General features: G+C 37.0%; 1 protein-coding gene across 1 annotated transcript; it reads right to left on the bottom strand.

The window, feature by feature from the left end:
• Positions 1-33,098: 33,098 nt before the first annotated feature.
• LOC131042108 (linoleate 9S-lipoxygenase 6) lies at positions 33,099-38,482 on the bottom strand. Its single transcript, XM_057975421.2, has 9 exons — positions 38,192-38,482; positions 37,800-38,101; positions 37,420-37,660; positions 36,854-37,210; positions 36,639-36,724; positions 34,883-34,990; positions 34,473-34,777; positions 34,124-34,387; positions 33,099-34,041 (listed from the first exon to the last, which is right to left on the bottom strand). Exons 1-9 carry the CDS (start codon positions 38,379-38,381, stop codon positions 33,276-33,278), a joined length of 2,619 nt encoding a protein of 872 aa, XP_057831404.2. The 5' UTR covers positions 38,382-38,482; the 3' UTR covers positions 33,099-33,275.
• Between the last annotated feature and the right edge of the window lie 33,607 nt (positions 38,483-72,089).

The following is a 72,089-nucleotide window of genomic DNA, read 5'->3' as shown; positions in this document are numbered from 1 at the left end:
AAATGATCTGGTATTCTTTCCTCTCTGCATTATACTTGTTTTCTTTAAAAGAATTATGCTTATTCAAGAGCACTGCTTATTTTTATATCAGAGTCGCCACCCAAAGATCATGGGAAAATAAGAAAACAAGCTTGACAAATGACTTGCAGAAGACTAGAGAATCAAGAAGATCTTCCAGCAATAAAATGACCTACTACAAGGACCAAACAGACACCAATTTGAAAAAAATTTCGGGCAATATAAGAACTATATCTGCAATATAGATTCACACTATGACTCTCCCCAGTAGAGTCGCCACTTTTGTTGTCCTCAAATTTTGATTCCCCACCCCTATCCTTTTTGTAAGAAAATTTGAAAACTCTATTTGCATATGAAGAGGACACCAAGAAAATAGAATTCCAGAATAACATATAACAAGGTTTCAGCAAGACCTTCTACACTTTGAACTTATGCAAAGCTCAGGTGGGTATACCCTTTTGTGAATACTTTCACACTTTTAAATTGAGATCCATAGTAAACCAATGCTAAAACCTATGGACTTCATCACCTCAATAAAACTGAAACATTAAAGAAAACTTATGCTCATTTTTAGTCTTGATCCCAAGAAAGATAGAAAGAATTCCACAACTGATATCAGTGCCTTATCTGGGCTATAGAGTCACCTGAATCAAACAAGAGTTCCAAATCTGAACATCCTCAAACATTCATCACTTTGGCTTTCATCAACCCTATACATGCCTGACATGTATATGAGCTCTTTCCCTTTAAACTAAAACCATTTATCAAATTCAAAGCAAGCAAACAATTGATTTACTGACAGAAATATTTCACTCATATTTTAATTCTTCTCATGCAGAGAAAAGCCTGAAACATATCTATAAGATTGCCTTACAATCCATATTCAGTTGAACAACCCTAAGCTATTGAAATAAAATCAGCAAACTAATGAATGCACACCAGAAGACAACGTAGATTTAGGCCTGAAAAACTTTGATTTGTATATTCATATTCATTTTGAAAATCTTTACATAACTAAAGGTAATTTCTGAGAGAACCAGAAAACCCTAGATAAATTTTAGCAGAGTCTCTTTACAAAATTCTTGTGATCCTTTTTTCAATAATCCTTTTATCCATATATAATAATATGAATGTAAAAAAAGCTTCGGACTTTCCTAGGAAAAGTTTGTTACAACTGTGATTCCCATTGAAAAGAAAATATAATCATTTCATTCCTAACAGCTTTCAAGTTGTTATTCTGCAGCATCATTTTCTTGAACCTCCCCTTCTTGCACAGCATATTTGCTTTTCCATTCTTGGAACATGTCATCACCAGGCCAGGAGAAGCTAACAATTTTCTTCTTCAATTTATCCAACCTTTTCCATGTGTTTCTAATTTTCTTAAATTTTGACTCCAAAAAACCATAATGTGACATTATCTTTTCTATTTCTTCAATTGTCTAGATAAATAAAGATGTGTCTTTAGTATTGATGACTTCATTTATCCTCTGGGACAAGTTAGCTCCTATCTCATCAAGCCACACCTATTTATCCTTCAACTGATTTGGACTAACAAAACCCCCAGGAAACAGTTCAAACTTATGCTCAGTATATTCCTTCCTATATAAGTTGGCCTTTCTCTCTACACCAGCTCTTGATTCTACTAACTTAGTCATGCCTTTTACTAACTCACAAGTGGATTTGATATTGGCATCAACCCCTGCCTCATCATAAGATGCACACATGAGTTCCAAATCCACCTCCCTAGGCATCCACTTATTCAAAATTGGCTCTAGAGCAGCCTTGTCTTCATTCAACTCAATCAATATATCAAAAATTTTCTTCATATTAATGTGCACAATAGAGGCCCCTACTGTGTTAGAAAAACTCAAGATTGTGCCCCTGACCTTTTCCTCATATTTTCTTGTAAATAGGGCTTGAATCTGCTTCATCTTTTCCAATTCATCTTGGATGGTCTCAGCTGGTTGAAAACCAGAGGTCATAGGAGAAGGGGGAAATTCAATGATGGGACCAGTGGGTGGAGGTCTTGCTAGAGAGGAGGCAATCATTAGAGTAGAGGACTCACCTTTTTGGTATTGCCCTACCAATTGACTCTTTAATTTAGCAATGATGTTATCCCTGTTGGCTATCTCCCATTTGGCCTCATAATAAGCCTTTAAAATTGTCTCTAATTTTACCTGGAGATCGACCTTCTCCTTAGCTTCCTTCTCAGCTACTGCCACACTAAATTTTGCAGTTTCTAGAACTGCAATGGCAGCTTCTACAACCCCTGTGTCCTGCACTCTCTTTACAATCATGCCTCCGAGGCAGCTGGACTCCGAAGTGTCCTTCCTTCTTCTACTCTCATCCCTCCTTAAGGACCACATGACTAAAGCAGCATTGTCCTTGCTTAATGTCACTCCTTCCATGGGCTTGGTTTCTTTTCTTACTGCTTCAAGCACTAAGGCATCGACTATGTCCAACTTAGGAAGAATTAGTACACCAGCTTTTGACACCATTTCTCTCCCCTGCTCAGGAGCAATGGTTTTGAACTTTGTCATCACTTCTTGTTTCACTTCTCCCCCCACTACAGTTGCATCTTTGTGGGGTTGTTCATTCTTCTTCTTCTCACATCTTGCTTTGGATATTTCAATAATTTGCCTCCAAACAAATTGCATAAAGGATCTTGTTGTAACAAAGTTATTATTAGCCAGGAACTCCTTGCTGGCTTGATTGATAGCAGGGTTTAACTTCTTGCCTTTGAACTCATCTGCAATAAAGTTCATCTCAGCACTCGGTGGCTCTTCAAGCATTCGCTCTTGTGTTTCTTCATAAGTGTAGGCAATCTACCCGAGACTCCCTAGTTACAACATTTGCTAGGCCACTACATGTTCATCTCCCACATGGATTGGGGTTTGGGATGGAGAGTATAGAGGTTCACCTGTTTGCACCTGTTTTCCCAACCTTTGCCTCTTAGGGGAGTCTTGGATGTCAATGACATCTTCTATTGCTCTCTTCCCTTTTTAAGTAGAGGGCTCACTAGTTACCGGCACTAACACACTGTACCTTGGCTTCTTGTGCATCACATACTCACCCGGAGGAATGGCCTTGGCAAAGGTAGGCTTGGCTAAAACCAACTTAGCCTTTTCAGGATCATTTCTCATTATAGATTCCCTCTTCTCCTTCAAGGTTTGCATTAAATCTTCAAAATACAATATCAAGAATTTAGTTTTGTCCTCAAAGGGAGTAACACTAGACAAAGGGTCAAAACTACTATCAAATTGGTGAATAAAATCTAGAGCCCTTTGATATGCTATCCATTTTTCCTTCCTCAATTCTTGCTCATCTAGATTGAATTCATTTATGATCAGATCCTCAGGAAAATGGAACTAATGTGCTCTGCCTTTACATACTGCTCTCTTTCTGAACATGCCATTGAAAAAATCTTCAGGGTCAACAAACCTTGATACCGCAGTAGACAACCTATAGGGCTGAAAGAAATCATCAAAGTTTTTCCAACCACCCTTGGTGATTACAAATTGATGAACCATGGTGACAATTGGGAAAATGGTCCCTTTTCCCCTATTTGTTAATTCTGCCTTTTGCACACCCCCGATTTGCCTTAGGACCTCTGCAATTCCTATCTTCAATGGGACTTGATAGGGGAGAAAGTATGGGGTGCCTCAGAAATCATAAACTCTAAACACAGTAGAGACAGGGTATAAATATATGTCACCCTAATTGTGAACAATCTTGATACCTTCAACAAACTCTTTAGACCTAAGGAACTCTGAGACAGCCTTAGGGATACTAGGGTTTTGTGGGCACAAGAGGATCCTAAGCCTAGATGCAAAACATCTATAAAATTTCAAATAACTGGCATCCTCTCTGTCCCAACACAAAATTGTGCTCCACAATTGTACAGGCATCTCTTCACCATCCTTCTCCTTAACCAAGTCCATTTCCTTGGCAAAATAATCAGCACCTTTGAACAAAAACATGTGCATAAAAAGAGAGTACCACCCAAAAGGTACGTCTACCTTACCATTTTTTATCCCTATCAGCCCTCCATGAATTGCATCAATGAAATAAGGCACAAAATCAAAAGTTAATGCCAAATAGGGGTTCAGAATATGTGCTATCATTAGCATATAGTGAGTTGGCATGGTTGTTTCAGCATCTTTCCCAAAAATTTGACAAAGTGACCAATACATCCCTTTAGCCCTCAGATTAAATAGATTTAGAGAGAAGGGTTCCATGGTACTAAGGCCTACAACAGTTAGTCCTCCTATTTTGACAAAAAATTCTTTCAAAGGGCCACTCCTAAGGTGATCTCTCTGCACATTGTAGACCTGCGCAAGTGTATCAAGATTGATTGGCTCTAAATAATTTGATACCTCTCTGAGTTTAAACACCTTCCTAAACTCATCATCATTTATCTCAATCAATGACCCCCCATTCACATTTCTCACACATTTAGCAACAGGGTCATAGTTATTTGCAATCTGGGTTAACAAGTCCACATCCATGAAAACCCCAAGGACTATGAGCTTTCCCACATCTAACTCCCATATGCTATTCATTTGAGCAAGGGAATGTCTCTGACCAAATCCCACTTTGAAAAGTCCTAGACCTGATATCCCTGTCTGTGAATCCCTCAACTAAATCCCTTTGTCATACAAACCGTCTCCAATTCTTAGACGAGGGGCCTTGGGGACTAATTCTTTCATTTTAGTAGGGACATTAGTAGACATGGTTAATTATTCCAGAAAGTCATCACATATGGCTCTCTCTTGGTAATTCACTTTTCTTGTGAAATCTCTTCATGGTGTCATCCTGAAATTACAGCTACTTCAATTTAAAAAACTTAAGCAAATCTCTGAGAAGACAAACACCCTGTAATATCAATTCGAACAGTAACTATCAACCAATATGCGAAACTTACTTGTTGCCTGAAGAAATTCGCTTTGCGCAATGGTTTCTCTGCAAAACTCTTTGAAATGATGCTAAAATTTAGTTGATGTGAAGCTCAATACGACAACAGAGCATTGAATTGAAACATTAATCCACATGCTTCGGCAATCAATTCGCAATTGAATTTGAAAAAAGGCTCCAACGGACCACAAAGAAATTCACAGTGTCCTGGCTTTTCGCTATTTCATGAAGGTTAAAAACCTTGCATCTTTGCCATGTGAAACAACGCCATCCATCAGATCCTGAAGAACATGCATGTTTCTTACCTTACCTGGGTCATCTTGCTTAAAAACAGGCCCCACCTTCATTTCACTGCTTCGTGAAGCATAGATCTCATGCATCTCTTCCATGCAAAATGACACTAGCCATTGGATCTTCCACCACTCACTCAATCTTTACTCTCCACGGTGACTGCTAGTCCTTTCAACCTAACCGCATGAAGTCATTACCACTAATGGTTTTTGTTGTTTCACAAAGTTTTAAAACCTTGCACCTTTGGGCTGCGAAACAACGCTCATCGTTGGATCACTTTCGAGATGTGCGGCCTTTAACATCCTTTATCCTTCAAAGTGGGCCCTACAAATAACTCTTAGGTGGAAGCCATTCATTCATTCAAGAACTCCATCGAACCCCGCATCTAAACTGCCACGTGTTTTACTTAGCCATGAATTTCATCACCATCACCGCTCAATCGAAGTGGGCCCTTCGCGATCCTTGGGAACCACGTGTCTGTCTGACAGATATCCTTTTTCCCTAGCCAAGTGTCCAATTGTTCTACCACATCATCCACCACGTAGTTGCTAGCTCATTTTTGCCACTTCGCAAAGAGTAAACTTCATGTTGCTTCAGGCTGCGAATCAACGTTGGCCGTCCGATCAACTCCAAGTTGATCAGTCTTTAAAACCAGGAATTGTCTGCTTGTCGGGCCCACCATCCTTTCGCTATTTTGTGAAGGATAAATTGCATGCTACTTCACCAAATGAAATAACGTGATTCATTGGATCTATCTCAAGATGCACCACTTTTACCTTATAAGAAATCCTTTCACTGGGCCAACTACCTTTTCGCCACTTTGTGAAAGGTAAACTTTGCACATCTTTACCAGACGAAATAGCGCTGACCATCAGATCTTATTGGAGATGATCGATCTTTAACCGAAGGGCTTGCTTACCTTTTGGGGCCTGCCATCTTTTTGCCACTTTGCGAATGGTAAACCTTCGGCAGCTTTTCTTCGCAAGTCAATGCGAACCGTTAGATCTCGAGCAAGATGCTCGTCCCTTATCTTTCCTTGTGACCGCTTTACCCGGGCCCACCAGCTTTTTGCCACTTCACGAAGGGTAGGTTTCACACATCTTTCCTTTGCAAGATCGCGTGCACTCTTAGATCTGTTAGAACTTGCACCACCTTTAAGAAGCCCGACAAAGAAATAAAACTTAGGGGAAGGCGTAAAAATAAAACAAATTTAAGGACCTGCCTAGGGCAAATATAAAAAGTCTTGGCAAATGCACACTTTAATGAGAAATTGTAGGTGATTGAAGGTATTGTCATTGATGGCAACCTTGCAATCATATGATACCGGTAGGCAGACACAGGCACCAGCATCGACAGACTCTACACTGGCATATAGTTCACCGGCACCCTGGCCGACAGGAATTTTGTGTATTTATATTTTGTAATTAATTATAAAATCTTTTGTAAGCTGACTTGGCAGATTGTAATATGACTCATATAAGTATGAGATCATTTTAGATCATTTAGGATGTGAAGTATGAAAAGATAATAGCAGACCTAATGTGCGAATTATTGTGATAAAGGTTTATGTATATTGCAAAGCTTTAATTGGTACTGAATCTGGCATAGTAGACGCTGATATGAAGCAATACAAGACATTGGATTTGTATAATCCAATTTTGGAAGTCAATGTGACTTCTTTTGTAATTGAGCAGTGAGCTCCAGGCACTTGGCCTTCCTGCATGTGCAGGCCCCTATTGTAAACAATAATATTCCCTTATTGGCCAGTAAGCGAATATTGTGGGTCACAAATCTCACCGAGGTTTTTCCCACACCGGGTTTCCTCATTAAAAATACTATGTTTTGGTGTGTCTCTTATGTTGTGGTTGTTCTTTTTACTTGCTACATTGTTTTTGGTTTACCGGTACACAGTTTTGATATGCTCTTCATGTTATAATTCAAGTAAATTCTTTTACCGATCACATACTGATTCACCCCCCCCTCTCAATATCTTTGGGAATCCTACCAAAAAGGGGGGACCTCTTTTCACGATGGAGTGACCCTTCCACTTAAGTGGAAAAAGTAACACAGAAAAAGAATGCAAGGACTTTCAAAAAAAAGAAAAAGGGTAAATTTCAGAACTTTAAACCTTAGAGGTAGAAATAAATTACAAAGCACAATTTTGCAGATCATAACGGATTAGAGAACAAAATTACCCCATAGTCAAAATAGTGATAACATGTTGTCTATATCTTTCCTTACCTCCTCAACATTTCCAATCATTAATCTATTGATTTTGTTCTTGCTTCTGAATTCCTTTCTTTTTACTTCTTCAATTAATCTATTGACTTCACTATGAGTAATATGAGTACATCTATTTACTAGCTCTGTCTCCTTCATTTCTCTGTCAATTTTCTTTGCATTCATTCTTCTAGCATCTATTATACTATACAAGTCCTTTGGAATGGACTTTTCCAATTCAATTAATGTCTTAATAAAATTATGTAGGTGTAATACTACTACTTCCTCAACCTTCCTTTGGTCATCATCATCAAAATTTTCAAAATTTGCTTCAAGATTCTTCAAATTTCCATCCACTAATATTTCATCTATCAACTAATCTACTGATAGTGGAGGAATGTTGTGTACTTACCTTCTATATTGCTAGATTCAAGGTCTTTTTCAAGATGATTTTTGACTTGTCTGCCTCTTTGGGATCTTTCGGTAGGAGCAGAATCTGACTTGGTATTTTTGCTTTGTTGTGCTCCACTAGATTGAGGCTTTCTCACTAGTCTCTTCCTTTTTCTTAGCTCTTCTTGCCTCTTCCTCAAATTTAGTTTTTGAGGCCATCAGAGATACTACAACATAGGTTCTTTTGGTTTTCTTTTTTTGCTTCAGCACACCTTTTCCGGATGGGCTTGGTTTTGCAGGTTGTGCCACTAGAGCAGGAGCAAACTTAGTTGCCTTAGGTTTTTACTTGGAGGGAACCAGATCAACCTTGGGGTTCTTGGTTTCCTCTTTGGCCTCCTTTTGAGCATATTTTTATCTTTCTTTCTTCACCTCCTCCTTGGTGAAACCCATTTGAGAAGATACTTCTTCTGCCATCTTAATTAATTTTCTCTTCTGGGTAGGAGCAATGAACTACATATGTAAACTAAGGTCCTTTTCCTTAAATGTGCCAAATCTCCCTTCCTTGGGATCCACCAGTTGACTCAGAAGGTGTTGTGCATATGCCTCAAGTGTACCAGAGTCAACTTCATACCCCATGGGCATGATCTAGACTATCCGAGGCTCCACTACTTCCATCAGACACTGATCTTTATCAACCATGAAGCAAATGGTTTGCTCATATTTTTCAACTACCTCCTTTAGAATCCTTTCCCTATTTTTCATTGCTCCTTGGAATGTTTTAAAATATCCTAGAGGGCAAATATCCTCATTGTTGCATCATCAATTCTCCATAGACCTTCCTTGATCTACATGGCCACCAATCTATCATAGGCCCATTGGACCTTACCGTTGATACTGGGTATCTCATTCAGGAAGTATAGTACGAGGAAAATAAGGAATGTGCCATACTTAAAAGTATGCTTTTTATCTTGCTTAATTTTCTTCAGATTGCTCAATAATTCATTCAAAAGTGCAATGCACAAATCATACCTCTTATCTTCCTTGAGCATTTGGTATGCAGAGTAGATAGCAGTATCGGAGACAGAGTTGTATCGGCTAGACTGGTAAACATTGTATCTGACTACCATTGAAGAAAACCTTACATCATTCTCCAAAATGGCATTCACAGTCATGGCTCTGTTGTCAAATTTGGATCCAGAGGTAGCTATGATGGTGTCATTTGATACCTTTCTCAGATTGGGCACATCACCGGTTTCAGTTAAACTAGTTACAACATGGATTGCTTGCTTGGTGATTTTGTGAGGCCTATCAAGCCATATAAAATCATCATGCATGTGGAAAAGGATGTAGAGAATCCATTTTACCTTATCAAACAATGAAAAATGCACAAACTGTGAGAAACCCTTTCCTGCAACTCCTTATATTCGGGTTTGAGATTTCCCAAACCGTCGGCCAAATGCTTGTTATATAGGTCCAACATGTCTACATTCTCAAGCTCCTCAAGGTCATAGTGAATGTAGGCCCTGATATCTTCATTGTGCAGCACACCATAGGGCATGAATGAGAATGCACCTTCTGGATCATCCTTGATAGATTTAAATGGATGTTTCTTGAAGACTGGACGAGCCCTATCGTTAATTTCAACCACTAGAGGAGTCACAATACTAGAAAATGAAGTCATTTCGAATCTTAGGGTTTGCAAAAAACTAAAAATCTGAACAAATAGATACCTTGCATCACAACTGGGCGTCATAATTCACTTAGAAGTTGCTGAAATTGTTGTTGAGATTGCCAAGCTACTTTTCTCTCGCTTCTACTCTTACTCTCTTGATCGCATTGTGACAAACGAAGTCTTGAAATGCACTTTTATCCTTTGAAAACCTATTTTTTTATTGTAATAAATGCAACAATCAGTTATCATGATCTTCATGAAATTTCATACCGGAGCACAAGATCCTTCAAAAAATTCTAGATATCATATTATTCAATCCTTCTGCAAGCTTCCAGAATCGATTGCAGACCACCTAAGAGGGGGTTCTTAGAATCTGCATGAAAATCTCCCCCTAAGGCATAAATCCCTAGTTACCTGTTGAAGATCCTGCACTAGATTTAGGTGCAGACCTATTGTCATCTCTGTATTCATCCTTTCTCACCCACATCTTCTCATACTTCTCCTTGATCTCTTTTACTTTTTCTTTACCTTTCTCATCTAATTTGTCCTTGTCTACCAGAGCACTATTCTTGCTTCTAGAGTATTTTGCAATGTGACTAGTTTTGTTGCATGCTCGACAAACAACATTATTCTTCATGGGTCTGAAGTCCATCTGATTCTATCTTTCCCTACACGGTTTAGAAATATGTCCAAACATTCCACAAGAATAGAAAATTTTGTTCTAAAAATTATTTATTACTTCTCTACACACATTTGACTTGTGTCCTTTGTATGGGAAAAAGTGAGACTAAGTATGGAAACCCTAATCCCACTATCATACACACTCATGGAATACAAAAGATCCTAGGGAGGTAATGCACTTTGGCTACTTCTTGTGAGGAAGAGAGAGACAAGGATTACATCTTAGGGTTCATATTCCCTTGCTACAAATGAGAGAGAGGAATGATTCAAAATGCATTCTAACCTAAAGTGCAAGTAAGCAAGCAAACCCTAATCTGGAAATATAGAACAAAAAATAACTGATAAACTACTGAAGGGTAGAGATTAGGAGGAAAAATTAGAGGTGCACCTATGTTTGAAATCTAAGCTGAAATGTTTGGGACTGGGGTGCCATGCCACTGTCCTGATTCTATGCTGCAACTGACAGGATGAGATCTATACACTACAAACTGTTGCACTGCCAAATCCAACTGAAAATAGGTAGGACTAGGGTGCCACACTCCTGGCTTGGGTAGGACCAAGGTGCCACGCCCCTGTCCTAATGGTTTTCACTGAGATCTAAGCCCTAGGACCTCCTCTATGTGCTCTGTCGATCCTGAAACTTCCAGAGACATTTGGATCCCAACCTGTACCTGCAGTTGAAAAGGAGGGTTTCAGGTGGCTATATAGGGTTTTGCCTTAGTCAAACCCTTTTTTTGGTGATTTCCACCTCAACAAATAGCCGATAATATATTGAAAATGTGTGTACTAGAACCTTGTGTGTGTGAAAGATCCTAAAATGAAAGCAAATAATCTAGAGCAACCCTAAACAGTAAACCCTAATTGCTTATAATTGATGAAGTAAAAGCTCTAAATCTATGATACAAAGTAATCTAAAGCATGAATATGAATCTAAATGAAGCTCATACAAAGACATGGAAACAATATACCCAACCCCAAGGGAGAGGTACAAGACAATCTTTAGTCAGTGATCTCTTATTGTTCTCCTACATCTTCAAAAAGCCCCCAATTGATGAAATGATGCTTGATGAATGTTTGATGGATAAAGATTGAGTGTTGTTGAAGACTTCGAAGATTTACTCTTTCACTGCAAAGAAGGCTCTTTATGCTCCAAAAACCTACCCTTAGATTCTTAGAAGAAGACCCCTTCAAATTAAGAAAGAGAGCTCTTAAGTATGAAACCCTAGCTCTTAATTTCATGTTTAGGCCAAACTAGGATTTGAATTTCCCACCAATCTTTTGGGGTTATGTATTATTATATCATAGGATTATGCTCCCAAAATTTCAGGAAAAAAGTCGAGGACCATGTGCACTTTCAACATGGTCCGACCAACTTTTCACCAAATTTTCAAGGTCATTAGATATAATGATATTAAAGAATATCCCAAAGTTACAACTGATTTCAAGGTGTTTTGATATGCAAAATCGGGTCTCAAAGGTCAAAATAGGACATAATTAGGGTTTAAGATTAAATGATTTATTAAAGGAATAAAATGATAGGGGGCACACTAATGGTAAAGGGCCCATCTTTATAACATGTGTAGTGATGAATTATGATTTTAGATTTAATTAAATTGATTAATTAAATACTTAAAGAGATTAGAAATGCAAGATGCAAAACACACTAAGGCGGGTGCTAACCAAGTGTGAAATTGTACCACCCTAGCAAGGGTGTACAATTTATGACACTACATTTATCCTCCACTTTAGCGGTCATATGACACTACGTGCATATACAAGCTAAAGTATTGAAAAAGTAAACATCATTTGAAAAAGGATATATCCATTAGTCGTCGGATGAACCCCCAATGGTATCTGCAGTACATAGTTACGAACCACACCCTACAAAAATATATTTTAGATCACAAAATCACCTAATTCTTACTAAGGGAGGTGATAAAATTCATGGGTAGCTATGTGCCCCCCTATTTTGGCTTGCTTATCAGTGAGGTGAAATAGGATATCATGTTTACCATAGCGAATTGTGATAAAATATTGATGAACATGTTCACAACAAGGCTCGGTTGTGCATACAAGTGCTTTATGGAACCATTAGAGAGCGAGAGAGAGAGAATTCACAATTCCAATGCCACTGATGACACAAAAATCAGAGCTCTCTAGCTCAAGATATGATAGATTGAAGGAAAAGTGCAGAAATTAGGATTTTTAACTTAAAAGCATAAAACGAAAAAGTGCATAACTCATGAAAGTGACACCTTCATTTGTCACTTTTTGAATTTTTGGCACTATTCACTACAGAGGAGCCCACTTATTTACCAACATACCACGATGCCGACCAAAGAGACCTACATGGATGGAGATCCTATGCTAGTCTGTACTCGTCAACTAACCCTTAGTGAGGTGAGTTGAATTGTCATGGACTCGTTGATTTGTCATGTTTGTATTGAATTCAATGTTGATGATGTCATCACCAAGACCATGCCTGTGCCCCTTGTTCAGGCACCATGGTCCCCAAGGGTACCCTTGTCCTCCATGGGTGCCTTGGTCCCATGAGGGTTCCCTGGTCCCATCTGGGCACCCAAGTCCTAAGGGGGTGCCTTGGTCCCTATTCGGGGTGACCAACAGATGCATGGGATCAAGCTTTAGACAAATAAAATAGATTGATGATTTTTGTTGATTTGATTCATATGATCGACGATTGATTACTAATGATTTGATGTTTCAATTTTGTAGATTCTTCCATATATTCGGGAGCACACTGCTGGTCATAACTTCTGGAGTCTTCGAGGTCAGATTTTGAGGCTTGCACTAGAAGATAGAGAGTTGCTTCACACTATAGGTTTATGGTACGCGATGACTATGCCTTCCATCAAGTTTCATCCCGCGATGCTGATGGTGCTGATGGAGAGGTGGGATGCAAATACCTCTACATTTCTTCTTCCTGTGGGGGAGATAATGGTTACCCTCAAGGATGTATACTGTATTTTGCACCTTCCCATCAGGGAGACACTGTGAGATATTGAGTCGATCACTCTGCTGCTGACTATAGGAGGGAGTAGGTCTACTGAATAGGGAGAGTGATGCCCGGGGAGATGAGGGGCCATATCATGGTCAGTTGGCTCCTACACCCTACCGGCGAGGTTCCACTGGTTAGGCGGCTCATGAGCCTTACCATCACATTAGTCATGTTCCCTAATGGGCATGACACCCATATGCATGGAGGTCTCACATACGCGATTAAGGTCATGGAGAGACATCAGAGAGTATACTCTTGGGGTCGAACCATGCTTGCACATCTCTATCAAGACCTTGGAGAGTGTGTATTTGGACAAGGGTGCAATTTGATGACCTGCACACTGATACAGGTGTGGATGTTCGAGTATATCACATGCACTAGGCCTGTTGGAGTCCCGACAGACTTAGTTCCAGAGTAGCCTAGGGTATTTGCTTATCCACTTACCCGTGAGTGGTGGTTTGGAGATCTACTGCATTAGAGATTGACAGCATGTAGGATCATATGGAGACCCTACCTCAGGATGTATCTGTGGGCAGGGATACACAGTCAGCTATTTTGCATGCAGAGGAACCATCTACTGGAGGGATGGTATAGTCAGATAGTCATTCCCTTATACTTTGACCGAGTCTGGTAGTAGTTCGGATTCAAGAAACGTGTTCCTACTGATGTGCCTATCTACATCCTACACTCACACGTGACTCCTAGGCCAAAAGCTATTCCTAGGCCCATGAGTGATGAGATTGACATCAAAGATTAAGATGGATCGGATTGAGATATGGAAATAGATTATAAAGATGATGTGGGTGCACACTGAAGGTACATCACATGGTGGGGGAGCACATATCCCAGAGCCATCTTTCCAGCAGACTACCCTAGAGGGAATCCCAAACCATGGAGACAGACGAGCAAAGATGAAGCAGTCACCAGTGAGGAGGGACCTCAAGGAGATCAGTCCAGATTGGTCAACAAGAGTAAACACAATAGAAACACACAGATATAATGGAGGCAATGCAGAACGAATAGTTTTATTACATGAAATTTGATTACATCCAACTAGTAACAACCGGGTTACAACATACCGACACACAAGCCTGGTAGAATAGGTCACAACCGGGACCTGAAATCGAAAGATCTGTCTTTTAGGAACAATCTATCTATCTGATACTCTGATTGATTCTAATTGATTACATTTTGAAGCATGATTACAAATATATATATTGATCCAAAGGATCTAGTAGGCCCAAAAGGGATCAAAACCCAAAGAACAAGACCTAACGTGCAAAATGAACAAGGTTAGCCTATGCCAAGAGATTCATCTAGAAAATCCAAAGGACGAATAGTAGAAGGTTAGCCACACGCCAAGAAACAACAAGATCAATGCTCAAGGCTCTACAATCTTCAGAATGGGTTCTGGTAAATCACCAGAATAAGTCTCAAGCAACTGGTAACAAAGGAACAACCGGGACAAAAGAAACTGTCATGGAAACTGGTAGCGATATCTTGCCAAAAAGTGATCCAAATGAGATACGGTTTGAAAGAAAGAAATATGATCAAGTCTTCAAGTATAATACAACTCCATAAGATCTAGTGAGCCAAAACCAATACACACAAAAAGAAAAATGAAACTTCAAACAAAATAGAAAGGAAAATGTTTTTGGTTGGTGCAATATTGATGTGAACCAGGGATTCTCCTACATCAGACGAGGAGGGAACTGATACATCTGAGGAGGGCTCAGATGATCAGGCTAATGATGCAAGATATCAGGAGGCAGATGGTGATGGAGAGGATCTTGATTTAGGAGAGGGAGATCGGGATGGAGACGATGAGGAGGATGGAGAGGAAGAGGAGGGGGACGAGGAGGACGAGGAGACTGAGGAGGAGGTTGAGGAGGATGAGTCAGATGCAATTCCTCATCACTCTAGGGATGACACCATAGCATTAGATCCATTGAACCTCCCATCGCAAGTGGAGAAGGACCCTATAAGGGGTCCTGATTCTAGTCCCCATCTGCCCATGTCTACTATGCAGAGACAATACAAGCACAGAGAGCCTAGTGTGTCTCAATATTAGGCGATCTCTTTCCATGATCGTTATTGGTGAGAGGGATATCCAGGTAAGGTGTTTAACTTATGATTACTTAATTTATGTATCTTAAATTTTCTAGATTTGATGATATAGAATGTTACTAATGAAAAATTCTCTCTTTCTCTGCAGTTGGTGTCCAAGAGTGGCACTCTCTCATCTAGAATGCAGTGACAGATCTCATCATGAGTGCACACATTTCTAGTTCCTCACAAATAGTACATAGACCACAAGGGAGGATGAGGTGGCACGAGGACCTATTCACCCCCATTCGGATAGAGATAGAGGTCTGGTGAGAGACAAAGAGATCTTTGTGAGAGAGATTGCAATAGACAACATGATCTATCAACGTCTTGGACAGAGGAAGCCACATACTGCAGGATTATGATGGAGAGGGATTGCAGGAGCTTCCCATGGAGTCACTCACGTTCCGTATCACGATACACACCCATGGGCCCACCCCCACGACAAGATCAGGAGGGGACATCTACTCACCATCCTCTAGCTACTAGTCCTAGAGATAGGAGATGACCTTGCTATATTATGAGACATTACGTTGATGTATATGTTATGATACTCATGGATATGTATTTATTTATGCTCAGGTTATATCTTAAACATGTTATTTTAATACTTAAACAATGTATACATTTCTTAGATTAAAAGTAGCACATTTGGTGGTGAACATGTATGTCTAATTTAATTTTCATGTGATTGATTTCTTAATGCTTCATGATTAAATTGATACATGTGTGATTTAATCAAATAAATAGGTATTTAATTAAATACTACTTTGATGATGTAGAAGAAGAAACGTGTTAAGCCTAAGAATTATATGACTAATGTGATTTAATTAAATCTAATTAAACACAACATGATATAATCCTACTTAACACATAAGAAATTGTATAACATGCTAGCACATATAGAATGTAAATCTATTACAATTTGCATAAATGAATCTAAGACAAACAATAAAGTAAAGAAACATGCTTGTCATGAATGAAGTAATGTAGACTAAACAATATAATATCATTTAATACCACATACTTTAATAAATACATGCTAACACATTATCCAATTTTTAAGAAACAAAATGTACAAAGAGGGAGAAGATAAACTAGAAAGAGAGAGAGAAAGAGAGAAAGAGAGAAAGAGATAGAGGATAGGCATAATATCAATGCAGGTGCATAGCAGTTATGTGTTCCTTGAGAGGCTTACCTTCCCCATCTTCTATCTTTTAATCATTGAATCCATAGACTTTGACAACAATGTATGGTTCAAGCCAATTAGGGCTGAATTTTCCTTTCTCCTCGAGTAAAGCATTCATGTTACACTGATTTTCATAAAGCACTAGATCACCCACCAAAACGGAATGCTAAATGATTTGATCATTAAAACTTCATTGTAAAGTTTTATGATATGCGTGAATATGCTCAAGAGAGTTTATACGTTGTTCATAGAGCATCTCAAGTTGTTGAAGTATTTTTTCTCTACAGGAATCGTCATCCACTATACCCCTAAGAGAAACTCTAAAAGAAGGGATTTCTAACTCCAAAGGCATAATGGCGTCAACACCATCAACAATATTATAAGGAGTACAACTCATAGCAACATGTACGCTCATCTGATAGGCCTAGAGAGTGTAGGTTAATTGAGTGCCAATCCTTACCATTCTTATTTACATTCTTCCGGAGAATCTGTTCAATTATCGTATTCGAAGACTCGACTTGACCATTTGATTAAGGATAGTAAGGTGTAGAAAATTTATGTTGAATATGATATTTCTTGAGGAACTTCTTCACATATTTATTTCTAATTCATGTTTCATTATCTAAAAGTAAGGTGGAAGGTATTCCAAATCAGGAAATAATGTTTTCCAAGATGAATTGACAAATTACTTTAGTGGTAGAGGATTGAAGGGGAATCGCTTCCACCCACTTTGTAAAGTAATTAGTTGCAGTTATAATGAAAGTATGTCCTTGAAATGAGGGAGGAGATATTTTACCAATGAGATCCAAACCCCATGTAGAAAAAGGCCAAGACGCTTCTTGAGATCGAAGTTCTTGGGCTGGAGCATCGATCAAATTGCTATGTTGCTGACACTGATGACATTTTTTAACAAACATGAAGGAATATTTTTTTATGGTCTGCCAATAATATCCCATTTAGAGTAACCTCTGAACTAAGGATCTTCCCCCAAAATGCCCCCCACAAGAACCTGAATGTGCTTCCTCAAGAGCAATAGGGATTTCGGCTTTTTTAAGACATCGAAGGAGAAGACCATTATAACCCCTCCTATAAAGAACATTAGAAAGGATAATGTATCTAGTGGCCAATTTATGAATCCTAGCCCTATTATTCTTATTTGTAGAGTCGGGAAAGGTACCGCCACTCAAATATATCACAATATGTGAGTACCATTCATTAGAATCTACAATGCAACAATACACCACATCACCAAGATCATCAGCAATGGCCGGTGTAGTGAGGTTGTGAATAGTGAATTTGAGATCCAACAAGGGGTCCTCTAAAGACACAAGAGAGGCTACACATACCATCACATCAGCATATCGATTATCTTTTCAAGGAACAAGCTCCATGGTATAAGAATCGAACTTTTGTAACAAGGATATAGCTAGATCTCTATATTGTAATAATTTGTCTTGCTTAGCTTGCTAAACTCCTATCACTTGTCTTATGATTAGTTGCGAGTCTCCATAGATATGTAGATGTTCTATATTTAATGATAAGGCTTCTTCAATTCCAACTACAAGAGCCTCATATTCAGAAATGTTGTTGGTACATAAGAAATTAAGACAATATGATAAAGGGATAGGCTTATTTTTAGGAGAAATTAAGACCACCCCTGCCCCCGATCTTGTATGACATCTAGAGCCATCAAAATATAGTTCCCAAATCTCATCAATATCAATGGAGAAAATATATTCATTTGGAAAATACTTCAGATTAGGTAGGGAGAAGGGTGAAGGAGCCTCAACTAAGTGGTTGGTCAACACTTGACCCTTTATTGCCTTTTGTGAGACAAACTTAAGGTCAAAATCACTCAACATCATAACCCACTTAGCTGGACATCCCGAAAGGTCAATTTTAGAGAAAATATGTTTGAGGGGATCAAATTTAACAAAATTTAACAATAACATGGACTTCGGCATTCAAAAGATAATTCCTTAACTTTTGGGTTGCAAAGACTAAAGCAAGGCACTGCCTTTCTATCACAAAATATCAGACCTTGTAATCGAGCAGAGTACAACTTATATAACAACAAGACATTCTCTACCATCCTTATCACATTGTGCCAATAAGGTTGCAAGAGAATGAAGGGAAGAAACTATATAAAAGAAAAGGCTTAGAAGGGTCAGCACGTTGAATAATAGGAGTATTGGCCAAATAAGTTTGCAGGTCTTCATATGCTTGACGACAATCCTCATTCCATTGAAAGGTACTATTCTTTTTAAGTAATTGAGTAAAAGGAAAGGTATGCTATACAAGCTAAGATACTAACCTACGAATAGCTTGAATCTTTCCTTGCAAAATTTTGAGTTGGGAGACATTTTTAGGAGGTGGCATGTTAACAATGGCATCTATCTTTTTCGTATCCACCTCAATTCTACAATATGAAAATATAAACCCTAATAATTTTCCACTATCCACACCAAAAACATGTTTTCAAGGATTTAAGGGCATGTTATACTTACCAATTCTCTCAAAGATCTGACGAAGGATCTTAACATGATCTAACCGAAGAACAAATTTAGCTAAGATGTCATCAACATAATCTTCTAATATTTTATGCATGTAATCATGAAATATAAGAGTCATAGCACGATGATAGGTTGTGCCTGTGTTTTTCATTCCAAAAGGCATCATAACCCAACAAAATGTGCCCCAAGGGGTTGTGAAAGCAGTTTTATATTGATATTGAGGATTAATGAAAATTTGATTATATCCTAAGAAACCATCAATGAAGGATAATAAAGTATGACTTGATACAAAATCTACTATCATATCGATATTCGGGAGAGGAAAATCATCCTTTAAAGAAGCTTTGTTTAAATCACAAAAATTTGTACACATTCTAATCTTATTATAAGACTTAGCCACAACCACAATGTTCAAAATCCATGGGGAATAATCGATAGAATGAATGAATCCAACATCCAATAACTTTTCAATCTAAGATTTAACAAGTAATGCCACTTTAGGGTGAATCTTTCGAATCTTTTGCTTCATAAGTTGAGCATCGGGAATTAGGACAATGTTATGAGTGACAATCTTAGGATCTATGCCAGGCATATCCGAATACATCCAAGCGAAGATCTCAGGGAATTCATGTAATAACTCGGCATATTGTTTTTGCTCTTCTTCATCAATAAATTTCCCTATCATAGTAGCTTTATCCTCGATACAAGGATCCATCCAGATATCAATAGTGTCACTTATGAGGAGATTACTTTGTTGAGGAGCATCTTTCAACTAAGGAAATTATTTAACTATCTCATCGTAATTTATTTATTTCCCAAAGTAAGCTTTCGTATTCAAATAATAAAGAAGGTCATGATTATGATGATAACATGGAAGGTTATCATTGACTCCTAGGAATTCAGCTAAGGAATCGTCAGTGGGAAAAAAATACAAAGCAAAGACACCAGAAGAGTCACAGTTAATATACTTTGGATATTTTAGTGAAAGAGAAGTAGCAATGAAATTAACACTAATAGATGGTCTCTTAGAAGCTTTAATACACTCAAAATGATCATAGCCAAGTCCAAATGTTGTGTCAAAAAAATTGTTTTCCAGGGGAACCTTTATCCCTTGTTCTTGGGCACCACCACCATTACCACTATATCCACACCTAGCTAGGAGGTGAAAACGAGGACCATAAAGGTTAGACATTTCCAAGAGAGGAGGATTTTCATAAAGTCAAGGATAAAATTCCTCTAAGTAATAAATTAAGGGAGATGAAGTCTAGGAAGCTGCCACAAAGTTATTACTCAATGGCCCAGACATAGTGGATTGCTTTTTAGGTTCTTCTTCTTCTTTCTTCTTTTCAACCTTAGGTTCTCTAGGGGGAATTTTATATTCCCCTATGAAGCTAGGATTAAAATTAAGGAATCCCCAATCATCTTGTGCAAGAACCTTTTTAGGAGAAGAGGTGTCCGCATTAGTAGAGTCGGGCTGAGAAGACTCTTCCTCAAGAAGTTTAGGTCCATTTGAGGAAGTATTGGGAAGCGATTCAGAAGTAGGATATGGGTTTAGTGAAGTGGTCACACTAGTGGGAGTAGAAGCTTTAGAGAAAGTATCTAGGATAGTTGGGGAAGAACCAGTTGAAGAGGATTTAGAAGTTGATGTATGCAGACAAGCCTGAAGATTTGTGTCGCCTAGCAAGGTATATGTCTTATTGTTATAAATGAACTTAACTTGCCTAAGTAATGTAGAGGGGACAACTTGCATGCTATGAATCCAAGGTCTCCCTAGTAACAAGTTGTATGTCAATTCTCCACACATGACATGAATAGGTGTGGTTAAAGTAACAGGACCTACCTTAACAGAAAAGGTGATGCTACCTAATGAAGATTTAGCAACATTATCAAAGCCTCAGATAGTGAGAGAATCGGGCTTAATAAGAGATGTATCGACATTGATCTTATGCAACAAGTTAATGCTAAAAACATTAATGCCAAAACCATTGTCCACTAGTTTTCATCTTATTTCTTATGCAGAGAGTCTTGGAGCTTGATCCAATCTACCTTCTTGGGTGACTTGTCCTACTCAACCCTTCAACTACTCAAGTCCATCCAATGGCACTTAGTAGGGGTTATTCTATTGAGACCTCCTAGGTCTGAACCTTTTTGGCTTGCCTCCTAGGTATAGCCAATGGTTTTGGACAATCAACTCCACCTCTTGAGGTTGCCACCTCAATCACACACATACCACTCCAGGGCTCCAACCACTCCTGCAAGGATCTCAACACACAACCACTTCCAATAGACTCGCAATGCATCTAAAAAGTGTTTATGAATTATTTTGAGGCTTTTAGGAATACCAAACCCATCTCTTAGGCTTCCTAACCTTTCTAGGTCTCTACCTGGCTCAAATAGGCCCAATTGAATTAGCCCTCCCTTAGCGGTTTTAGGGACTTAGTTTGAAAAATTTATAAAAAAAAGGGCTAGGAATAAATTATGGATTAGAGTACCCTTTTAGAAGTTATAGATAATACTGAAAATATGCATCTGGGTTATCTGTACAAGTTGGGTTTCCAATGCTACACTATTTTTGAGGGTTTAGGCCTCACCGGTTGACTAGGAAAGATGGGTCTGAAACTCTTCACCATTAAAAACTCCTGATCCAAAAAATTTAGGATTCTTCAAGGAAATCCTCGAGGCTTTCCAACCATATGACACTTTTCCATGTGCCAATTCTCTATGTGCTCACAAAACACATTTTTTTGTTGTCCTAACTCACCCACTCCCAATGGTGAGCCTAGGGCTTCGTTGTTTCTCCTTCTCAAGGGCCTAAAAAACCAAAAATCCTATCCTAAACCTATATATAGAACCTAACCTATCATTCTTAATTATTTCAACAGGTTTCATCAAATAATGGTTAGGTTAGAGCCATTTTCTTGCTCTTAAACCCTACTTGCAAGGGTTTTACACCTAGTTGCAAAGAATGGAAGAAATCTCTACAACCTAGGACAATCAAACCTACAAATCAAACTTAACGAAAATAAATAAAATTAACACTCGTGCACTGCAATTATTCTACACCATCTAGTTCGTATTGGACTGTACCAAGCAATGAAAAACAAGTGAAAACAAGATTGCTTCACAATCCAAGAACTTGCTCTTGCATTTCTAATCCTCCAACCCATAAAATGAATAATTTTGGATTTTATGCTCTTGGTTTAGTTGGTTCAACCAACCTTTCAACGCCTTTAACCAAAAATACAACTTTTGCAAGAAATTGCAAAATGTTGCTCAACAACTTTTTACATCTTTTGATTCCAAGATGCAAATTTGCATTCTAATGCATTTTAGGACTCCAGAAGGTCCTCAAACACCCTAGAAGACCTAAAAACAACACAATTGACCTCTATTATAGGAATTCACTCATCTGGAGTACTTCTCTTGTGAACTACCTAAGCATCTCACTTCTCAGGCTGAGAACATCCTGAACACAAATGACTCAAACCAAGACTTGGACAACTCGACCATGGCTCTTCTGAGTCCCAAATGGTTGGTCCATTATTACATCACAAGATAATACACAAAACTTTAAAGAAAACAAAACTTCCATGCTTGGAGTGTTAGGTGCCCTGCACCAATTGCACTATCATTTATAATAACCACAATCATTAAGGGACCATACTAATGTTGAATTTCACTAGAGGGTAGCTCATCTTGTGTAAACACAATTTGAGCCTCAAGATCTGTGATAGAATCAATCAAAGAGGCCATATTATTGGATGTTGTTGTGGTTGGGACATTCAATGTTTTCAAGGCATCTTGTAGCAATCTATGATGAGTTGAGGAAGTTCGAATCAAATCCAAAAGGGATATCTTGGAAGTAGTAGCTTTAAGTTGTTCAACAATATCATACTCCTTACCAAGATTTTATGAAATGCATGGTGCTTGAGGAAGGATAGGTTGAGGATCAGGAAGAGAAGTTGGGATAACCGGTGTAGGATTAGGTTGCTTATTGTTTCTCGTGTTATAGGTATGGGAAACTTCATTATAACTCTCTTTAGTTAATTGTTTAGCATAGATATAAGGACTCTTAGTGGTATTTCTTCCTTGCACCATAATGATGGGTTTGTTGGGAGTGCTAAAGGAATCATTACTATATCCACCTTAAACTGTGAAAAGAGGTTGATTAGAAAGAGGTGAGGTTGGAGATGGATAAGCACCTTAGACTACAAAAAAGGGTTTACTATGCTCATTCATATTAATCATGTTGATTAACCTTTTAGATGTATTGTTTTTATTTGAAGGTTTAGGCAAAGACATAAATTCATCAAGGGCATCTTCCAATAAAGCATGATCATAGTGATTGAGAGGTTTATCTTTGGACTCAAAAGGAGACATAACCTCATAAACAGAATTTTGATGGTCAACCATACTATTAGATTTAGTGGAGGAGTTGATAGGAATGTACCCATAGGAGGAGACATTCAACTTATCTTTCTCATCACGACGAAATGGCATAACAACAAGGTTGATTAGTTTTTGAAAAAACAAGAGTTTAGAAGACCTAGGATTCAAAAAATCATTTATAGATTCATCTAATTCATCCTTACTAAACTCATAATCAACATAATTTCATATATCATCAAAATTCTGAACACCTTGTAAATAAAAATCTGACATTTTGAAATGAAATTGAATAAAATTTGAACACACAATGCAAGAAAAGTGAAAGGATTTTTTTTTATGCTTTGAGAGAAAATGAAATATACTAGATCTAGATCTAACAATTCAATCCAATGAAATTGGAATTGGATTCACGTCGGGTTCACCAAAGATGTGTAGGGGAAAAAGTGAGACTAAGTATGGAAACCCTAATCCTACTCTCATACACACTCATGGAATACAAAAGAGCCTAGAGAGGTAATGCACTTCGACTGATTCTTGTGAAGAAGTGAGAGTCAAGGATTAACTCTTAGGGTTCCTATTCCCTTGCTGCAAATGAGATAGAGGAGTGATTCAAAATGCAATCTAACCTAAAGTGCAAGTAAGCAAGCAAACCCTAATCTGGAAATGCAGAACATAAAATAATTGATAAACCGTTGAAGAGTACAGATTAGGAGGAAAAATAAGAGGTGCACCTGTATCTGAAATCTGAGATGAAATGTCCAGGACCAGGGTGCCACACCACTGTCCTGATTCTGCAAGTTTGAAGCTACAACTGACAAGATGAGATCTATACATTGCAAACTATTGCACTGCCAAATCCAACTGAAAACAAGCAGGATTAGGGTATCAAGCCCCTGTCCTTAGTAGGTCCAGGGTGCCACGCCCCTATCCTAGGGGTTTTTTCTAATATCTAAGCCCTAGGACAACCTCTATGTGCTCTATCAGTCCTGAAACTTCCAGCAACGCTCGGATCTGAACCTGTACTTGTAGCTAAAAAATAGGGTTTTAGGTGGCTATATAGGGTTTTGCCTAAGTCAAACCCCTATTTTGGTGATTTCCACCTCAACAAATAGTGGATAATGTACTGAAAATGTGTGTGCTAGAACCTTGTGTGTGTGCAAGATCCTAAAATGAAAGCAAACAATCTAGAACAACCCTAAAGAGTAAACCCTAATTGCTTTAAATTGACAAAGTAAATATTCTAAATCCCTGATACAAAGTGATCTAAAGCATGAACATGAATCAAAATGAATCTCATACAAAGACATGGAAACAACATGAAACTATACCCAACCCCAAGGGAGAGGTACAAACCAATCTTCAATCAATGATCTCCTATTGCTTTCCTACATCTTCAAAAAGGCCACAATTGATGAAATGATGCTTGATGAATGTTTAATGGATGAATGTTGAATATTTTTGAAGACTTCAAAGATCTACTCTTTCACTGCAAAGAAGAATAATTATGTTCCAAAAACCCACCCTTAGATTCTTAGAAGAAGACCCCTTCAAATGAAGAAAGAGATCTCTTAAGTATGAAACCCTAGATCTTAATTTCATGTTTAGGCCAACCTAGGATTTGAATTTCCTTCTAATCTTCTGGGGTTAAGAATTATTATATCTTAGGATTATGCTCTTGAAATTTTGGGTAAAAAGTCGAGGACCATGTGCACTTTCAACATGGTCCAACCAAATTTTCACAAAATTTTTGGGGTAGTTAGATATAATGATATTAGAGAAAATCCCAAAGTTGCAGTTGATTTCAAGGTGTTTTGACATGTGAAATCGGGCCTCAAAGGTAAAAATAGGACATGATTAGGGTTTAGGATTAAATGATTTATTGAAGGAATAAAATTACAGGGGGCACACTTAAGATAAAGGGCCCATCTTTATAACATGTGAAGTGGTGAATTATGATTTTAGATTTAATTAAATTAATTAATTAAATACTTAAAAGAGATTAGAAATGCAAGATGCAAAATACACTAAGGCGAGTGCTAACCAAGTGTGAAACTGTAACACCCTAGCAAGGGTGTACAATTTACGACACTACATGTCCAAATTTATTGCATATGAAACACTGACCAGTAAAGGTAGGAACATTATTCATGTTGTTCATCATATTGTTATTGTTCATCATTCCACTATTCATCCTACTTCTACACCGACTCGGCATATGATCAATCTTGTTGCAAGTAAAACATCTACCATTGATTTTATGGGCATTAGGTTGTCTTAACAGAGGATTCTTTCTCTTCTTCTGATCAGGTTTAGCATTGCCTTGTCCAAATCCAGAGGATTCACCTTTCTCAAATCCTAAACCTCACATATCCTTTCCATGTCTCTGAATTTCTAGCATCTCATCAAGCCTTGCTAAAGTAGCTTTGAATTTGTCTTTGTATTCATTGGCAGTAGCAAGTTCATCCCTTAAGGTAGAAACCTATCTTTCAAGCTCTTGACCATTGTTCATTGATTGTGTCAATTCAAGATTCAACTAATCTTTCTCATAGGTAAACCTGAAGCATTCGTCAACTCTTTCCTTCAATGATTGTGCCAGATTCTCTTCATTCTTCTTTCAGTCCTCAATCTCCTTCGTTAGTCTCATCACAATGGATTGCATCTCATTCTTCAAAGAAACATTCTCTCTCTCAAGCTTGTTAACCTCATCAACTTTGTCCTGATATTCCATGCTCTGATCTTCTTTCTCCTTCAACTTGTCCATTAATTCCTTCCTCTTTTCTCCACAAACACTTGCTTGATCCTTTAGCTCACTAATGAATTCATCAACAACATTTAGTTTCTTCTTCAAGGTACAAATCTCACTTCTAGCTGCATCAAGATACTCAAGTGCCACATTGAGTTGTCTCTGAAAACCAGAATCATAGAATCAATCTCCCAAATCTTCCTCAAGCGGTTAAGCTTCCTTAGAGGAACTAGGTTATGATACTAATTGTTAGAATCAAAGATCATTGAGAGAGGGGGGGTAAATCAGTGATTTACCGGAAGTCGAATCCTGAAACTTATTCTTTATCCATCGGTTAGCTGTGCATAACAAAAAAGAACATAAAAATGCAACAGAGAATACACAAATCCACAACACCAAAAATTTTACGTGGAAACCCAAAAAGGGAAAAACCACAATGGGGTTGGAACCCACAATATTAATATACTATGGCTAGTAGTACATAAATATTACATAGATGGGGAATGCACTTGCATTCAAGCTCACTTCCTAGAGCTCACTGCTCAATTACAATTGCCTAGAAGGCTACAACCTTCAGGGAAGTCTCATTGACTTACAATTTGATTATAATGAGGAAATACAATGAAATGAACTCTCAATTATCATCTAATTATGAAAGAATGAGTTCTAGCTAAGTATTGAATCTCTGACTATCTTCGCTCTACTGAATACTCTATTTCTGTCTCAGTGAACTACCCGTTGGTCTGAAAGCAAAGTGCGCACATGAAACTGCGCTCAATCGCACCAAAATGGATCATCATAACTCCAACACACCGAAAATCAATCGCCAAATCGATCTTATATATACGGTCTTACCACAAAAGCAATCTCCTTCAAGTCAACTTCAAGAAGTGTAACATGTAGCTCCAAGTCAGCTTCAATCTTGAACAAAACATAGAACTAGACCAAAATATTATAATCACACGCTTCCTAAGGGTCTTCCCAATCACTGAGATCACAAAAAAAATCACCAAAAATATCGTAATCATCGGAAATCATTCCGGATCAAAACATTATTGAAATACATTGTTTTGCCGGTTAATTGGCTACCGATTAACTCCAACTTCTAAATAAGATAAATCATGACTGCCGAATCGAATCATCAAGAATATTTTCCATCAATGACAATGCTAAACAAATATTCAACTACCGAAAATCTTCTGAAATCAACGAATGAGTGTCAATTGCCAACACTTCAAATATTTGGGGACAGACAAACTTGATGTTTTCAAGATCAAACTGATAGGTAGAATCCACTGTTAGAACATCATTAAAAAAAATTAGGGTTGAGGGGAGCCGATCACCTTGGTCCTTTGCTTTTTGTGCCTTCAAAAGCTAAGTTTGATTGTCATCATCTACTCTACCGGATAACTTGCTCGTAGATCTTGAGGCAATTCCCTACATGTAGAAATAAGGATATAGGTTTTTTGATGGGAGTTTGCCTTAGGTCAAACCCAAGTTTAGGAATTAACCTTGAAATTGAAATGATAATTAAAATGAAACTAAGGTAGAATTCTTTCCTTTTGAGGGAAAGACTAGATCGGATCTAAAAATGCTTGAAATTGAACTTGATACCTTGATGAGGCTTGTTTGAATCCTCATATAAGTGTTTAGGATTTCATGTATAATGTCTTCATAGAACATTGATCATGGATACTTGAACTTGACTTGACCTCTCCTTCAAAACTTGATGAATACTTGAATGCTTGCTCAATTAGACTTGAATTTGAAAAAGTGCAATCGAGATCTTGATAGAGGTTCCTACTAGTTACCAAATGAGGGGGTTAGTCTTCCTTTTATACCTAACTGTGCATTTTTATTTGAATTTTCAGAGCAGGTTGACACGGAGTCAAATTTCCTCCCACACAAAGTGACATTTTGGGTCCTAACTAGGAGGACAAAGGCACCTAGAGTGTCTTGGTCATGTCAATCAAGACTCAATATTGGACAAAGATTGGATATTGAGTTGAAAATGTATATTTCAAGAGGGTGTGAGTGGCATTAAATCAAGCATTGAGCACTGAAGGCTAAAATGCCAAGGTTAGGGCTAGGTGAGGATGAAATTGTGTAAGGATACAATTTATGATGCTACAATACTGTAATTATGTTTCATAAAACATTAACCTATCATACAAAATACTCTAAGGCACAAATTGTTTATAGAGCACAAACATGAAGAGTAGGCACCCATGATTTCCAAAACCATCTCCAATGCCTAGGTAGTGAAGTAGTGTCCAGAATATAAATATTTCATTAATAAGACATATTATAAACAATATTTTCTAACACTAACACCTGGCTCTTCATAAACAGTCAACTTTCCTCATTCAAGTCACCTACTGCATAGAAACTACTTAATCCAAGAATAGGCATTTCCCTTGCACAAATCCACTTGTCAAATATGAACTTAACAATAAATATCAACTGCTAAAATTAACTATTCTTAACTCTTACAATGGACAAATCGCTCTCATAGTCAAAATAGGAAGTTTTCATAGTCGCAACATAGTAACACACAACAACACATGACACTTTCCACCTAAAATATAGGCCCTCCAAGGTGAGCACCAACTTCCTAGAAAATAAGAAATTTTTTATAGTTATTACCCTCCATGTAGGATGCCACCTCACCAAAAGGTCCTACAAAGTGATATGACAAAAGGAAATTAGCAACCTAGGATATAAACAATATATGCATCAAATAATTAAATAAACCATCATCATTAGGTCTCTAAGGTTGAGACACCTTAACTCCAAAAAAATCGTCTTCTTATTATATTGACATGTTCTTCTCAATATTATATGACATGCATTCATTGGCATAATCATTGAATACCTCGTCATTATATGATCCTATATAAAATTTCATTAAATATTGCTCATTTACTAGTATCTTATGGTCATATTGAATCCATGCAATCATATATGGATTTGGATGTTTTATCCTCTTAAAATTCAACTTCCTCACCATTTCTTTAGGAACCAAATTATTTGTGCTACCATTGCCAAACAATAACTTTACAACACTTACCTCCTAATTTATGTGTTATTATGAATGCAATTTTCCTTTACATCAATTCCTCAATTGTCTCATTTTGCAATAGGTCTCTCCTCATGACCAATGATTCAAAGTTGCTATGTTTTCCAATAGATCCTTGTGATTCAACAAGTTTTTCTCTATTTATGCAGATCTACACTATTCTCGCCTCTTTTGCTGGCACTCCCTTGATGATATTGAAATTATTGATGTCCTTCTCCTCCATATTTGGATTAGGTTTCATTGAAAGGCTTCCTGTTAAATCATGTATCATTCATCTAATATTGATCATTGCATGAGGTAGTGCTAATTCCTATATTAGTGCAATTAGAATTTTGATCACTCTTCCCTTGGAAATTTTAAATACTCTCATCTTTGTGGTATGGATTTCCTTTCTTCACATGCTTTACATATGGTCACCTTTAACCATATTGTGGTCTATCTCTCTAGAATATGCCTCTTTTTAAATCTTTTATTTATCTTTTCTTCAAATTTTACTGCAAATTAATGTTTGTTCTATGTTCATTCTTCTTAGATGTTTGTTCTCTGTTCATTCTTCTTTGGTGTTTGTTCTAAGTCCATTTATGTACCCTACCACTTTTACCAAGTGTTTAGCTTCACTATAACCAGATTTGATGATCATCTTATGAAATTCCATAGTATACTCCTTTACCATCTTCTCCTTTTTTCTATAGGTTTCTACAATCTTTTCAACATCACCAACTAATAATCAACAACAATGAATTGATTCTTTAATTTTATCACCATCCTATCCCACTTTGTGATTGTTTTTTTCCCTACTATTTTTTTAATTGAATTTCTCTTCATCAAATAGTAGCATGATCCTTCAACTTAGTTTTATAAAATCTTACCCTACTAACCCATATCTCCTAATGTATCATCTTTTCTTTAGATTTGGTGATGCTTAATTGTTAATTGAAGAGTTGTAATTATCTCACAATAAATATTTTATTAGAAAAGACTTGTAGGGTTCCTCAAGTTGATGATATATTCACCCTAGAATCTTTTGTAATATTTTTTATCCCAAATGAATCAAAACTTTCTCTAATACTACTTAATATTGTCAAAGATGGAGGGTCTAGAGATAGGACTATCTAACCATTAGCTGCTAGTTAGCAAAATAGAAATATCATAGCACATATAAAAGAAAATATCATTGATTCAAACAATATAATCATTATAGAATGCATATTACTTATTAGATGCAGATTATAGATTGACTCATTGGCTACCATAGGTTTATTTCAAGCTGATATGCCAAATTCACAAGAACTAGTCTCCTACTATCTCTTAGCTCCTAATGTATCATCTATCAACTCTACTCATTAATCACTTATCAACCACTACTACATAACTACTCCCATAATAATTATAAAAGATGCCTATATATTCGTTCTAAGATCTAGAAAAGGGACACATTGGCTACAAGATGTCCCAATACTCGATTTTTTGTGAAATGTGTACTCCAAGCTATATTTAATGGTGAAGCTTCAAGAGTTAATGAAATACATTATGTTCTCATTTGAAGGTTCTTCCAGCCTTATTCGCCCTTATGATGTCTCGGGCTTGATGCCATAAGGTATGAAAAAGCTCTACATACTTTGATTGATGAACTTCGCACTGTCTTCTCTACACTATGATATTTTGTTAGTGACACCGCCTCAAAATATGATACAAATATCTTTAATATGTTGCACATATATTGTTGTAGATATCTTGTTCTTTGTCATAATCCCAATTAATGTAATGCATTGTAATAAGATTTGATGGATGCTCTTACATTAGTTTGAGAAGGTTGTATCATCAAATTGTTATCACAAAGGAGGTTAGTTATAGGTGTGAAATGACCTAAAAGACACTAGTAAAATGAACACCCAATTGAAGACAAAAAAATAATGCAAACGTTGAATGTTGTAGAATTCCCATAGTCATACATCCTTTGGTTAAAAGAATCTCCAACCTTGAATTCCTTCTTTAAGGAACTTATCGAAGAACTTCTTAAAAAGGGCTCACGAAGTTCTCAACCAATTGACATTTTTTAATACTATGAAGTCATTATGAGCATTAGAGACAAAGAAAACTAGCGGATTCTTCCCTAATTTGGTGTTTTTTAAGCATTCTAATATTATTGGTACTATTATATGACTTAATATTCTAGGTCAAGAATCGGACTATATAGACCTCTTTTGCCACACAATTTATAATTTAGAATAAAAAGTATTATTCTACTTGATATATCTAGCTATTATTCTTCATCTCTAGAAAATCTTAAAAAATAAAGCTTGGATGGATGTTATACAATTCCCGAAGTTTATCATCCTCCAAAGGCATGTTATTTCAAAATAAAACCGTTTGTCTTCCTTACCACTATGTTGTCTTATGGTTGCAATTGTGGAAGGGTAATATACATTACATTGTTTTTTTTGCAAAGCCCAATTATTTAGGATTAATTTTCTTCTATCTTGTCAAGCTTGTCTAACTCGTTTAAAATTGAAATTATTTCCTTGATGATTCTTAGTTATATGTCAATTTTCTCTAAGGTGAAGCCTATGAAAAGTTACTATTAACCACTTTTAGATCACTTTAGTGCTACTAAAAGGCTTATTGAAGTTATATATCAAAATGATTAGCTCAATGACAAGATCATAATGGTATATAAGAGTTAAAATGATGAAAATTGTATAATAGATTTTATAACCATGCCATATAGACTTTGCATTCTTGACATAGTCACATTCCTCAAAATGTGTTAGCTATTTTCTCCAAAATTTTCCATTCCTATTGCTTGTTACAATTATTTTTATTACATATATTCAATGTCTTTAAATCTCACATATATTCAAATTTATCAATATTATGGTTGAAGGAGGAGATTTTTCTATGTTAGGCGTGTCTAATTTGCAAGCTCACAAATATACTAATATTGTTTGCAACTAGTCCTGGGCCCAGTCTTTCAAAGCTCTAACTATGTTAGATTTCACCATCCTATAGCCACAATATTTTATTGTTTGAGTTACAAAGTAACTTTCTCAGAATAACTGGTGCAACACAAATTATAAATAATCAATGACCATCTAAAGAAACTTTTTTCCTAAACATATGGGGCCTTTTGTTGTATCCAGATGTACATGATCTCATGCATGCACACACGGGCACGCACACACACATTTGAGGTCATGTACCTGATTTCACACATGAATGTTGCATGCTTGGCCAGAAATGATATTTCTCTCAAAAAAAAATTGAAAAGAAATATTCTCACTTACAAATATTTTACTAACAAAAATGTTACCAAGAAAAATAATTGTTACACAATGAAAAAATTGATATTGTAACATTTAAAAATGCAACAAAGTTTGAGAATGCTTTCATACCGAATGTGGTTGTCCTCCATGCAATCATATTATTCAAAACAAGAAAAAATCCTTTGCACTATAAATAGAAACAAAATGAAGCGTAATTGTATTGTATCCCTAATTGCTTAAAAAAAAGAGCTCATTAAGATAAAACTATATATAAAATAATTGTTACACATTGAAAAAAATTGATATTGTAACACTTAAATATGCAACAAAGTTTGAGAATGTTTTCATACCGAATATGGTTTCCTTCATGCGATCATATTAATCAAAACAAAAAAAATCCTTTGCACTATAAATAGAAACAAAATGAAGCGTAATTGTATTGTATCCCTAATTGCTTAAAAAAAAGCGCTCATTAAGACAAAACTATATATAAAATATTATTCCTGCTTACTTCAACACCACAGTATAAATTGATCAACTGAAACCAACTACTACTCCATATGTAAGATTTGGGAAAAAACATTCGAATCATCTGGAGATAGAATTGCAGGATATGTTCAACTATGCTTTAGTTTATTAATACTTAAGTACATAGTTTTCTTTTTAGAAAAAGAGATGGAACATAAGGGTCCATAATACTTTCCATAGGAATCATCACACAAAACACTAAATTATGATCACTCATCACCCACTCAACAAAAAGCCAAAAAATTATAAGCTTTTCAGCACTGTCATATGCTAATGCTGTTAGGAATTCCCTTAAAGGTGAGACCACCAGTCTTGGTTTCATCTGAAGTGTTTGGAAACAGGAGTGTGTAGGGAAGCTTTACGGCACCACATCGGTTTTTCAGGTTTGAATCTTCATTTCTAGCAATAATATTTTTCTCGATGTCCAACAGGTTCCGCCGAAATTTTTGGTAGGCTTCGTAAACCCTATTGTCATCAACCCATTCTTTGGTTGAACCCTGGCCTAAGTAAACCTCGTCGGTGGAATGCCTGGACAAAATTTCCAGCACAGCCATGGTAGTTGTGGCTGTGGTAGGGTCTGTAAGAGTCTTGAGAAAAAATGTTTCTGGGTCCTTGAGGAGTTTGGAATACTGATCCGATCCTTTGAGTGGAACAAGCTTACGGGTAGTACTGGGGAGATTGGGCATGAATCCAGCGTAGTCATACTGGCTGAAGTTCACCGCAGCGTGGTGAGCAGAGGCAACCCAGACGAGGGTGGTAATTGCTTCCTGCAGATCTTTCAGGCTCTTCATTTTGTACCATCCTGCCTCCTCATGCTTCTTGTCTCCATGCCCAACCTCTCTGATCTCTTTCCACCATGCTCTCACTTCTTCATCACTCTCTACACTCTCATCATCGCTGTAATAAAGTGATAAGTATTCCGACACCCAGGATTTCAAGGCATCCCATATTTCAAGCCCATCAACAGCATATGGGTAATCTTTAATCACAAGTTCCAGCCCGCCTGCTCCATTTTCTACAGCCATACCCCTGCAGTTGCATACCAAAAGCAAGGCATCAACATCTCTAATTACAATGTCAATTGACTAAAACATTCACATTCATGAGTTACCTTTTTTTCAGATCAGCTGGTAAACCTTGCTCATCGAATTTCCAGTCGATGTATGCTTTGGAAGAGATTTCCATTCCAAACTTGCCTGGACTGAAACATTTCTCAACAATGCCTTCCGCATTTATCAAGCTTTCACGAGCTGCACGATTGATGTCCATGGTGTTGCGAAAGTGAGGGACAAGTAACTTGTGAAGGGGGTGCAGTTTGCTCAGATTTCTGTGAGTAGAAATAATAAACGGCTCTACCACGGCATGTGTTCTCAGCCTGAAATTTTACAGCGTCTGTGAATTCCACATTATTTTTGCCTGAAAGATATAATTACAATGCAAGTCTATTTATAATTACTTACCAATGATTGACTATCTGGTGATAACCAGAATCGTTGGATCTCACATGAGCTTTGGCCAACTCCCACAACCATCCCTTATCTTCTTCAGCATAGTTGGGAGTAAAGACGCGGTTGTCACCCTGTCCCACAGATGTGGGAGGCAAACACAGCTCGATGGCAATAGGCCTTAGGGTTCCATCAGCCCCAAAAAGGAAGATGGTGCGGCTGGCATGGACTCGACTTGTAGGAAGGCTGTTAATGCGTTCCACATAGGGCATATACGCATCATAGTAGTCCAATATAAACAGTTCTTTATCTTCAATGGCCTGCCATGGGCCGACATATCCTCGATGAGCAACATGGATGTGGTAACCTATGTGTTAGGCCTATGATTCAAAGCAATAGCTATGTAAAATTTACCAGAAATGTACCTTTTCCACTGACATTTCATCTAAGTAAGGAAGCAAATGTTCCTTAGTGATTGAACTCTTCTGTGGACCGTAGATTTGTGGGTTCAAATTGCCATGTGGAGGGAAGCGCTATCATGGCCAAAAAAACATTTCTCAAGTCAATAAAATTATGTGTCAATCATGAATATACAAGCTTTCAACATAACAACAATATAAGTTCTTTATAATTGGAAAGCCAAGAGCTACTACTTTTAAATCTACTTTATTTAGAATTCATATCCACATCAAAAGCCAACTATAGAAAACCAAAAGTCATAACTTAGAATTCCACTTTAGATGTCTTTATGAAGATTTGAACGTGGGCCTCCCCAATGAAAACACAATATTTTAACCAAAAAAACTCAGCGTCTTGAACTTTCACAAACCACATCCACATGAGAAGCTAACTATGGAAGACCAACAATTGAAATTTTTAATAAAGAATTCCAAATAACATATTGGGTGTCATTTTAGTTAAGGATTGATAGGAGTTGATAATTAATGTGAATGATATAATCAAACGTAAAGTTATATTCTCTTGTCAAACCTCATTTAATTTTTTGATGTACTACAACACTTGGACATCTCATAGATGCTTGTGTACAAGAAATCAAGCAAAGCACTATATTTGATGTTGTTTTCTATAAGTGAAATACTGCTTGAAAGTATACAAAATGCAACCATGCCAAAAGAAGCTTGGAACACAATCACTACAATCTTTGAGATATTTCATTTTGATCTTTGTGGAACAATTAAGATAGCTTCCATAAGGAAACATTTGTACTTCATAATATTCATTAATGATATAACCTAAAAGATATGAAATTACTTTCTAAAAAACATCTATAACTTCAAATAGTGGACACCTTTTTCAACATGGTGTATGGGGAAGGGTACCCGTAGTGGACACCTTCTTGTCAATCCAACCCCCCAATACTAGATTGCAAAGGAGACCAACAAATTGATAATGTAAAGTTCATTAATGAATATCACATGTACCAATAGTGGATAATTTTGCACAAATGTCCTAGTAGTGGTGCACAAACGGGCCAGTAGTGGTGCACAAATGGGCTGATTATAGTAAACAAATGTCAAAAAAGGTGATCTACTACAAATTTTGAGTTATCTACTTTTGGTGCAAAAGAGTTCATGTATGGGTAGTCACTTTGAAATGACCACTTTTTGACCTTTCGACACATAACGATTTCCACAACGTGCATCATCACTACCCAGAAGCCGGATCCTCAGTTATAATTAGTTAAGTCACATACAGAGACAACAAAAGAAATAAAATTGAAATCCGACATACAGTTTGAGAGTTCTATGTACGCAAAGTTAGCTATGTCCACTACTAGTACCCTTCCCATGTTTTTATTTTCAAAAAGGTCATACACCATTTTGAAAATGGATCATGATCAAGTTTGAATAGGACAACAGGACAAGTAAACGTCAAATAAATTGGTCAAACTTTGAAAGAAAAAAGAAATAAATAAATTTATTTTAATGTCGACAAGACTTAAAAAAAAAAAAGAAAAAGAAAGAAGAAGAAGAAGTCTATGACGCAACTCTCCATTCCATACACTCATCCGTAAAATAGACTATATAGAAGAATGAGTACGATACCTCACAAAAAAGATAAATCAATGCTTAAGGCTTGTAATATCAGAGATAAAGTAGAGGGAAAACCAAACGACTTATTAATTTACTTAGAACATTATTCTAGTTTATAGATACTTACTTCCAAACGTTTAATAACCATAGGATTAATCCCTGCAAGTGTTTGACGAGCAAACTCTTCGTCCGTCCTCCACGCATTATCATCCCCTGAATCACACATGATATTCATATCACCATAAGCAATAGTCTAACTTCAATTGTATTTGTGTGACCCAACTTGTAATCCTGTGTTACGGCTTAATATTAAGTATGCATTTAAAATTTATGCTTCCTTACTGTTTATTATATTGGGTTTTGGAAATTTTAGGACAGCTTGGTCATTTGTATCCAAAATCCCTTTTATCATCTGAAAGGGAACGACTGCTTTGGCCAAACTAATTGTAATATCAGCTGGCAAGTTAAGTCCCTTACTGTAGAGACTTTTAACCTCCTTCAAATTGCCGAAGTGTTTCTTCACTACATTTAGATTTGTGACAAGATCAGAAATGAACTTTTTAGAGAAAGCTTTGAAGAAATGGGCTCGAAAGTCAGAAAGACTGGCTTGAGGGAACTTCTCATCTGCCGGGATATAGAAGCCTGGCGATACAAGTGCTGCCAATTTCCACTCCTGCTTTCGACCCTCATAAGCGTGATCTGCAGGAAATAGAAATTTAAAAGTCTGCTTATGTGTAAAGCAGTTTAAACCTTTAAAGACAATTGAAGGAAGCCAAGAGAGATATAAGTACAATCTATGTAAATAGAGGTATAAGATTTTGAATCCCTTATAATAAGAAAGGAGAGCTGTGTGTAAACAGTATTTGAAAAGATTTGGTTATGGGTAATCATAAAATAGGGTGTCTCACTTATTCTTAGGCGATTACGGCCAGTTCTGCACCTCCGCGGATATGGGAAGTCGGCGGATCCTCCGATAATTGTTCTCTCAAGATTCTTCCCGTTCTGAAGGTCACCCAGATCATTGTAAACATCATAATCATAAATACGATCCCACGGCTCCCTCTTTCCAGTACCATTTCCCCTCATTTTTACCAGCTCTTCACCCCTCCAACCCACCAGCCCTACTGGTGTTTCCGTAGGAAGATAGCTCTGTAGACATTACACATTTCCACATTCTTCTTGTTATTATAATGATAATGCTTGCTTCTAAATCTGTCTTCAAATATTTCAGGATTTTCCACTCAAACATAGACTATAAAAGGAGTGAAGTAGATAGTATACAGCATACATTATTTGCAAAGAAGATTCGTCCACTACTTAAACTGGAACAAAATTTGGCCATCCATGTAGGATAAACCCAAGAGTTACAGAGAAAATTAACTTCTCCTTGATCAGGAAGATGGATGCAAACATGTTTGAGATAAAACTCTCGAGCATGCTTATTTTTTACTAGTATAGCTCCAGGAGTCCCATAGTCAGCGGGCCATTCAAAAGTGATTTTGTGGGTTGTATCCTTAACAACTGTTCCCAAGCCTGGCCAATTCCAGTCTAAGGCAGCCTTATGAGGGCTAACTTTACCCTTGCCAGTTTCTGCAATATAAACAAAACACAATTTGTTACTACATATATTTTTGCAGTGCATATGTGTCTGTGTGAAAGAAAAGTTAAGGTATACGTTACCATTATCTGTTTGATCACAACTGACCAGTTGAAAAAACACATTTCTCTGCAGGAACTCGGCTGCCCTATCTCCAAAACTAGCACTGTAATCTTTCATATCCATAAGCGATGCTTTTCTCAAAACTACAGTGCCTTCAATCTTTATATGCTCGTTCTTACTGGAACTGGAATTATTGAAAAACCTTCTCATTTTTGGTTTCAACGTGATTCTTCAACTTCTAAATGCCTGCCCAATAATTCTTTTGTGCACAGCGTGTGCTTCAGTTGCTGCAAATGGCCGATAGGGCTGTAGAAATAGGCACTGGTTATGCAGCCCCATAAACCGCACCTCCTCTTTCACCACTTCCGATGCCACCGTACGCTGTAGTTCGTGGGCAGAAACATGACAGAAAGAGTACCGTCCGTGGTACAGTTTAAAAAATAAAAAAGATTGTTGATTAAAAACATTTTACATTTCTTTTTGTTTTACATTTTTATTTTTTTAACTATTTTTTAAGATTACATAATTAATTTTTTATTTTTTATCTTTACATATTTAACTTATTTTTTAAACTACATATATAACTTATTTATTGAAATCTAAATAATATAACATATAATTTAGTTTAAGATATATATTAAATATAAATTTTATTAATAATATTATTTAACTTTTAAAAATATATATACAAATATATAATATATTTTTTTAGTAAGTATATATTTTTTTAAATTATGTATTTAAAAAATAATATATATGTTTATTAATTATTTTTGACATTACATATTTATATTTTTTAATAATACTAAGTTTTTTTGATAAATTATTAAAAAATAATCATTTTAATATTAGTAAATAATATTAAGTTTTTAATAACTATAATTATTTTTGACATTATACATTTATATTTTTTGTATGTTTATTTTTAATTATTTTTTATAATTATATTATTTTTCTATAGTTAAGTATTGTCTATTATATATTGATTTAAATAATTAATATTTTTCACTTTAATTATATATAATATCATATTATTTTAATTTTATAGATTTGACAATTTACAATAAATATATATTATATGAAAATTTTAATAATAATATTATTAAACTTTTAAAAATCAATATATAAGTAAATAATAATAAGTTTCTAATAAATATAATTATTTTTGATATTATATATTTATATTTTTTAATAATAAATTATATGTTTATTAATTTAAAATTTCATACATATATATAATCACATTACTAAACTATATAAGAATAAAAAAATTATATATGTACAAATAAAAAATATTTAATAAAATATAATAATTATAAATATACATATTTATTTTAATTTAATATATGTAATCTTATAATATCTACATATGTACATTTATAATATCTAATTAATTTTTACTATTTATAACTTTTCATGTGTACATATATATTATAACTATATTATATCCTTTAAAATATTATTATATGTAATCTTTAAAAATAAATTAAAAAAATAAAAATTTCAAACAAAAAGAAAACGTAAAATGTTATAATTAATTTTTTTTAATCAAGAATCTTCTTTATTTTTTAAACTGTACCACAGACGATATTGTTTCTACCATGTTTATGCCCACGAACTATAGCATACAGTGGCATCAGAAGTGGTGAAAGAGGAGGTGTGATTTATGGGGTTGCATAGCCAGTGTCGTAGAAATAGCAGTCTGCAGTCGTCGCAACGAAGAAGCTCACAAATTTCGTCAATCCCTTGTGGAAACTCGTTGTATGGAAAGGGGACAACTGAAACCCTTTCAAATTTAGAACTAGGGTAGAGGGATCAATAGGTGATAGGGGTACCAATACATGTTATAGTACATGGACATTTTTGGACCAATAATGGTGCTTTAAAAATGTCACGTCAATGCTTATTCCCAAAAAAGTACCTCTAAAATTCAAAAATAAACCAATAATGTGATGCCACATCAGCGCACAAGTAAACATGACTTAGTGCACACCTATGGGTCTTATGGCAATTTGGGACCATTTTGTACACCTTCACAAAAATGCATGTTGATGTGGAATTATATTTGACCATGTGGACTTGAAATTTTATTTTTAAGTAGGGGACTTGACAAGTAAGTCGTTGTGTAAAATTGAAATTATTTTGAAATGTCCACATGATTTTGAGAAGCATGAAGTTAGGGTGAACATGTAGTGATATAAAAATGGTTACACGGTCATATAACATGTTCGCAATAAATTGGTATTGCTTGCAATTGGACGGTCAAAACTATAAGAAATGATTGGTTTTGTCACAAAGAAGAAGCTCACAAATTCCATCAATCATTTGTGGAAATTCACAATACGAAAAGGGGACAACTAAAAATCTTTCAAATTTAGGACTTCCCCAGTGATATAAAATTGGTTACACACTCATCTAACATGTTCGCAATAAATTGGTATTGCTTGCAATTGGACGGTCGAAACTATAAATTATGATTGGTTTATTCAACAGTACCATTTTATTATGCATAGTAGCCATTTTGATTAATTAAGATAAAGCATACTATTTTTAAAAAAATACGGGATACAAAATCACCTTTCAGAGTCAAATAGGTAGAGTCCAAATTATCAAAAAATGAATTAAACACGGGTCAAGTTTGGAGAGCAGCAAACACAGAGAGAAATAGATAATGCCTAAAGCAGTGATCGAAGGAGGTGACCCCATACATCAATGTGGTTAGGGTTGTCATTTGGAAGGGACCACCCTTCTTTAGTATTAACATCTTCTTTTTCCTTGTCCCGAACCTTGTGGGAGGGCAAGATTGCCAAAGCTAGACACAAGAAGACTTTGGAGGAACTAAGTCATCTACTATCACCACCAAAAGTTGACAAACTGTTGTCACCATTGGAAGCCGGCCACCCACTTGCACCACTAGCGCCTAGGTCCACACCCCATGAGCCACACTCGGAGGAAAAGCCCCCACATGGCAGAGTGCCACATCACTAGACTCGCAACAGGGACCCTGAGATTGCAGGGTCTAGGAATGGTGAATGGAAGGGCTAAATCACATCGGCAGCCATGAGGCGGAGATTGATCATGGAAGGCAGAAGTGATAGGAAAGTAGAGTGCAGAAAACGCCTTCCAAATGTTAATTTTTAGAGGAGAGAAGCAGTAATGTGTTTCAATTCAAATTACACCAATTAAGATACTCAACACAGAATAAAACATAGAAACATGAAAAACACAATCACAAAAATGTACACCAAATTTCAAGTGGGAAAACACTTCGGGTGAAAAACCCACACACCAAAGCAACTATCTCTATATTATAGTAATAAAAAATTTACATACAAGTTACAGATACATTCTCTAATCCAGTCTCAATTCAGGCAACATTCCAGAAGATTAACTTCACAATCGGTTTCACGATTCCTTTGTTACAGAATCACCAATCAATTTCCTCGACTTCTTTTCACAATGACAAGAACAAGTCTCTCATCACACAAGTTTGCAACCTTCCAAGTACTCCCACATTAATGATTCCCACTTTCGCTAGCGAAGGAATTTGGCGAAAGCGGGAAGTTTATTTTTTGTGGGCTTCGAGCGAAATAGGCTTGTTCGCTCGAACTACCCCTCCGAGTTCGAGCGAACTGGTTTGCGGTCATGGGTTCGCTCAAACCACAGGTGGATTTTTGGTCCGAGCGAACCCACCAAAATATTAATATTTTAAGGGATTCGCTTGAACCCCCCATTCGCTCGAACCCATTTTCGGTTAGGTTTTTTAAAAACTTTTATAAATAGTGAATGTGACGGTTAAAGAGTCATTGTCAAAGTTGTCTTTTTCTGTCCAATGGGGGTTTGATCGAACCAGTCGTCAGCATCACGTCAACGTGCTTTGTCTGCAGCAGCTAGCATCTCTCATATTTCAATTTTCAACCTTCATTATATCAGGTGCACAAAATAACCCTTTGTTTGGTTTAATAATGTCTTTTTTTATTAAATTAATAAATAATTTGTTTGTTAATTTATTTTTTTAGTTAAATAATTGTATAGTTATTGTTTTTCAGCATTTTAGAAAAATGTTTGATAATTTATTGTTTTTCATTACTTTAGAAAAATGTTTGATAATTTAATGTTTTGATTGAAATATGTCAATTTGTTTTTAAAATTAAATAATTGTATATAAGTATTTTTTTTTCAACATTTTAAAAAATTGTTATGAAAAACATAGAAAACTAAGGTAGTAAATTAGAACTTAGAAAAACATTAGCAAAAAAAGAAAATTAGAAAAATGTCACAAACCTAAATATAGTAAATTAAACGTTAGAAAAATTAATAAATTTTAATTTAAAAAATCATTAGAAAATTTAGATAACAAATTTAAACAAATTAGACAAAATAAATCCTTTACAATGTGACCCATTTTCGCATCCTATTACATGCAAAACATGACCCCTTAAGACCACATATGCCCCCGGTGACACTATACGTTCCCTTAGGACCATAGAGGATCACATATAACATCCTAGTGTACATATGGCAGTCCCCTTAGGATCACATAGTGTCTTAAGGGGTCATATTTGGTCCTAAGGGGTCATGCATGTGTTATAACACATGCATGACCCCTTAGGACCAAATATGACCCCTTATAAAATCCTAGTCTGAATGACATACCCCTTAGTCCATCGCATAGTGTCTTAAGGGGTCATATCTTGTCCTAAGGGGTCACGCATGCATTAACACATGCATGACCCCTTAGTAGGTCACATATGACCCCTTATAACATCCTAGTGTACATATGACATTCCCCTTAGGATCACATAGTGTCCTATGGGGTGATATGTGGTCCCAAGGGGTCACACATGTGTTATATCACCCTTAGAACCACATATGACCCCATATAAAATCCTATTGTGAATGACATACCCCTTAGTCCATCACATAGTGTCTTAAGGGGTCGTATGTGGTCCTAAGGGGTCATGCATGCATTAACACATGCGTGACCCCTTAGTAGGTCACATATGACCCCTTATAACATCCTAGTGTACATATGACATTCCCGTTAGGATCACATAGTGTCCTAAGGGGTCAAAAAGGGATCACATAGTATCCTAAGGGGTCATATGTGGTCCTAAGGGGTCACACGTGTTATAACACGAGTGACCCCTTAGAACCGCATATGACCTCTTATAAAATCCTAGTGTGAACGACATACCCCTTAGTCCATCACATAGTGTCTTAAGGGGTCGTATGTGGTCCTAAGGGGTCATGCATGCATTAACACATGCGTGACCCCTTAGTAGGTCACATATGACCCCTTATAACATCCTAGTATGTATATGACATTCCCCTTCACAAAGGGGTCACACATGGTCCAAAGGGGTCACACATGTGTTATAACACATGCATGACCCCTTAGAACCGCATATGACCCCTTATAAAATCCTAGTGTGAACAACATACCCCTTAGTCCATCACATAGTCTCTTAAGGGGTCGTATGTGGTCCTAAGGGGTCACGCATGCATTAACACATGCATGACCCCTTAGTAGGTCACATATGACCCCTTATAACATCCTAGTGTACATATGACATTCCCCTTAGGATCACATAGTGTCCTAAGGGGTCACAAATGTGTTATAACACATGTGTGACCCCTTAGAACCGCATATGACCCCTTATAAAATCCTAGTGTGAACGACATACCCCTTAGTCCATCACATAGTGTCTTAAGAGGTCATATGTGGTCCGAAGGGGTCACGCGTGCATTAACACATGCGTGACCCCTTAGTAGGTCACATATGACCCCTTGTAACATCCTTGTGTACATATGGCATTCCCTTTAGGATCACATAGTGTCCTAAGGGGTCATATGTGGTGCTAAGGGGTCACACATGTGTTATAACACACGCATGACCCCTTAGGACCACATATGACCCCTTATAAAATCCTACTGTGAACAACATGCCCCTTAGTCCATCACATAGTGTCCTAAGGGGTCACACATGTGTTAACACATGAGTGACCCCTTAGGAGTCACGTATGACCCCTTATAACATCCTAGTGTACATATGACATTCCCCTTAAAATCACATATTACAGATTTAATAATTTTATAATCATATGGGCCCAAATTACAAAAATACAATGACCTCTATTTTTTTTAGATATGGAGTTCAAAAACAAAAAAATTGTCAAAAAATTTAGAGACTTGTTGCATTCCATGTTATATATCATGTTCTTGAATTTTTTATATATTTCAAAGATTTAAACATACACATGTTATATCTCTCTATCTTTCTGAAATATATGTTATCTCTAGATCTGAAATATATGTTATCTCTCTCTCTCTGAAATATTTGAATTTTATATGTATTCTTGAAGATCTAAATTTTTGAAAATGAAAAATGATCTCTCTCTCTCGTGAAGATTTATATGTATAATCTCTCTCTGTCTCTCTCTGTCTCTCTCTGTCTCTGTCTCTCTCTGTCTCTCTCTCTCTCATGAAAATGATCTCTCTCTCTCTCTGCAATTTAATTGATTTTAATTTTTAATGTTAAATTAAATGCACTTCATGTGTGTGTGTGCTTACATATTTATTTTAACTTTATGACATGTACCTAGATAGATGGCATCCCAGGATCTACCTTCGCAGGCTCCTGATTAGGATCCACCTACATAGGCTCTTGATCAGGATCCACCTGCGCAGGCTCCTGATCAGGATCCACCCTTGCAGGCTCCTGATTAGGATCCACCTACATAGGCTCTTGATCAGGATCCACCTGCGCAGGCTCCTGATCAGGATCCACCCGTGCAAGCTCCTGATCAAGAGCCACACATTGATGATATTGATCCTCCACAACAGGATCTCCCCTCACCCGACATTGCTACTATTTTCTAGTACAGTGATCATGAGTTGCATAGGTTGAGGGCCATATTAGATGACCCCCGTACTGATGGCATGTACACGAGTACATGCACATCTATTTTTTATAGTTTGTGAACATTGAGGGACCGCTTAGTTTCTCACACTTCATTCTCACCTGAGGTTATACAGGATATATATAGACAGTTGAGGAGTGAGGTGAGGGGTCCTCATTCTTTTGCTGATATGGTGGGGGTGGTCTCGAAGGAGACCATCAAGGAGAGATGCTTTCCACAGTATCAGGAGAAGAGTAAGGTGAGGGGCTATCAAGTCACGAGATGTATCGACCCACAGGTTGCATCATTGATTTACCCATACTTCTTAGCTGCCCATGGTTGTTATCCTAATAACAACTAGGTACCATTATACTTTGCACAACAGGTATTTGCTGAGGTTCATTGTCAGATGAAACCAAACTACCTTGATATTCCAGGATATTATGGATAGGGGAGGGGTAGGATAGTTGATAGAGATGCATATCGTAGGCATGATAGAGCTCCGCCTAGACATAGGGACCTTGTTGGCCAGAGATTTCCTACAGTAGTCCCAGTCATGGCCCCCATAGCAGATCATGTTGTGATTGCTTCTTAGAGAGAAGCAATTGATAGGATTGGACAGATTGCATCAGCAACAACCACCATATCATCTGATAGGCTGGGCAAATATATGATAAGTCGACCACATTTGTGATCATCCACAGATCATGCATCTTCTATTCACGGGGGGGCTTCAGATTCAGATGATTGGTATATTACTGCTGGCATCCCCTCCCCAAATGAGGTAGCAGCTATAGTCAGAGGTAGTAGACATGTACAGATGTCATAGTATTTAGCGGAGGACCTACTACATGCTTACAGTTTTATTTCATCTCGACTTGGGATACCATAGGGCGATGTTAGAGAAGAGATTCTCAAAGATGGTCAGGCTACAGCAGCATCGATGCATACCTTGAGGCAGTCACAACTTTCTCATCACTCTGCGCATTCTCCAAGCATTGACCCACCTATAGATCACTCTGTTGCCGCAGAGGAGGAGCTACGAGCTGATCAAATCCATATCACAGATGAGGGCCGCTTGGATTCATTTGAGGAGGAGATACGAGCTGATGAGGTCCATATCACATATGAGGGTTTGGACTCATTTCAGGAGCAGCTGTGAGATTTGAACCACACTAGGTTTATGGACATGCTACTATAGTCAGACACTTCATCCATGATGCCCACTCATCTAGTTAGCCCCTTGCACTCCTCAGTGATATGTACAACTAGAGAGAGATATGAAGGCATGAGTGATGTTGTTGATATGATCACAAGACAGGATTAGACTATACATCCTACTCTTGATACACAGGTATGTACATGTACATGTGCATTTAAATTTTTAGAAGATATGTATACATGTTGTAAATTTGTAGGAGAAATATATATATATATATAGATCATGTTTAATAAATAATCTAGTTCTGAGTTTTAATTTATAGATCATTTAAATTGATCGTGGACTAATCCTTTTATATATATATATATATATATATATACACGTGTATGTATAACAGTTAGCTCATGTCACTCCTTCCTTGAGCTTTGAGCCTGTGCGTAGGAGAGATTCTTTAGATGTTGTTAGTGGACAGGTTAGATATGGTTTTTGGTACATATATGTACATGTATGTATACATGCATGTTACAATTTATATTTAACTCTACTTGGATTTGATGTGCATGCACGTCTAGAGAGATAGATATATTATATTTAATATTTAAATAAATTCTACTTTTGCAGGGGTCTATTGGACATCTAGACTCTCACCAGGAGTCTCCCTCAGATGGTCACTTATTTCGTAGCCAACATGATCCCTGTTGATTTGCTCTAGACTTTATAGCTCATTTACATTTATCTTTTTATAGACTTTGATATTATATATGTATTCATGCACGTACATGAAGTTTAGACTAGATTATATTTTATACCTGGTTTGTGTTTGATCAGATTATATATATTTCATGCATGTACATGGAGTTTAGACTAGATTATACTTTATACCTTGTTTGTGTTTGATCGGATTATATATATATTTCGTGCATGTATGCAGTTTAGACTAGATTATACTTTATACCTGGTTTGTGTTTTATATGGATTATATATAATTCATGCATCATGTGTGAAGTTTACACTAGATTATATTCTTTAAATACCTTGTTTACATGTTTGATCATATTGTATATTTCATGCATGTATGAAGTTTAGACTAGATAAATACTTTATACCTAGTTGTGTTTGATCGGATTATATATATTTCATGCATGTATGCAGTTTAGACTAGATTATACTTTATACCTGGTTTGTGTTTGATAATATTATATATATTGCATGCATCATGTATGAAGTTTACACTAGATTATATTCTTTATACCTCATTTACATGTTTGATTATATTGTATATTTCATGCATCTATGAAGTTTAGACTAGATTATACTTTATACCTTTGTTGTGTTTGATCTGATTATATATATTTCCTGCATCATGTGATATGAAGCTTAGACTAGAGATTATATATTTCATGCATATGTACATGTTAGATTATATATTCCATGTGCACATGTGCATACATGTTAGATTATATATGTACTTTATGTTCGATGGACTGGACTGGATTATATATATATATATATATATATCACGTGCACATGTTAGAAATACTTATGTGTACACTTTAAATATATATATGATCAAGAATTCACATGCTCTCTAAAACTTTCAAATTTATATATATTATCAAGAATGCACATGTTAGAGCTAAAACTTTAAATTTAAACTACATGTAACACGTATGTACATACAGTAGATATGCATTCAAATTTAAAAGAGCATGTTCAAACAAAAGAGTATATCCACTCCAATGAACAATAAAAAAATCACACTTGAACTAATTAATATCAAATGAACAAACTAAACTTAATAGGTCATGTACTAAATAGTTCACATCGTATGTGCTTCTAGGTATGTATATTGTAGTTAAATAGTTCACAACATGTACATGTCCTAATTCCATATATCAATTTTACACATGTACATATTACATTCTAATTTAAATATGCATTTTTAATTAAATTATTTTAACAAGTGGTCCTTACAAATTACATGCATTTAAAATTAGATACAGTACTATATACATACAAATTAAACATGTACATACTTGAATTAAATTCATACATCCTAATTTGATATAGTTAAAAATTTCATGTATTTAAACTTAAACAATATTTATCCAAGTTGCAAAACAAGTTAAGAGATCTAGAATTTATCAAGTATTAATTCAATTCATGTGGGTTGAACCACATGTGTACTTTGGATTACTAAATATATATAGTTCATACCAGATCAAGTGGTTCAAAATGCTCTTCAATAACACTTAATATTTTGTCATGATCTTCACTATCTAGTCTCCACTTTTGAGACCGCCCTCGACGTGGAACTGTTTGAAGAATTAGACCAACAACAATGACCAAGTGACTATACTGATATACCTTGTTGTCAATTTGGTATTCAGTGAAATGAATCCCATGTTAAACAATTTTAACTTGTTTGAAATATGTCCCTTGCACTACAACTGAGCCTGCATGTACATGTATATAAGAAACGTGAGAAATTAAAAATTTGCACGTAAGTGATTTGTACATACATATTCAAATCAGTTCAAACCCGTGGGAAATGACATTCCATCACTCATTTCAGATTTTGATAACTTCTTTCTCTCTTTTGTGCAACGCAATAAATAATAACTAACACCTTCCATATTTCCATCTTCTTTTATGACTGCAAAAATATCTCCTGCAATTTGACACAAGTTAAATAAATTCTAAGTTACATGCCATTTTTAAGGAAATATTTACATGTGTACGTCATATGTACCTTTTTTAATCAATCCTGAAATATGATCATAATCACCAGAAATCAAAGGAATGTCTTCAAAGTTTTCATCCTCATTTGAATCCTCATATGTGTCAGAAACATCTAGTGGCACCAATTTCCATTCACTAACATATCCAAGCTCTTGGTTCTTGCAATCAACATAGTTTTTGAAAATGCATTCAGAACAAAAACATGAATAATCCCTAGTGTATAATGTCCATGGGCAATTATTTGTACTCATGACACAATGCAAAGATCTCGTCCTCTCCACGCTCTTGTATCCATGCATTGATATTTTATCCACATCTGTAAAATGTACATGTGTACAAGAACATGTAAATGTAGATCAAGTTGTTAAATTGAAACATTTAAACTAGGATTGTATTTTTAAAAAAATTTAAAAAAATTAAATAAAACACTAAAAGAGAACACGTATCGGTTATCTCCCAAAACATTCTATATGGAATGGGTCTGTATGTTCTCGATGATGATTCCCTAGGATAATTAGGTTGCTCAAAGTGTTTTTTACACCATTCAACAACATCATGTGCATCTTCTATATGTTCTCCTGTGTAATTTATTTGATGCTTTTTTAGAGCATGTTTGATACAAGCTCCTGCACCATCATGTTCGCCCTTTCCATGTCCACTCTCAAAAAAACTCCAAACATGTGGTATTTTGTCATTTTGATGATATCTACATAGTGAATAAAATGGCCTCGAAGATTTGAATTGTGTTGCATATCCATCAGATCAAACAAAATGTTTAACTATTGTTATACCTCTATCTTTCAAATATTCAAAAAACTTCTTAAAGCAATGTTGTACAAAAAGTGTATCATGCTCCTTATCATCACTGATATAGAAGTGGTACTCTTTCTTAATGGCACGATTTTTAAATGTACTATCAACACCATCCAAATTCATCTGTGCATGTCGATAACACACATGCACCAAAATAGTGATTTGCTTTGAAAAGTAATACTCTGATTGAATCTCTTTTTGATGTGCAAAAGAGTAATTCTCTGCAAAGTCAACTACAGATAGAATAGTTCCAAGTGGGAAAGTGTCTCTTAATCTTTTAAATTGTTCTACTTGCCACTTGGCAAAAAAACCATGGCATATGTATGGTTTTATCAACTTACGAAAATTTTCCATAAATGTTCCAATAGGTATTTCCTCTTCTACATAATCTAGCCTTGTAGATTCCTTTCCAAATTTTGTTTCAAATTTTTTGTACTTGTAACTCTTGCAATTTATCATCTTCCTCATTTCAGTATCTTCATCTCTCAAAGGCAATTTAGCCAGGTCCCCGCATGTTCCACAAATTCCTCTTATGCAATTTATTTGACCGGTTGCATTATCATCTGATTTATCACATAAGATGGATGCTATGAATTGACTTGTTCGTTTAGGAGGAGCATTTTCATAACCATCACTATCTTCTCCAATCTTTCGAAACACCTGATAGTACAAGTCAAATTCGATGTGATAACAACAACAACAAGTTTCAAAAACTTTGTTTAACTTCACATAATATGGCCTTAACCATTCAAACATGGTTTGTCCAATCTTTATATGAGGGTTTGTTTTAGTAAACAACACATACAATTCATGTTTTGTTGTTTCTATCCAATTTTTTACATGGAGATCATAACGATCAAGACCAATCCTTTGCTTGATAACATCTCTACTGTTTGATGAAGGACGAGTATTATCATTCCAAAAACTTGTCACAAAGTTCCTAACAACATCTTCAATTCTATCAGAACGAGGAGCTCTACACATAATTGCCCAATTCCCTTCTGAGGTAGTATCATCCAAAATCTTTCTCCTTTTAACATATTTAGATATTTTCCTTCTATTAAAACCAAACTCAGATGACAGTAAAGAGATTTGTCTTTTTTGAGGCAATCTTTCATTTACTAAAGTTGTCAACATCACTCTTCTTGAAATGGTAATATCTACTGTTTGATATTTTGTACCAATGTTCACCAAACCTTTCTTAACATTATCAACAATAGATTTTTTTAGCTGAGAAATTTTCCTCTTTTGATTTGTTGTATCTATAGTCAACAATTTCAATGGATCTATTAAGTCTTTACGAGTAAGTACAATTGATAACAATTGAGCTTTTTCTAGTGTAGTATCAAGATTGTTGAAATGAGACATTATTTCTTTTGCACTTATATTCATTGACCTCCTTTTAGTATGTCTAGGTTCTTCGTTGAGACATTTCAACTCATCCACATTCATTTCAAGTAAATGATCTAAATTTTTATAAGAAATATTTCTCTTCACCTATTTAGCTAGATCCACAATATGCTCATCCATATCAGTGGTAGGAGGTAAGGAGCCTGACCCCTCTCCTTCAAAGGTCTCCATTGGTTCAACTTGGACAATCTCCTCCCTATGTTCATCAACTATATTGTGTTCTTCAACAAGTTCATTTGCCTCGACTCTCGCTTCAGAACTCCCTTCTTCTTGAGCCCGTTTTGCACATAGTTTAGGAGTTGGTGTAAGGTTCAAATTAATAGATTATTCAATTAGGTTTAAGAATAGGGGTGAATTTGGCTTAAAGCTTTGTGTTAAAATTAGAGTTCAATTTGGTTTATTAAATTTAATTACTTTCAGGACCTTAGTGTTATAACTCTAATTAAATTAGGTTTAGGTTTAAAGTTCAATTTGTTCTCAGGTTAGGATTAGGGCTCAAATTTATTTAGTGTGCAGGTAGGTTTAGAGTTAGAGTTAAATTTTGTTCAGTAATTAATATTTCAAGAAGATGATAATTATTTTAATTTAATTTTTTTTTAATGTTTAATTCTAGATTTACACATGAAGAATTATAATTAGTTTATTATTATCATTTAATTTATGTTATTCCTTACGTATAGTGTTAAGGTTAAATTTTGTTTTGTGCTAATATAACAAATAAACATAAACATATTGATGCTCTGCAAAATGGACAAGGTTAGTCTAAGATAAACCACACACAAGACAAGAAACTGTTAGTGTTAGTTAATCAAAAACTAATCTAAACATGCATATCAAAAGAGACACTAAAATCATGAAAGCATATTTAACTAAAGAAGCAAATATGATGAGGCATCTTCAAATACCTCCTAACATGCTCTTAGATCCTTCTCCCTTGTTCCTCTTCTCTCCAAGTTCCAAAATAGTGTAGCTCTCAGCAGCTTTTTGCACTATGGATGCTTATGGAGGATTGAGATTTTAGTATTGCTCTAAATGTAAATAAAGAAGCTAATATTTAAGCTATTGATACTAAAATGATTTATTTTAACCAAAATGACAATATAAGAGTTTTCTATGCTAAATGCTTTCCAAAATGCCTATAGGTTAAATGCATACAAGTTTTCAGGATCTAGATTATGAAGAAATGGGCTCTATTTATAAGGAAAATGGAGCAATGGATGGTTGAGATTGAGCGATCTCAACAAGGGTCAGGATTGAATGATTTCAAATCCATGTGAGGGCTTTCAACCCTATCCCAGGATGACAAGTGTCAATGTGAGATAGGTTGAGAGGGGAGGGAATAAACATTAAATGTTTGATATGACCTTGGGAGTTAAAGTCAAGGTTATTTGAATGAATAAACTCTTTATTCAAAGAATAAAGTTTTTATCCAATGGATAAACTCTTGTGCAAATGTGAAAATGATGAATATGGTCAAAACAATAAATGTTTGGGGAGACAAGTTTGAAATAACCATAAATGGTTATGTAAGAGCCATAAATGGTCATGTAAGAGCCATTAGTGGTCTTGGAAGACTTTGGGGGTTAATTTGTTGAACACACAAAGCATTAAATGTTTTTCAAAGACTTTTGAAGTCTTTGAGAAGTGACTCCATTTTGCTTAGGAATGTAACAATAATTAGGGGATGGATTAGGCTAATTAGGAAGGGGTTAGAAGAATCTAAAAGGGGATTAGATTTTGCAAGTGGATTTGGTGGGTGAGGGAAAATAAGATTTTATTTAAAATAAAAATTCATTTATTTCAATAAATGTGTGCAAGTTGCATTTGTAGGAAAATGCAAGGGGGGGGGGATAATGATTTAAGTAAATGTTTTTATTTAATTTATTTAAAAGAGGAATAGGGAGATTTAATTAAATAAATATATTTTATTTATTTGATTGATTGGAATTTGATTTAATGAATTAATTAAAATAAATTGAATAATTTATTTAATTAATAGAAGAATGTTTGGGAATAAATTAATTAAATATTAATTTAATTAACTGATGGCTAGTGGATTTTTAATCAAATAAATAGCAAATATTTATTTAATTAAGCTGGACAGATTTGTGTGACTACATTTGCCCCTCTTTGAGACGGTGCGGTTTATCGCGTCGTTTCAAAGAAAGAAAGAAAAACTGGTGTGAAGAAATGCCCCATATAATGTAAATTTAATGGGTGGGATGCCTCCTCGAGAGATGGGCCAAATTTTTTTTGAAAAATCGGGCAATCTCTCGAAAAAGAATGAAAATTGGCAGGGTGTTAGAAGAGAAGAAGTTAGCCATACGGGTGAAAATAGAAGAAATCGAAGGAAAAAGGGAGAAATGGGGGGCTCGATAAGTTCACGGGGACCACGGTGGTGAGTGGGGGGAAGTTATGGTGACGACAAAGGGTATAAATGGGGTGAAAGGGGTGAAAACAGGATCATTTGTAACCGCGACCAGTGTGAAACCAGAGCTCTGATAGGGACATTTTGGAGGAGCGAGCAGCAGTTAAGATGCTGATACCGATTGCAGAGCACAGATTTGAGCGAGTCTGACGGTTCCAGCGCCCAGACGACTACGGACCAGTGGTACGCAAATTTGAAATTTTAATTTTTATGCATTATTTATACGTTTTTAGCTAAGTCGAAGTCAAGTCGGAGCAAGAGCGCTAGAACTATGGTTTTGGCACTTTTGCTCCATGAACTAGTGCTATTGTGCCGCAATGGCGCTATTGCCCCTTTGTTTGAGCGCTTTTGCAATGTTTTAGCGCTATTGCATGCAAGTTTGGGCGCTATTGATTAATAAGCGCTATTAAGTGTTTAATTGAGCGCTATTGCTTTTAAGTAGCACTAATGTGTAGTTGTTTTAGCGCATTTATAGTTTGAGCGCTATGGGATAGCTTATTAAGCGCTTTTGTTAGGGTTGTAGTGCTATTGTTGCAAAACTAGCGCTATTGTTGCGAAAATAACGCTTTTGCTTTAGGATAAAAAGATGCCCCAGTTTGGATGAAGAAAATCTCCTGATGCTAATGATGGATGGATGGCGATGTGAAGTGGGAGTTGTTTTGAACCATAGCAGCCTGATGAGACTTAGGTCATTTGTAGGATAAATTCCCGTTGAAGTCTAGGTGGCCATGATTGCTTACCTGTTGAGACCTGAAGATACTTGATCAAAGTATCTATTGATAGTCTAGGTTGAAACTTAAGAAAGTTTGAAAATAAAACAACTGATGATGATTGATGAATGTCCATGTGCAGGAGGAGCTAGGTGTGTTGCAGTTACGCGAGCGACATCCTGCGACACAGGGGTTGCAAGATTGATTGACAGAGGCAGAGATTGATTGCATTGCCGTGACTGGACTATATGAGGTGATGCACATGTTCGTGATTCATATGAATCACGGATTGATTACAGCATTAGCAGAGCGATGGCACAACAAGACGTGCACCTTCCATTTGGCACAGGGGGAGATGATAGTGACCCTAGAGGATGTGTGGTGCATCCTACGGATTCTGACTCGGGGGGAGCTGGTTACATATGACAGATCCTGAAGGACCCTTGCAGTTCAAAGGATTTTTAATGAGGACGTGTTCATTGATGATGGCTCCATTGCCTGGGAGGAGATAGCGACGTTATATGAGCCTCTTCCAATAGTTTTATCAGGTATTGTGGGAGGACTTCTTTGTCCAGACAGGCGATCACATGGTTTGGCTGTGGGGTGGGGGCAAGTGATCGAGATGATGATGACCGAGGGGACCTAATTTGTGTGGAGGTAGTGCGTGTTGGCGCACCTGTACCAGGAGCTCCATGAGGTGGTTTACCGGGAGAGGGGTTCCTTAGCAGTGGGCATGATGCTACTACATATTTGGGCCTGGGAGCACCTACCAGTGACTCGACCAGTGAGTCTGAGATTCCACGCAGTAGACTAGCCGTATATGTTCATGTATAGTGGCATGATAAGTCAACCCCACCTGGGGAAGTTAGAGTGGTGGCGGCGAGCTTTGGACGATCTGGATACAGTTATATGGCGTCCATACCTAGAGTGTGAGCCATGGGATGATGATGCAGAGGTACTGTCGTATGTTTTTATGACTCGATTCCTCATTGGGAGGACCTCGTACCATGTGGAGAGACAGGTGTCCGGGAGAGTGATGAGGCAGTTTGGACTGCCCAGTGGATCAAGAGAGTATGCTCAGGTTATTCGGGAGAGGTACACATGGGGGCCAGTGCTACCGTATGATCAGGCACTGGCAGAGTTTCAGACACTGTAGGCGAGGCTGTGGGACATACGATCGAGGGTTGTGGATGCAGGAGTGTCAGATGAGTACACATAGTACCAGGCAGCACACCCGATCTTACGGATATCTGATCTAGCAGAGCTGATCTCGGATTTTGAGGATGAGAGGGGACGAAGACAGAGGAGGGCAGGAGGTCGAGGACCGAGGGCAGGGGGAAGAGGAGATGCAGGAGGAGGTGGAGGAGGTGGTGGGTTGGGGATGTGGAGTCAGCGGAGAGGGAGAGGTGGACTGCCTCTATAGATATCACAGGGACCATTGATACATGGAGGAGTTTGGCTGAGTGGGAGGGGGATGGAGAGGGAGATTCTGATGGACAGAGGGGAGGGAGCTACAGGAGAGGGTGGTACAGGTGAGGCAGCTATGGATACTGGGGAGGGAGCCACTGGAGATCTATGAGATCACATGATAGTACGTTTGCAGACCCGGATAGAGGATTTGGAGGTGGAGGTGGTAGCTAGGGATGTACAGCTATTTGCACGGGAGTCAGAGCTGACAGTAGTGCTGCAGGAGAGGGATAGTGCAATGGAGAGATTGGCAGAGCTGCAGGAGAGAGTTTGGGTCAGAGTAGGAGCATAGGGGCCTACAGGGGAGGTGATGAGAGAGATGCGGAGAGCTCGCCGCACAGGAAGAGATAGACTACTGGCGGGGTTTATATGAGCAAGTGGTATCAACTAGTCAGCGAGCTCTTAGCTATTCTCAGATGTGACAGGCTAGATCAGAGCGATCGTAGAGGGTGCAGAGCAGTGGGGGTGTGATAGGTACTCTACGGAGGGAGAGATCAGGGGATGCAGGAGTGAGTGGGGGTTCGATGAGGCCTTCATGGAGAGATGGATCAGGGGGTGCAGGCACCAATGGTGGAGCAGATGGCAATGGTGGTGGTAGTACAACATCTTGCCAGAGTGGCATTTGAGAGAGCATTTTTGCATATATGTATTGTATCATTGTTTATTTTTTGGACTGTATCTTGGATGGCTCTTGGTAGCCAATTTTGTAGACTTCATTGTACTCTGATATATGAGATGATATATATGAGGAGATCCCATATTTTGATGATATGCAGTTGATATGTATGGATGTGTATGCAGGATGATGAGTTATTGCTTTAAATGGATATGTGTACATGTATGCATTTGATGAGATGTTTCTTATATGCATGTTTTTATGATGATTTATGATGTGGGATATTGACATATGAATGCAGGCTTATATATGTATGATTTGTTTTTTATTTTTGATGTAATGCTTTATGTATGTAATTCCATGATGATGATGTAGGCTTATGATGATTTATGAATAGGATTTTGGTGTTTCCTATTGCAATATAATGATGAGATGATTTATGTGATGATGAATGATTTTATGTATGGATATGCATCTAGATGTTTTTAGATGAATGTAATATGGATAAACAAAATGTAAAGTACAAATGTTTATATGATAATGTTTAAATGAATGCATATGTATAATGGATATATATAAAATGGTATGAACCAATGTTTGGAAACAAATGAATTTATGATTCTAAATGCCTTAATATGATTAAGTAAAAATGATAATGTGATGATACTACAACTCATGGTTTAATAACTACACCTTAATGCAATTTTAAAAGGGATAATGAATGCAATGTGAATGAATCCTAAAATGAACATAATAAGATACTTTAATAAATGGATGCAATAATAAATGATAAAGGATAATGAAATGATGAACAATCAAAGACAATTTGATCCCGCGAAAGAATCTAATTATTTATGATTGATGCAATGATGCAAATGATTAACAAAAACTAATGTAAAAAATGAACTATATGCAATATTAAGTTTAAAAATGACATGAATGGACTTAATGCAAGATGCACCTAAATGCGATGATGATATGACCATGAGGAATGCAAGGTTTTTGAGACTTTGCATGATGCATTGATGATGTATCAGAGTACTCGGTCGTGATTGTGTCCAAGACTAGCTTTAATGGTCACTTTTGCATATAAAGCCTATATGTGAATGAATGAATGGATGGGTGATATGCAATGGAATGCAAGATATAAATAGATGAGATGAAATGATGATCCATAGTGCTCTATTTTCATCATTGAGCTTTAAAATGTTGGAAGAGAATACAAGCATCTTGACATAATGATTCAAGATGACCTGAGTATTCCTTTCTTTGATTTTATATAGCAAGTTAATACAAACGACTTGATATAAGGGTCAAGTCGACCAGAGTATTGTTTGTGGAACAAACAAGGATTATCTCCATTCATGCATGACTTGGATCGTCCTCCTTGATCTTAGGCTGATCATATCCTGAGACAAGTGCATACCGTACTAAGAGGTAAAACCTTTATCCAATTTGGATGAGGAGGAGGAACCAAAGAAAGAGCATTGTTCTGACAAACAAACAGTATATACATAAAGAATAAAGAATATGGATCCTTGGTAATGGTTCATGCCCATATGGTTGAGGTATACGCTGTAGTCAGCAAGCCGTAATGATCTATGACTGCATTTGGCATAAGATCACGTAGCTTGGTGAACTTCCCACATAGACACCATTAGTACATGCCCCAGAACTTCATCAGAAATAATGTGCAAACGATACAAAACAATGCTGAAAGATCCTGATACAGATAAACAAATGATTGTACTCACAAATCAACCGAGTATTTGATAGATTAACATAATTTTCTTGTCAAAGAAAACATCACTTTTGCCTTTGTTTTGGTAAGGAAGGATGCATCCTTGTTTAAAGACAGTTTTGAGTGTTGATGTTGATTGTGTGGTCAATTGGTAAATGGTCATTGTGTGAGTATTATGTCAATGTTTTGTTTTGTATCTGCACAGATGAGTATGTACAAGGTGTTGCTATGTTTTTGTTTGATTTTTGATGGTTTTTCGATGTGTTTGGACTTTGTATTGTTTTTGAATGTTTTTGGATTTTTGTGAGGCATTTTTGAATGTTTTTGCCAATGAATCACCAGTAATGTAGAATCCACTTCCATCATCTAGATTTTAAGGGTATTGCCCCCATGTTTAGACATGACTATGATAGAGTGGGATGCAAGATGCATGAAGTACTATCTTGGATTGTAGATCAATAACAAGCCATGGTTTGGACGGATGGATGTGTGGATGCATGAATGTGATCACAACGAGTCAGAAAGATACTGGAGCCATTGTCTTTACGAGTGGCACTTGTTTGCCAGGTTTTCACCATCGCACTTACCCAAGGTGCCACCGGAGTGGTTGTTCACCGTTTGGATGCATGATTGTTCTTTATTTTTTTTGAATGTTTTTGTATTTCTTTAGGACATTTTTCCGAATGTTTTTGGTATTTTCTGGTATGCAAGGGAGCCTGATGCTCTATACAGCTTAGGTATAAAACCGTTTGAGGTGCATGCTATTGATTGGATCTGCGAGCGGTTCTCCTTCTGATGTAGCCAACTGATATGCGCCGGACCCGAAGACAGCAGTGACAACATATGGGCCCAGCCAGTTTGATTCAAACTTGCCCTGATATTCTCTGTTTGGTTGGTTGCAAGGATTCTCTCATAGAACAAGATCACCTACCTCAAATGTATGAGGTCTAACTTGGTGATTGTAGCTTCTGCTCATGCTCTGTCGATAGGCTTTGAGATGGTTGTATGCAGCTTGTCGCTTCTCATCAAGTAACTCTAAGTCCTGAAGACGTGAAACTCTATAGGCTTCATCATCGATGAGATTATGAAAGGAAACCCGTAATGATGGTATCTCAACCTCAATAGGTAAGATAGCTTCTGCACCATAGACCAATGAATAAGGAGTTGCACTTGTAGGGGTTCGAATGCTAGTTCGATATGCCCATAGCGCTGGATTTAGTTGAACATGCCAATCATGGTCGACATCATTGACTGTCTTCTTTAGGATCCTCAATATGTTTTTATTTGATGCTTCGGCCTGACCATTGCCTTGTGGGTAATAGGGAGTGGAAAAGTGGTGTTGGATGTGGAATTTCTCACAAAGTTCACGGACATCCTGATTTTTGAAAGGAAGACCGTTATTTGTGATGATGGACACAGGTACACCATACCGGAAAATGATGTAGTTGAGGATGAATGAGGCGATCTGCTTGCCGGTGACTTGGGTAAGTGGAACAAATTCGATCCACTTTGTGAAATATTCGGTGGCGGTAATAATGAATTTATGGTGATTGGATGAAGATGGATGGATTTTACCCACAAGGTCAAGGCCCCATTGACAGAAAGGCCATGGTGTCGTGATTGGTTGCAGTTCTTGGGTTGGTGCATGTATCAGATCACCGTGAACTTGACATTTCTTGCAATTTCTGACAAAGTAGTAGGAATCCTTTTCCATAGATGGCCAATAGTATCCATTGCACAGGAGTTTCTTGGCTAGTGACGGACCACTTGCATGGGTTCCACAAATTCCTTCATGGACTTCTTCCAAAGCCTTTGTTATCTCACCTTGTTCCAGACATCGAAGGAGAGTACTATCAAGACCGTGTCGGTATAAGGTTTTGGCAATAACGGTATATCGAGCAGTTTGGCGAATGAAGGTTTTACGTTGGTTATTTGATTGGTTGGGAGGAAGGGTGTGATCACGGAGATAGGTGTAGAACTCACCATACCATGGGGATTCAGAACCGACAAGGTGACATATCATTTCGGATTTGGGGATATCATAAGCGAGAATCCAAAGCTGTTCTACCAAGAACTCGTAGAGTGTTGAATTTTGTGGAAAATCTAGGAGAGATGCGACGGTAGCCATAGCGTCAGCAGCTCGATTCTGATTTCTTGGTATCTGCTCAAAAGTGATAGTAGTAAATGATGTCTTTAGATTGTCCACCATTTGCTTATATGGCATGAGTTTATCATCCTTGGTCTGATATTCATCTGTTGCTTGTTGAATGACCAGTTGGGAGTCGCCATATACTTGCAATTCTTGTAATTTCCATTGTACGGCTAACCTGAGTCCCTTGATCAAGGCCTCATATTTTGCTATGTTGTTTGTGCATGGAAATGTGAGCCTGTAAGACTTCAGGATGCTATCACCTTGAGGTGTGATAAACAGAATGCCTGCCCCCAAGCCATGCCTAATGTACGAGCCATCAAAGTATAGTTTCCATGGCTGTGTTGTTGTAATCATGAATATCTCTTCATCTTAAAAATTGGAAATGAGAGGATGATCACCTATGAGAGGTGCATCGACCAACTAATCTGCAATAACTTGACCTTTGATAGCTTTACGGTCCACGTACTCAATGTCAAATTCACTTAGAATCATTACCCATGTGCCCAAGTGACCTGTCAATGTTGCTTTGCTAAGTAAATACTTGAGTGGATCAATCTTTGCAATGAGTTGTACTTTATGTATTAACAGATAGTGCCTTAGTTTAGTGGCTGCTAAGATTACTGCTAAGCAATCTCTCTCAATAGGTGTGTAATTGAATTCATAGCCCACCAGTGTGCGAGAGATGTAGTAAACAACACACTATTTTCCTTTTGTATTATGTTATACTAGTAGTACACCCAATGCTGTACTTGTTGCTGAGATATAGAGTAACAATGGTCTACTTGGATCTAGTGGCATCAACAATGGTGGGTTCATGAGATAGTCTTTAAGCGTCTGAAATGCTTGTTGGCATCGGGCATCCTACTGAAAGCGGATGTTCTTGTGTAGTAGGTGTGTGAATGGGTGACACTTATCGGCCAATTGTGCAATGAATCTTCGGATGTATTGAAGTCGCCCTTGTAATGTCCTTAGCTGACTGATATTCTTTGGTGGTGGCATGTCCATGATTGCTTTTACCTTTGTTGGGTCGACCTCAATACCTTTGTTTGAGACAATGTATCCTAGAAGCTTCCCGGAGGTCACTCCAAAGACATATTTCTTTAGGTTAAGTTGAACATGGTATTGTTCCAGTCTATCAAAGATTTTATCTAAGATGTGGAGATGCCCTTCTCTGGTGAGTGATTTTGCTAGTAAGTCATCAACATAATCTTCCATCATAGTATGCATCATGTCATGGAAGATGGTGGTCATTGCTCTTTGATAGGTCGCTCTTGCATTCTTGAGACCAAAAGACATTACATTCCAGCAATATGTGCCCCATGGACTTGTGAAGGTTGTCTTATGTTGGTCCTCTGGTGTGATCTTTATCTGATTGTTTCCTTAAAAGCCATCCATGAGTGAAAGCATGGCATGTCCTACTGTCAGATCCACTATGATGTCGATATTTGGAAGGGGGAAGTCATCCTTAGGACATGCCTTATTTAGATCTCTGAAGTCAGTACAAATGTAGATGCCCCCTTTTGGTTTACCGACAGAAACAATATTGGATATCCATTATGCATAATCAATTGGTCTAATGAAACCAACATCTAGGAGTTTCTTGAGTTCTGTTTTGACTAGCACTGCAATCTAAGGATGCATCTTACGAAGCTTCTGCTTGACAGGTTTGGCTCCTTCTGCTACGGTGAGGTGATGCATGACTAAATTAGGATCAAGCCTTGACATGTCTGCATATGACCATGCAAAGTTGATCTGACGCTGTTGGAAGAACTCTATAAATTTAGATTGTTCTTCTGGAGTGAGAAGAGATGCTAGATGTATGAGGTGAGAATTTTCAGGAGTCCCCACATTGTATTCTTTGGTTTTCTCAATGAGAATCGTTGATCGTTCCTATTGTGTACTATCAGGGAGAATGTCAAACCCTTCATCCTCAGGCGCCTTAGAGAGGTTTTCACCGTTGGATATGCTCTTTCTTTTTACTTTTGTCGGATCAAACAGTGCCATAGTGTGGTTTTCACCAGAAGATCCATGTTTTGTTGTTATATTTTTGCACCTGAAAGGTTTGGTATCTTCCTCGAAGTATGCTGCGCTATTAAGTTCAATGGCGAATCTAGCTTTGTGATCCCCGCTTGGTAGGTTATCCCTTAATTCCAAAAAGTCAATGATAGCCTCATCATTTTGGAAGAAGTCAAGACATGGGGGATTTGGTTGGTTCCATTCGATGAGTTCAGGGTGGATGATGGGCATTACTTCATCGATTAGGTTAAGTGCGTTAGATGTATCAGTGAGGGTTAAGATGTTATGGTGAAGGTCATTGATGGTACTCTCCCTATTAGAATCAGGCATAGGATGAGACGTAGGGTCTATGGAAGATGTTTCTAGTTCAGGAACCCAAGTGGTCTTTATATGTGCTTCTCCATAAACAGGGATGTCTTTGCGTGGCAGAGGTAGCGATGTGTCTTCCTCATCTGAAGTGTTAAGTTATACAGAATCAAATTCCCACTCATGTGAGTCGATCTCTGAGTCACTTTCCAGCATCCGATTACTATACCATATTGGGATGTCTTTTGAGTTAAATATTGTAGGTGTGATTGGTTGATGTACCTTTGTAGTGATCGGTGCTGCAGGAAGATTGATGGGGATAAAAGAATATGGTACCAGGAGTATCGATAATATTGACTCAGTTGCTTCTGATGGTACTGCTGGTGCCATAGATGTTGCTGCGGGTTCTGATACAGTTGCTGCTGCTAATGGTGCTGCTGATGAGACTGCTAGTTCATTTGGTGGGATGAGTGGCATTGGTGATGGTCGTGTTGGGATGCTGAACCTTGGTGGGGCGGTTGTTATGGTGCTCGATGTTGCTTTGATAATGAAAGGTGTCCTTTTTGTAGTAGGCTGACATAATGGTTTGCTGGGTTTTCCTTTGAATTTCAGTTTAGGAAATATCTCTTTTTCAAAGCCTAGGCCTGTATTACCTTTGGGCTTTAATTCTGGTAGCAGAGGTTCATGTCATCCTTGTTTACAACATCCCAAAGCACTCTGACCATCATACCCCATTCTTTGCATAATGAGGAGACCTTTTCCATACTAATCTATAGGAAGTTTGACTTGCGGTATATCAGTGGTGATGGGATCTTTATAGATCCATTTCGCTAAGTCCTCATCTTGGGTTTCTTCTTCTTGACTCTTTTCGAGGATGAAATGCATCAAAGCACATGTAGATGTGATTAGTGGTTGCTGGAGTAACTGTTGTGGTTTACCATGTGTTCAAGGAGAAGTGGGCATTTGTCCCACACAAAAGAGTTGACTCAAGTTGTATTCCCTAGGACCTTCCTCTGCTACTTTCATCTTAAGCTTTTCTTGCTTTGGTATAGTGGTGTTCGAACTGGAAAGAGAGGTGGGACTTATATATGATGTGGAGGAAATGGCTTCTCTATTATTAGGAACGGTAATCTCTGGTTGATGGCTGATATTATGGCAATATGTAAAGGGATTTGCATTGCCCAGGATTGTGATCTCTACACCGTTATTTGGGAACTTGATACATTGATGGTAGGTAGATGGAATGACTTGCATGGCATGTATCCAGGGTCTTCCTAATAATAGATTGTATGGCAGAGGAAGTTCCAGAACCTGATAGATGATGTACTTTACCACGGGGCCCACTCGGATTGGTAGTATCACAACTCCTTTGGATGAACGCTCTGCATCGTCATAGGCTTTGATTATGATCTTCTTACGAGGATCCACTGATTCTACTGCATATCCCAATGTTGTGACCAACTGTAGTGTACAAATATTTAAAGCCTGCTCCATTATCTATCAAGACTCGTTTGATCCTATGCTAGTTGATAAAGCCTTCAATGTGTAGTGAAGCGTTATGAGGTTACTGGAAGGAAGAGTTTTCACTTTCAAAAAAATTGAGACAAGGTGATGACTTTAGACTTCCAACCATGGCTTGAAATTGGTCTGTATTCAGATTTGTAGGGACTGACGCCTCTTGGAGTGCTTGATCCAAGATAGTTTTATGAGAGGGCGATAGGCACAATAGATCTAAAATGGATATAAGCGCAAGCATTTTGTCTAATTGTTCCACAAGATTGTACTGCTTTGGGATGGAGGTGGTGCCTTGTGGAGTTGCCTTTATGGTAACTTTATCACGACGTGTAACAACATTGCAATTTGAGTTGGGATTTTTGAAGGTTATAGTTGCAATTTGTTCACTGGCATCATATAGATGATTTACAGTGTAATTATACGTAGCCTGTGTATAATCAGTGGTATCAGTGCCTCGCCTAGAAGTGGAAGGACCCCTTTGATCTTGTGATGGAAGTGGATTTTTGAACATCAAATGATCATTATTTGTTGTTTTTGGGTCATGTCCTTCAATTTCAATTTCTCCTCGATGAATAAGATCCTGAATGAGATCTTTCAATCGGTAAAAATTACTTGTCTTGTGTCCTCTCCCTTGATGGAATTCATAGTGTTCAATATCTCTCCACCATGCCAGTTTGAGCTGAGCCTCGTAGTTTGATGTTTTTGGTAGAGTGACCAAATTTTGAGAAATAAGTTGTCACAATATTGTTTCAATGGGTTCCCCTAAGGGAGTGTATGTGCGTTTCTGTTTTTGCTGACGAGGTCTTGGTTCATCATGAGATGTGATGCGACCTTGATTGGAAGGAACATTTGTGTTATTCTGAGGTGGAGGATTCTGTCCTACAAACCAAACCATAGGTTGTGCATTTTGTATAGTCCTGGCATCCATAACCCCATCGTTGACGATATTCTTATTTTTGTTCTAGAAGCTTGGTTTATCACTATTGAAGCGTGGGCGAGGACCATCCTTGGGTTCATTATAGATTTTGATGAGTCCTTTCTTGATGAGTGCCCTTTCACATTTCAAACCCTTGGTGAACATATCATTAAAAGAGTCTGTGTCTTTGACATCTAGGTGAAATTCCATTTCTTCGTTTAAGTTGGAAATGAATATTTCCACTAGTTCTCGTTTAGGTAACTGAAGAGAACGTCTGCTAGACATTTGGCACCATCGTTGCAGGAATACTAAGAATAGTTCACCTGGTTTTTGTTTGGTGTTGCATAGATCAGCCATGGTGATGTCGCGTTCAATGTTATGAGAGTAATGAGCTAGGAACTTAAGGATGAGTTCCTCAAATGTTCTAATGCCACCTAATAGTCGGGAAAACCATGATGTGGTTGTTCTTCCCAAGCTTTGGGGAAAAAGGCGCATTAGGTATGTGTCTTCATATGCCACTTCAAGACAAGCAGAATGAAATTCTCTGACATGATCACGAGGATCTCCCTTTCCTCTATATTTTTCAAATTTGGGTGTTTCGAATCCTTAGGGAAAGGGTGGCATATAAATATTCCTATCAAAAGGATAGGGACAGATGTCATTGAGTGAGAATTAGTTAGTCTTGACACCACTATGAAGTTGTTGGGCGAGATTCTCAACTTGTTGTCGCAACATCTCCATTTCATTTGGAGGAGGAGGTGGTGGGTTACCTCAAGGAATGTTATATCTGATGTGATCTCTACCTCGTTCCTCTTCGTGGCGACTTTGTCTTTCTAATGCTTGTCTTAATTGGGCAAGATCAAAGTCAAAGGGGAGTTTTGCTCCTTCTTAAGCGAGTTTTAAGAAGTGAGCATCCGCATTGCTCCTGAGTATTTCATCAAAAAGTCTGTTAAAGAGAGGGTTATGCTGAGCCCTTTCTATTGTTGAAGGAGTAGGAGTACTTGGGTTTTCGTCATTCGCATTTCCTCCAATTGCTTCTTGAAATTCATTGAGATTTTCCTCTTCTTCTTCTTCTTCCATTTCTATTTCTCGTTGCCTTGACCATGATCGGGTTTGAGCCATTTTGCTTATGAGTCTTTGTTGAAGTTGAGTGAAAATGATGACGAGTTTTTTGATGAAATGAAAGATTGATGGTTGGTGATTTGTGTTGCATGTGGATCTCTAGCACTTTTAAGGTAGATGTAACCAAAATTCCTTCTTTGAATTGCTTGTGTAGTCACATAAATCTGTCCACTTAATTAAATGAATATTTAGTATTTATTTGACTATTTAACCATCAATCAATAATTAATTAAATTAATATATTTAATTAATTCATCTTCACTCTCTTCTCTTATTAATTAAATAAATTATTCAATTTATTTGATTTAATTCACTTAACCAAATTCAGACCATTAATTAAATAAATAAATCATATTTATTTAATTAAATCTTCCCACATTTAAATAAATTAATATTTATTTAAATTCCCCCAAAATCTCATCTCTCACATTAAAATAAATAAATAATTTATTTAAATCACCTTTATCCCCCACCCACGTGTATTTTCCTACAAATGCAAGTTGCACAACTATTTTAAACAAATCATTTATTTAAATCACCTTTATCCTCCACCCACTTGTATTTTCCTACAAATGCAAGTTGCACAACTATTTTAAATAAATTATTTATTTAAAATCCTATTTATCCTCACCCACTTGAAACCTTTAATGGTTTCCCTTAAAATCTTCAAACTTACTGGCTTCCTTCTAGAGTCTTCTCAAACCTTTAATGGTTTCCCTTAAAGTCTTCAAACTTAATGGCTTCCTTTAAAGTCTTCTTAAGACTTTAATGGCTTTCCTTAAAGTCTTCAAATTTAATGGCTTCCTTCTAGAGTCTTCTCAAACCTTTAATGGTTTCTCTTAAAGTCTTCAAGCATTTAATGCTTTATTTTCCTTTTTCTCATTTAAATAAATTAATATTTATTTGAATATTTACCCAAATGCAAATTACACCATTTAATTGAAATAAATGATTTTATTTTAATTGAAAATACCAAAATTCCTCCCACTTGCATTTTCCTACAAAAACCACTTGCATGCCTAAACCCCTTCTAGATTCTTCTAAACCCTTCCTAATTAACCTAATCCATCCCCTAAATATTGTCACATTCCTAAGAAAATTGAAATCACTTCTCAAAGACTCCAAAGTCTTTGAAAAACAATTAATGCTTTGTGTGTTCAACAAATTAACCTCTAAAGTCTTCCAAACCACTTATGGCTCTTACATGACCATTAATGGTTAATTCCACTTGCACCCATGGTTAAGGACTTTGACCCCTAACTTAACCCTCATGTAACCCATGTGTCTCTTCAAAGCATTTATTTCTTTGACTAGGGTAACCATCATGTCCCCTCAAGCATTTAATGCTCCTTATCTCTCCTCTCAAGCCTCCTCATGGTGACACTTGTCAACATGGGATTGGATTGAAAGTCTCACATGGATTGAATATCGTTCAATCCTAACCCTTGTTAAGATTACTCAATCTTAACCCTTCATTTCCCCATTTCTTCTATAAATAGAACCCTTCTCCTCAAGCAAAGAGGAAGCATTAGAGTATTGTTGTTATACTAGTATTAGCATAGAGTTTTTTCATAGCATCACTATCTACACTTGCGTAGCATTTTCTTATCATATTCAACCATCTTGAATCTCCATATGGCATCCATGGCTAGTGCTAAAAGCTGAGAGCTACACTCATTTGGGACTTGGAGAGGGGAGAAACAAGGGAGAAGCATCAAAAGGCATCATGGAAGCATCTTAGGGAGCCTCTTCTCCTTTCTTTTATTTTGTTAAATTTCTTTCATGCTTTTTGAAATCTCTTTTGATATGTTTGGAATGGTTTTTAGTTCTTTGTTTTGTTTTTATGGTTGAAATTAACTTATTAACATTGAACTTTGTTGTTGCCTTGTCCCCATTTCCATGACATCATTTGGTGAACCCGACGTGAATCCAAGCACCCAAAAACTATTTATTTTTTACCAATAACATGTTTGAATGTTGAATTTGACACACAGGTTGCGCTTTAGCGCTATTGATCACGTTGTAGCACTATTGCAACTTGTTATTCTAGTGCTATTGTTCTTACAATAGCGCTATTGTACCAAGTTTAGCGCTATTGACATTGTTTGAGTGCTTTTGACCTTATTTTGGCGCTATTGAGTATGTTTGAGCGCTTTTGCCTTCTCTATCATCTTCTTCTTTTAGCCCGTTTGTGTTAAATAGCGCTTCTATTTAAACACAGAGTAACACTATTGTAACAAAATGTTGTAAAAATGACCCTGTAACCGAAAAAGTGAAAGTTTTTAGGCTTGTGGAAGCCTCCCTTAGACATGGATTTTACTAACCGGTTATTGTTTGTGCAAGTTTAAAAACTCACCCTTAAAATCAAACACTTTATTTTGGTGTTTTAAAACTTGAACAAACAAACTTTCCTTGCTTTCTAGTTAGGATCACTTGTTTCTTTCGTGCATTAAAACTGAACAAAACAAACATTTGTTTTCTTGCAAGTTAGGAAACACACTTCATTTGGTGCTTAAAATCAACACTTCCATTTTTCTTGCATCAAAAGAATTTACAATCCACACTTCTATTTTTGGTGCACATAAAATACACAATCAACTTGTTTAAAACTTTCTGCAAAGTGATTTTTCTTCACGCATACGTGCTTCAAGTTCAGTTGACCAAGATTTCCAATTTCTAGATTACAACACATTTTGCCATTGAAGGATAAAAAGAACACCATGACTGTTGGAGCAACATCTCCAAATAGTTAGATCACATTGCAATGGCAGATTAAAAAGAACAAGTGTTTTTCGTGTTTGGCACACTTGTGCAAAAATTCGGTTGAGTGGTCCCACTTCTAACACACACTATCATCTCCCTTGGCTTTCATGGTCCTAGGTGCAAGAGAAAAGTGTTAGTAACACTCAAAATTTTTTATCTTTTTAAGAGAGGTCTGCCAAGAGACACATCACTCTTGGAAATGACCTCGCGCGGTAAATCCTTTGAGCCGCTATAAAAATCAAGTGAGAGTGAAAGCTGTAGCCTTGGGTATAGTTGTTCCTACAGTGTAACTGGCCGAAATGACATATGGGCCCCACCACTAGTTACAAGGCTCTTAAGTGAGTCACTGCAGAATGAACTTATGTCCAAAAACATCGAACATGACTAAACACATTTAAGTAGTAACCCACCCATTCTATTGATTGAGGATATTTGCGATATAATTTAGTGCAAGAGCATAGATGGTTTTGCTCCCAAAGATACTCACCATACATATTTCCTTGAGTAGAAACATAGCTTTTGAAAAGTCATTTGTGGCTTGATAAAAGTGGTGACTCCCCCATCATAGGGATCATCTATTTGTTATGCTCGTGCAAGACTTAGTATATCACATCCTTACCTACCAAGGCGGGATTCATAAGGTATGTAGTACCAAAGTCAAAGAAATATCAAGATGTGGGCTAAATTTATCACAACTGGCCATTTGACCTTAGGGATAAAAAGTGTTTGAAGTGTGTTCATTTTAGTCAAGACCAGTGCAAATTGAGTCGACTTCAGGCTTTGGAAAGAAAACACCTAAAATACACTTAAAAGGAAAGGGTCATAAAAAGTCCAAGGATTGGGTTGATCTAGATCCATACTCATTTGTGCCTCTAAGGCAACATTCTTGTGTTTGTGTGCTTGCTTTGTTTTCTTGTCAAAGAAACATCATAAAAATCCAAAAACAAGTGTTCATCCAACCAAGCATCTTTCAAAAACAACCAAAAGATCAAAAACAAAAAAAAAGAAAAGAATCAAACTTTATGACCATTCTTCACATCTTGAGAAAGAAGAATCATCGTCAGAATATAAACTCAAAAAGAAGACCATTGCGCTCAAAGGCTTTGATCAAAAGGAGGAAATTCTTCTATCTAAATAGACAAATCTTTGTCTCCCATAAGAGTTTTTCTACGTCACATGCATCTCTACCTTCAAGGCAAAACAAACGAATTTGATTCAGAGTCACTGAACCGCAGAGCTTTTATGCAATATAGAGCTTTGAGTTATCACAAAAACCAAGGAGGCAAGATTAATCCCAACTTCTTCCAAACGTTTGTATCACATACAACATAGCTCGAGAAATACCACCAACGCCCAAAAGGGAAGAGGTAGATTTTGTTCCATTTGTGACACAAAGCTTTTATTGAAGTTCAAACATTTCATCCATTATCTCACTCATACATCATCACTTCATTATCAATCCGTTCCAACTCTCAAAACATTAAGAGGTTCTTGTCCCAAGTTCTCTTTTTAGATATTGCTTGAATCAAACACATCACATCAATTTTAGATTGTTTCTACATATAGGATAAGCTCATCCTAAGAGACACATCTACGCAGGTTAAAACTAGTTCATGAGTGAATCCTCTCATTACTAGGTAGTTAAATTTGTAACACATCTCAGATTTCTCTACACCTTATCACATCAAACCTTATCAAAAACAAACAAGCAATTCAAAGAAGGAATTTCAGTTACATCTACCTTAAAAGTGTTAGAGATCCATATACAAAACACTTCACCAACCATCAATCTTTCATTTCATCAACAACTCATCATCATTTTTACCCAACTTCAACAAAAGCTTATAAACAAAATGGCTCAAACCTGATCACAGTCAAGACAACGAGAAATAGAAATTGAAGAAGAAGAGGAGGAAAATCTCAATGAATTCCAAGAAGCACTTGGAGGAAATGTGAATGACGAAAACCCAAGTACTCCTACTCCTGCAACAATAGAAAGGGCCCAGCATAACCCTCTCTTTAACAAACTTTTTGACGAAATACTCAAGAGCAATGTAGATGCTCACTTTTTAAAGCTTGCTCAAGAAGGAGCAAAACTCCCCTCTGACTTTGATCTTGCCCAATTAAGACAAGCATCAGAATGACAAAGTGGCCATGAAGAGGAAAGAGTTAGAGATCCCATCAGATATAACATTGCTCGAGGTAACCCACCACCTCCTCCTCCAAATGAAATGGAGATGTTGCGGCAACAAGTCGAGAATCTTGCCCAACAACTTCATAGTGGTATCAAGACTAACCAATTCTCACTCAATGACATTTGTCCCTATCCTTTTGATAGGAATCTTTAGATGCCACCCTTTCCACGAGGATTCGAAACACCCAAATTTGAAAAATATAGAGGAAAGGGAGATCCTCGCAATCATGTCAGAGAATCTCATTCCGCTTGCCTCGAAGTGGCATATGAAGACACATACCTAATGCATCTTTTTCCCCAAAGCTTGGGAGGAACAACCACATCATGGTTTTCCCGACTACTAGGTGGCATTAGAACATTTGAGGAACTCATCCAGAAGTTCCTAGCTCATTACTCTCATAACATTGAACGCGACATCACCATGGCTGATCTGTGCAACACTAAACAAAAACCAGGTGAACTATTCTCAGTAGTCCTGCAACGATGGTGTCAAATGTCTAGCAGATGTTCTCTTCAGTTACCTGAACGAGAACTAGTGGAAATATTCATTTCCAACTTAAATGAAGAAATGGAATTTCACCTGGATGTCAAAGACACATACTCTTTTAATGATATGATCACCAAGGGTTTGAAATGTGAGCGGGCCCTCATCAAGAAAGGACTCATCAAAATCTTTAATGAACCAAAGGATGGTCCTCGCCCACGCTTCAACAGTGATAAACCAAGCTTCTGGAATAAAAAAAGGAATATCATCAACGATGGGGTTATGGATGCCAGGACTATACAAAGTGCACAACCTATGGTTCGGTTTGCAGGACAGAATCCTCCACCTCAGAATAACAAAAATGTTCCTTCTAATCAAGGTCGCATCACATCTCATGATGAACCAAGACCTCGTCAGCAAAAATAAAAACGCACATACACTCCCTTAGGGGAGCCCATT

Source organism: Cryptomeria japonica, chromosome 2, assembly GCF_030272615.1.
Source record: "Cryptomeria japonica chromosome 2, Sugi_1.0, whole genome shotgun sequence".
NCBI classification, from domain to species: Eukaryota; Viridiplantae; Streptophyta; class Pinopsida; order Cupressales; family Cupressaceae; genus Cryptomeria; species Cryptomeria japonica.
The sequence above is the reverse complement of the archived record's forward strand: the minus strand, read 5'-3'. Positions and strand labels throughout refer to the sequence as shown.

Bases quoted from the DNA above. Each gene is read 5' to 3' on its own strand.
- LOC131042108 (XM_057975421.2), bottom strand. From the start codon at position 38,381: ATGAGAAGGTTTTTCAATAATTCCAGTTCCAGTAAGAACGAGCATATA. The intron at 38,102-38,191 runs GTAACGTATACC...TTTATATTGCAG, and splicing joins TTGTGATCAAACAGATAATG to AAACTGGCAAGGGTAAAGTT. The intron at 37,661-37,799 runs GTATGCTGTATA...TAATGTCTACAG, and splicing joins GAATCTTCTTTGCAAATAAT to AGCTATCTTCCTACGGAAAC.